This window comes from Lissotriton vulgaris, chromosome 4_1 (assembly GCF_964263255.1).
Source record: "Lissotriton vulgaris chromosome 4_1, aLisVul1.2, whole genome shotgun sequence".
In the NCBI taxonomy this organism is placed as follows: domain Eukaryota; kingdom Metazoa; phylum Chordata; class Amphibia; order Caudata; family Salamandridae; genus Lissotriton; species Lissotriton vulgaris.
In genome coordinates this window covers 837,708,375-837,780,463 of record NC_141691.1, presented here as the reverse complement: position 1 = coordinate 837,780,463, position 72,089 = coordinate 837,708,375, and positions in this window count along the sequence as shown.

Here is a 72,089-nt window from a genome sequence, read left to right as displayed (position 1 = left end):
AATGTATAGATGTACAGTGTGATTGTTGCAGTATCGCGTTAATTAGGAGGTTTACGCTTAGCTAATTCCTTCTTACAATGCATCTAGATGCATTGTGGATTGGTAGATGCATAGTGAATTGCACTAGCTACATCATGAGTCGTTGCTGATATTGAAGCGCAATGCCGTGCCTTTGAACATTGCACCTGCCCCTGTTGCGGCTAAACATTAGTGGCATAACTTGTTTTTAGACTAGATGCCTCTTCTTCCCAGCCTTGAGCAATGACCATAGGGGCGGTTTTTGTGGTACTCCTATGGCTCATGCGCAATGAAAATATTCGGTATTCCCATGCGTGAAATACACCTGACGATCCAAAATTGCAAACAGTATACCATACTGCATGCCTCCTCCTACCTATAGACATGCGGGTCGATCCGTCGTCACCAAGCAACTGCCCTGCATAGGCATTCCAAAGTACTGTGCAGTTAAATGTAGTTTACTAAGAATGTTTTTTTAATGCATGTAGACTTCAGGGGGAGTTCTATTGACTATTGTGAAGGCAATGGGGCTGTTTGTAAAAAAAAAAAAAAAAAAAAAAAAGCATACCTCCCCTTTTATTTATTTCTGTTTTGATTATGTGAGAAAATGACCGACAGCTGTTACTGGAGACAATTTTTCGTAGAAATGTTACAATCAACATGTACTTTTTTCAGGTACAGATTAATCAACTTGAGGAAACAAATCCTGACGGAGGGAATACTAAATTCGAATGTGGAGACGCTATCACAGTCACCCGGAAGTAAACCTTCTGAACGCTATGCAATGGCCATTGGTAGAATGAAACAAGTACATCTACTTCCTTTACTCGGCGGAATGCACATCAAATGAAAAAATACGTGGTAAACATATATAAAATAAAACATAACTTGAATACAAAGTATGGCGTTTGTCATTTATGTCGCTATGCTCAACTGCAGATACCTTAGAAAAAGAGTAGGAAATACCAAAAACACAGCCCAACGTCCTCAAAATAACAGGAGATTCTTCGTTCAAAACAAAAGTTCTCTTTCACAGAGGGATTGCCTGAAATTAAAATCAGGTAACATGAATTTTGAAACAAAATGAACATAGCAAATTAAAAATGATGATGCAAATGATAGGCGATCACTAGGCATCCGAATACACTAAAACACAAATTATCTTCAGCAACCTTCAGGGACACCTCTTTATTCCCTGAATATAATAACTACTCACCCTTCTGACAATGCACTTATTTCAAGTTCACTTTCATGTATTGAAAGAAAATAGCAATACAGTCAACTTCGTGCACAATCTCCATGGTTCTTTTGAAAATTGTTGTGGGTGTTTTTACCTTCACTGGAATCCTGTACTGAAAATTGTAAATCAGACAACTGTACACTACCAAGTGCTACTTTTTTATGGACTCTTAGACGGTCAATATCTGCTGAGGAGATTCACACTTAGTACCTGAGTCAAGCCTCTTTACAGCATCAACCCATGTATCACCAACTTCTTCCCACATCAGCTACCCGTGAGGATCACAGCGTTCTAATTAAGAACTAGTAAGTGTACTTAGAATCATTCACTTTCCTATACAGAAGGCTGAATTCGCTGCTGCTTCAAGTTCCGGAAATAAATGTGTCCCCAAAAAAGATTACTCACCATGAGTTTGTAAGATACAATTAGGTGTACACAGCCTCTGAAATTTGTTTAGACCATGACAATTCCTATCGTGTTTAAAAATAGTTGGCTCATTCTGATTTACAATGTTGCTTTTTTAAATATGTTCTACTTTTGAATGTAGCTGTTTATAAAGTATGTAGAGGTACATCTTTACACACAATACATATGCATTTTAGAACATGGTATGCCATTATCCCTACATTTAACTAATAATAAAAATGATTTTGAAAGTCAAAACATGTTCAGTCAGGAAGATGCAAATACTAATAAAAAGAAGTGAAAGAATTAAAAACAAAAATTAAACGTCCAAATAGCAACTCATGTCTTACCACCCGTAAGGACAGCTGCTCATTTGGGCAGGTTTTAAATTCATTCTGACATATTACACCAACGTGGTTTTCAGGAGTGCCTCAATTTTGTCATGAATGCAGAATGTTATCTTGTTCATTATAACTGGAACCACAGTTGAATGCAGAGAACCCACCTTAAAGGCTGTTACCAGAAGCGTGTCACTCAGCATGCCAGACTTTCACATGTGGATGAGGAATACATTGTGAATGTATAGAAAGTGTGTCCTATTTTAGTGTTTTGGAGCTCAAACCTTATTCCCTTGAAATAATTGAGCCAATTATTGTGCCTATTTACTTCAGTCTCCTCCATAGGAAATCTTTTAACTTCTACAGCTCCTATTCCAGCAAGGTGTTTGGAAGCGTCTGTTAGCAGTCCAGTTGTTCATTAGAATCTGGCGTTGAAGCGGATGAGCCAAAGTTGCAAGAGTTGCCGATTTCTCACATCAATGGGTAACATTCCCCATTTGTGCAAGAAAATACCTCAGCTGGTGGGTTAATAGGATTTGGGCTAAAACTGGCTTTGTGTGAGTGCGGTTTATCAAATCATGAGGTGCCTCTGCAAGGATGTCCTCACCGCACTCTCCTCTGTACGTGTAGGCTGGGGCATACCCAGCAGCACTGCAGGGACCATCATTGTTGTGTAGTGTGTGAAAGAGAAGCTTCCTACTCTCTGCGTAATGCTTGAAAGCTGCCAACTTTGATAGCTTCCTACTCACTGTTTCTTAGAAATCTAAGTGACCCCCACAAAAACCATATAAGATACCACTTGGAGGACTGCCGTCTTTTAGGACGGACCCCTGCTTGAGGATCTAGACCTTACCACAACCACAGGCAGGAAGGAAGACAGGAAACCGTTTGCTAGGAATAGCACTGTATGGGGAAAATTCTCCCCCTTTCCTACAGTTTCCCCACTGTTCTAGGTAGTTAAGTTAGTGAGCTATTACACTATATGAAGTGCATACCTTTGTTTTATGAGTTTTCCCTAATTTCCTTACTTTGCAAAAACAATTAAAGTTTTTTTTTCTCTGTTACAAAATTATGACTAGTTCATTGTAAAACACCAGAAACATTTGGGCCTCACTGCGTTACACAAAAGCTATCAATAACATAAAATTGGAATTTATGTCCTAGTAGACCATCATCTAAGAGGGGGTTAGACATCTGAGTTTGATGAGGTGACATAGGTAGATAGAGATTGGGACCATATGACCAATGGATGTATCCAAAGGGTGCCTAGAGAATATGTCCTCCTGGAGAACAACCTAGTGAGAGAAAAGAAAGAGGACCGATAGATCATCTGTTTGAACTGCTTCCAAGTGGAAAGAAAAGGGGAGAACTGTTAAGGAGATAAAGCCACAGAGAATTTCAATCCTCCCTCCCGTTTACGGACAAGGGTGTATCTTGGTAATAATGCGAACTATGGAGCATTGAGGGGACAAGTCGGATGGGAGAGAGACACAGAATCTCTATGTCTTTGGCATAAGGAGGAGCATATAATGGGAAAAGGGAGCAAAAGATTGGGATGACAGACAAGGAGCAGTGGCACATCAATAGAATGGCAATTTAAGGACCTGACCAAACTCCAGGGCAGGTGATCATATGATGAACCATTTCACCAACCAGGAACGGGAGGGGAAAACATAGAAACAGAAACAAAGAGGCAGGTACTGAATAGGTAAAGTTGAGGGAAACCAAAGAGAAGACAAAACAACACAGGAGCACAGGAACAGACAGTCGGGTGACAAAGTATTAGGCAGTGTAAAAGCAGTACAACTACATGATCAATTGCTAATAACTTCGCTATTTGACTGCAAGTGTTAAATACTCAACCCTGCCTTTGTCAAGTCAACAGGGTGGTCCTGGCCCAAACCGGAAGTGAGTGAATCCCCAGAACTTTGGTATTTATCTTTCCTTCCTACCTTCCACTGTCAGTTCTCCACAGTCTCCAACTCCTTCCCTTGCATAGTGAAGGAAGTAAAGAATGTAAGCCAGATTTCCTTCACTTTCTCACACACTGTTTCCTACTTTCAGTGCTGACAAGAGCATTGAATGCTGGGAAATACCTTCGACGGGCTTGCTGAGATCCATAGAGTCAAAGAACTGCACTCCCTTCTCTCATCTGGTAGGAAGAAAAGTGATCAAGGAGTGCATCTTGAGAAAAATTACATCTGCCAGTTCCCTTGAATGGAAGCATAGCCTCCCCAGAACCGCTAAAAGGGACAAACCTTAGCCAGGATGCTAAGTTAAGAACCTGTAAGCAATGAGAAGGGTGTTGGTCCAGCAGAAGGCCACAGATCATCCTTAGGGAGCGCTGACACCGGTGATGTGAAATAGAAAGTGAATCTTCCTTTGCCTAATGGCAGGCAGTGTAAAGTCAAATCCCAACATATACTTGGGGGATTGAAAGATAGGAGTTGAGGTCCCGTTTCCTACAAACAGCAAGGGTGGATGGAGATGAGATCCATACCCTCCCGCCTGAAATGAAAATTTGACCAGCGGCTGTGTCAGTTGATCCATGCTAAGAAAAGCTGAACCAAAAAATGTACTCCCTGTTCTCTCACTCACAGGTCTTCCTCACTTACCAGAGTGTGAGTGATATGTGCTCTTCCTTTCCCTCCAGTCTGAGCACAGGATGGTAAGAAATACCCTTATGGGACTGGAAGCCCTTACTTTGCACCCCTCACAAATGATCTCAGTATTGTATTGATGTATCTGTGGACTTCAGTGGAGTGCCTCATGATGTGCCTAGAGGTGAAGAAGTGGTCCCCTCCTGCCAAATATATTCTGAGGTGGTTGAGACAACAGACCTGCAACTCACAGGGCTGCACTGTATGCCATACAATATTGGCTCCCTTCATGCAGTCACATGGTACATGTTGGAACACAACTTGAGCAGGAAAACCCTGAAGAGAGTGAGTTTCCAGCACCTGTGTGGAGTCTCTGCACAGCTGATCTCCATAGGGTGTTTGCAACTCCAAAGCAGCAGGGCAGCACTCTTAAAAGTTTATGTTTTGATTTTTTGGGTTGAGGTTTGGATAGTGGTGGTTTGCAGTGCTTGGCATGAAGTTGTGCCTTCTCTCCATAGCCCACCCCTTAAAAGCCACTCTATGGATATTCAGTCACCAAAGGGCACATCACCCCCCAACTCCAGACCCAGCCCTTCCAAGCACCCTTCACCTCAGAATTAACAGGCCTGAGACAGCTAAAGCAACAATTATAAACGAAATTCAAGAGTGAGGAGAATACAAGGGCAGAACATGGCAAGCACTCAATCCGCCAGCACAAGCATGTGCAATGTACGCCCTAAAACATCCATGTATTAGGGTAGTGAGGACATCTCTCTCTGACACCCTTTTCTTGAACATAAAGAGTACAGATAATGAGAGTTTACTGTACTGTTGCAATCTGGGTGTGAAGGGAAAGGTAGATAATTTCTAGATTATCTGCCAGTTTTACTCTACTCTGAGGGACAACATGATGAGACTTATCCTGGCAGAGGCTGGCATACCCAGTAGAGAACATGCTGAGATCCTGCTTATTGGAGGTTAAGCTTACAAAACAGATACGAAGGCATTAGAATTCCGTACAGCAGGGTTAAAAATAAAGGAACATTATGCTTATTAATCCCGAATACCCATGGGGTTACACAGATGCACATGTATACAAGTGCTTAGAGATAAAAAAAAGGTCATGGAACATGACAGTAAACTCAAAATCAAATATAGTCGAATGTAGTATGCCATATGAAACTGCAAAATCCTAGTGCAGAGCACTTTATGTTGCGTTAACAGAGGCTACTGGTTTGTAGTTCCTAAAATTATAAAGTAATTCAAAGAAAATGCACATTGTATGTACGAAGTGATAATGTTAAATCACAGAAAGCTTTAAAAAAACTCATTGTGTAGAAGTGAATAAATGAATTGTATGAGATAGTACAATAATTACGCAGTTTATAAAACTATATAAATACTTTTAATAGGTAGATCTCAATACAGATGTATTTTTAAATTTAATTTTCCTAGTTAGGAAGACATTCTTTGTTGGGGTGGTCCTTGAGATGGGAATAGTTTTTGGGAAAAGAACCAGTCACTGTATCAGCAGGCTCTTGGAATCCGTGTCTACTCTGACAAGTTGTCTGTTTGTTAAACAGAAGTAATAGTTGTGTCGCTTTTATTATTTGGTCTTAGTGGGAATGTGCCTTACAGCTTTCATCTTGTTTTCAATTTCCAAAAGATTGCGGTAGATTGGAGTGGGGTATATTGTGGCAGAGTGGAATGGGGTAGATTGTGCTAGACTGGAGTGGGGTAGAGTAGAGTAGAGTAGAGTGGGGTAGATTAGAGTGGGGTATATTGGGGTAAATTGTAGTGGAGTAGAGATTAGTAGATTGGGGTTTTGTGGTGTAATTGTAGTGGAGTGGGTTAGGGTAGATTGTAGTGGGGTAGATTGGATTTAGGTAGATTGGAGTGGGGTAGATTCGATTAAGGTGGATTTGGTAGCTTGGATTTGGTAAAATTGGTTAAATTGGAGTGGACTGGGTACGTTGGAGTGGGGTAGATTGTAGTGGGGAAGATTAGGATAAAGTGGAGTGGGTTAGATTGGGAAGAGTGGTGTGGAGTGCGGTAGACTAGAGTGGAGTGGGGTAGATTGGAGTGGAGTGGGGTAGACAAGGGGTAGGATGGAGTGGAGTACGGTGGGTAGTTTGGGGTGGAGTGGTTGTAGATTGGTGGACTGGAGTGTGGTAGATTGGATTGGAGTGGGCTAGATTGGGGTAGATTTGATTTGAGTGGAGTGAGGTAGACTGGAATGGGGTAGACTGAACTGGGATAGATTGGAGTGGAGTGAGTCGGGTAGATTATGGTGGAGTGTGGTAGATTGGATAGATTGGAGCGTAGTGGAGTGGGGTAGATTGGGGTGGAGTGTGGTAGACTGGAGTGGAGTGGGGTAGATTGGGGTAGAGTGGAGTGGTGTAGATTGGGGTAGAGTGGAGTGGTGTAGATTGGGGTGGAGTGGAGTAGTGTCGATGGGGTAGAGTGGAGTGGTGAATATTGGAGTAGAGTGGATTAGAGTGGGGTAGATTGGGGTTGAGTGGAGCGGTATGAATTAGGGTGTTATGGAGTAGATTGTAGTGAGGTAGGTTATAGTGGGGTAGATTGGGTGGAGTAGATGTAGTGGGACTGATTGGGTGGGATAGATCAGCGTGGGGTAAATTGGAGTGCGGAGGATTGGGGTAAAGTGGATTAGATTTGAGTAGAGTGGGGTTGACTGGAGTGCAGTAGGGTAGATTGGAGGGCGTAGACTGGTGTTGAGCGGTGTCGATTTTGTGGATTGCAGTGGGGTACACTGGGGTAGAGAGGAGTGGAATGGGGCAGATTTGAGTGAGGTAGATTGTGGAAGACTGGAGTGAGTAGATTGCAGCATTTTGGAGTGATGTGAATTGCAGTAGATTGGAGTGAAGTAGGGTAGATTGGAGTAGAGTGAATATTGGAGTGGGGTAGATTTGAGTAGAGTGGAGTGGAGTGGGAAAGATTGGGTTAGATTGGAGTGGAATGGGGTTGAGGGGAGTGAGTTAGATTAGGGAGGAGTGTGGTGGATTGAGGCAGTCTGAAGTGGGGTGGAGTGGGGTAGATTGGAGTGTAGTGGGGTTGATTGTGGTAGACTGGACTGACACAGGGTAGAATGGAGTAGAGTGGAATAGATAGGGGTAGATTGTAGTGAAGTGGAGTGGGTTAGATTAAGTTGGAGTGTAGTGGGGCCGATTGGGGTGGGGTAGATTGGAGTGGGGTAGAGTGGAGTGGAGGGGCATAAAGTGGAGGAACGTAGAGTGGAGGTGCGTAGAATAGAGTGGAGTGGCTTGAAGTGGTATAGTGTCTTAGAGTGGAGGAGCTGAGAGTCGAGTGGCATGTCATTGAGTGGAGTGGGGTGGAGTGGAGTTGCATGGAGGGTAGTAGATGGAGTGGCATGTAGTAGATTGGAATGAAGTGTCATAGAATGTACTGGCGTGGCATAGAGTGGAAGGGCGCAGAGTGGAGCACAGTGCCATAGAGTGAAAAGGCATACAGTGCAGTAGAGTGTTGTACAGTGGAGTAGTGTAGAGTGGCGTATTGTGGAGTATGCATGGTGTGATTGTGCACTGTCATTACAGAAATACATTTTCAATTGAAATGACCATTACATTTTTGCACAAACACAAGTTTTACTCCACACAAACGGTAATGTGTGGAAATGTCATCACTTAGAATATTGATGTATTTTGGTTATATTAAAATATTTGTTTCCACTACACTTCAGAATTACAAAAAAATAAACCGAAGGCCAGATTTACCAAGGTTTTGAGTCACCCTTGCTCAAGGGGCTTAAGGGTGATGCAAAAATTCTAGTGAGATTTAGCCATTCAAGGCCACCTTGCTGGCCCTGCATTGCTTGATAAATCTAGAGTCAGGCAAGGCAAATCGCTGCTTTGCATTACTCTGCAGCAGGGAGGTGTTCTATGGGTGTAGCGTGGGTTGTTTCCACACATCCACCAATGGATGTTGGGGCATTCCCTGATTTAACATTTGTGGTAGACCTAGGAATGCGTAAAAATGCTATGCTTTCCCAGGTGAGGCGTAACAATGAGAAATATCTTTATTTCTTATTGTTTTTTCCACTTTCTGTGTGTGCTGCTTTATGCAGCACACATAGGAAAATGCCTTTCAGGATTGTTTTTGTGCAGTAACATGTGACTTCCTGCACAAACACAATCCTGCCTACAATACAGGCACCCTTGCACCATGATGCAAGGGTGTCTACATTGGCGCTAGGCAGCCCAAAGTGTGCAAGCACCAGGAACGGATAGGAATGCACCATATAATGGTAAATATGATGTATGCATACCCTTACCCTTTTAAGCAGAGCAGCAGGGTGGCTTGCTGTGTTGCTCTGCTTGAAAGAATGATTAATCTGGCTCTGAATTTTCACTTTCCTAACTGTAATATATTCTCAAATGCTATCACAGTTAATGTTTGTTGTGTGCTAGATATAAGCCTTTCGTTTCCCAGCAAACTTGCCCACAAATTGTATGAGTCAAAGAGAGAAAAGAAAACACCAAGCTCTCTCAGAAAACAGAGCCTGACATTTGACCTCTGTCTTTGAATACACAGCAAATGTGACAAGATAAAAGAATTATTAAAGGCCTGTTTACCGAAAGTGAGCAGTGCAAAGGATACAGTAGTAAACAAGCAATACTCCATCAGAAAGGTGCACTCAAGCTGGACAGCCTGGAACAAATAAACCCAGCAAACAGAAAGGAAGTAAACGTGAGTTACAAGCCACAAGGCCAGTGGTCAGCAGTGGGCGGAATGCATTCCTAGGGAAGCTTTCAGAATGTCCCCAAGAAGTCATTAGCAAACCAGACAGCTGTGCTGCTGTCTGGTAGGCTTGAACTTAAAGTAATGCTGTCTGCAGTGCATGCTGTATCTTGGTAAGTTAGTACATGCTTTTAGACCTTGGAAAGCCTGGAAACAGGAAGTGGCATTTCATCTCTTATGCTGTGTTTCTCTGCAAATGGCGCCCATCATCAGCCTTGAAATAAGCCCTGAAGGCTTCGACCTGCATACATCCCAACAGACCTGATTTGGCTAGGAGTCTTCCGATTTTTAAGCCAAAAATATATTGATTTTAGTTGTCTCACGTCTAAAGTTGCTTACTCTTCAATGTAAGTTAATGGGATAATGCATTCCCCAATTTTTTCCAAATATCCTACTTTGCACTTATAAAATGTTGGCATATATGCACCTGGATGGGAGCTGATAAAGCCTGCACTTATCCTAAATGTGATTGTCAGGCAGGGGCGCAACTAGGTCTTAATTTCGGGGGGGGCTAACATGGCAGATGAAGGGGCGTAGCTAATGTAAATCAATGGGGCGGAGCTAAAATGGCAGATAATCAGGATCGGTTAATGCTCAGGTCAAGCTGAGAAAAAAATGTGGTGAATTCTGCATTTGAAACTGGACAACAATTAAAGCACACATTTTTGTTAGTTTGATGCATTGCCCCCCAAAACCCATACCCACCCTGAATCTTAAAATTACCCCTGGCACACCAAAACACATACCCACGCTGAACCCTAAAGTTAACCCCCTCACACCCTAAAACCCATACCCGCCCTGAAATCTATAATTACCCCTGGCACCCCAAAACCCATACCCAGCCCTAAAATTATCCCTCCCCGGCACCCCAAAACCCATACCCACCTCACACCCTAAAATTACCCCCTGGCACCCCAAAACCCAATACCACCCTGAACCCTAAAATCACCCCCCTGGAGCCCCAAAACCCATACCTGCCCTGAACCTTAAATTACCCCTGGCACCCCAGAAACCATACCCATGCTGAACCATAAATTCCCCCTTTCCCCCCCAAAATCCAAACCCACCCTGAACCTTAAAATTACCCCAGGCACCCCAAAACCCATACCCATGCTGAACCATAAATTCCCATCTGGCACCCCATAACCCATACCCACCATGAACCCTAAAATAGCCCCCTGACATCCCAAACCCACACCTGCCCTAAACCCTAAAATTACCCCTGGCACTAGAAAACACACACCCACGCTGAACCCTAAAATTAACCCCATGGCACCTCAAAACCCACACCCACCCTGAACCTTAAAATTACCCCTGGCACCCCAACCCCCATACCCATGCTGAACCTTAAATGCCCCCCGGCAACCCATAACCCACACCCTCCCTGAACCATAAATTCCCCACTGGCACCCCATAACCCATACCCACCCTGAACCCTAAAATGTCCCCTGGCACCCCATACCCACCCTGAACCCTAAAATAGCCCCCTGACATCCCAAAACCCACACCTGCTCTAAACCCTAAAATTACCCCTGGCACCCCAAAACCCATACCCATTCTGAACCATAAATTCCGCCCGGCACCCCATAACCCATACCCACCCTGAACCATAAATTCCCCCCTGGCACCCCATAACCCATACCCACCCTGAACCCTAAAATTGCCCCCTGACACCCCAAACCCCACACCTGCCCTGAACCCTAAAATTACCCCTGGCACACCAAAACACATACCCACGCTGAACCCTAAAATGTCCCCTGGCACCCCAAAACCCATACCTACCCTGAACCCTAAAATTGCCCCCTGGAACCCCAAAACCCATACCCGCTCAGAACCCTAAAATTACCCCCTGGCACCCCAATCCGTAACCCACCCGTAACCCACCCTGAACCATAAAATTACTCACTGGCACCATAAAACCCACACCCACCCTGAACTCTAAAATTACCCACTAGCACCCCAAAAAAAATGAACACTACAAACTTACACTACATTTGCATATTTGGAGGGGACTGTCCTCTTTGACGTTTCTATGTATGTAAGTCAAGAACAACATTCACAGTAACCTAGATATGCAGGCAGTAGGTAATGCTGTGCTGAAAAATGCATTAAAGTTACTGGAACTTACACAAAAAACTGCTGCCTGCTCTTCTGATACTATACTGTGGAGTATGGCTGATCAGCAGCACTGTGTCCTGGCATCCAGCCCCTCCCGAAGGTCTCACTGTGTAGATCAATGTGGGTCAAATGCACAGACAGCAGGGGGAAAGGGATGGCCAGTGCAGGTGAAGCTTTTCCTTTGTAAATTAATTCCTGCTGGCGTCATAGGGTTTGCTGTCTGTGCACTTGTATGGAATACACATCTATGCAAGTGCACAGACAGCACACCCTGGGCTAAGATGCCAGCAGAAATTCCTTTACAAAGGAAAAGCATCACCTTAACTGGCCATGCCTTCCCCCTGCTGTGCACATCTTCACACCCCATGCTCACAACCCATCAAGTGCTTAGGTGAAATCCCTGCCTTCAGGCAAGGATTTCACCTCTGCGCCACTAAAGGAAAACAAGAGGTGGGGGCAGGGGGGTTCACTCGCTGAAACTGTTCAGAGGCTGGCTGTCGGGCTCGGGCTGCTGGGCCTCTCAGAAAGCATTTAAAAAATCACATTCTCCGATCGGAGGCGCAGCCTTCTTGCACCATTTCAGTGCGTGTAATCTTAGCCCGGGCAGAGGAGGCGACGGGGGGGGGCTGAAGCCCGGTGAGCCCAATGGGTGTTGCGCGCCTGTTTGCAGGACTCCCTCAGGAACTTTGCATGCAGACACTGCCAGCACAGCCTATGCTTCAGCAATGACACTGAGAGTGCAAACGTGCCCATCTGTCTGCCTTTAAAGAGAGGTCTGAGACACCGTCCCTGACCCAACTCCGCAGATTGTGTAGCTGGAGGGTCCCGGGCACCCTTAGGCCTCCTTTCCAAAGTTTGCTCTTTGAGAATACTCTGACCTAGGTGTGTTCACCAAGGCCCTTTTTGTTCCTGCATCCACAACATGGCGCAGGAGCAAAATCATACTCTCATTTGCATTGGACCACATCCGTACCTTAGTTATAACCAATGGGGGCACATCCATTTTCCAGGCCACTTCTAGAATACCAGATTACCAGGGGACGGCTAGAAAATCTAGATGTGAATGCCTGTTGCGCTTCCAGGGCAATTTCTATAATTAGGCCCCAGGTCTCAGAACACCGCCTCCTTAGTAGAGCAATTGAACAACAAGCCACCATTGACAGATATGTGATGACTATCTTTGAGATGTGATTAATTAATAATATCATTTTCCTTTTAATCAGTATGTGTATCTTACCTCTACTGTTCCAGGGCACAGATAGCAATTGATGCATCAACCCCACACTGGCACAGATCCCTCCACTTGGAATTAATACCTGTTACAAAAGAGCTAGGTGCTCCTTTGTTCCCAGAAACACTGTCCCTTAGTTCAATCATTCCCAGGGTGCGTCCCGACAATCTAGAACTCTTCCCCTCATGTAGACTCCACCCCAATCTTGGACTATTCCCTTCACATACTGCCTCTAAAAAAGACCTAAAAACGCCTTTCCCTCAGAAGCCATCTCTTATTTGGGCTAGTTCAACTGTCCTACAATCTTGCTAAATCTCCTGAATGTTGTCTTTACCTGCCACTTCTGTTCATTGTGCCCTCATTGCTGTTGACTATATTAATCCTTTTTGCATTAATATTTATGTTATGTTTTGGTGTAATGGCTTATGGCCAGATTTTAACTTTGAAGGACTATCCTCTGTCAGGGTGATGGACAATACTTTCACTATCTTGATGAACTAACGTCTGTCAATTTTCGAGATGACCATTGGCTCAGTGGTCATCTCTGTACATTACAGGTTTCTTTTTTATATATTTTTTTAATTAGTTTCACAGTTTCCATACAACACTTTAATTAATTTCCATTAACAAAAAATAGAGGATTATTCCATATTGTACAAAACATCCAAATAATCCTACTGATGACCCTACTGAATTCCCTGACTGAAGGTCCAAAATAAATACTCCATCACGAGGGAGAGAGACATTACTATATAAAGTGCAGGAAGAAGTGCATTCATCTTCAAATAATATTTCTAAACTACAATTCATACATTTTCCAAACATATTCTATATGGCATCCAAAAAACCTTAACCAGGGCCCAACTACATTTCTTTTAATGGGGGACCAGAATAGGTTCTTCGTCATGAACCAAGGTAAGAGTACAGCAAACATTGCTGTATAAAGTGCTCAAGAGAAGAAGTGCAACTGTGCTTTTATCTTAATTATTCCTTTATTTATTTTTTGATTCATAACATCTATTAGTTCATTTCACTAAAGTGCTGTACATGTAACAAATGAAATATTTCCAACATTAAAAAACGTCTTACCCCTCTCCACCCGTTTTGCAGATCAGTAGTCTTTGTTATACACAATACTCAACTTATTCAGCCATATTTGAAATTCTGGTGAATCCCTTTATTTCCAGTAGTTAGGTATCACTGAATGAGCTAGCAGAATTGCTATGTACCAGCAACTTTGCATATTTCTAGTCTTATATCCAGGTGTCTGGAGCTTCCTGAGAGTATTGCCTTAGCATCTGGTACAAACTAAGCTCCTAAAACCTCATGTACACATGTTAGAACCTTTTCCCAGAATCTTCTTAGCTTCTTGTAACTCCAAATCAAGTGTTCTCACATGCTTATCTGGTTACATCTAGGACATCTAGCTGGGATATTTGCATTCCAATCATGTAATTTCTTAGGGGTATAATATACTAACCACAAAGAGTACATCTGCATCTGTTTAACATTACCCCCCTCAACATCTGGGTGTTAAAAACTGGTATTTCTGACCAGTCCCCCTCAGCTACATTTGCTCCGATATCCTTCATCCCCTTTTTTGACCAATGCGAAACATTTTATCAGCATCTTTATGGAAAATATGAAGCTGTCTTACCCACTGCCAAAACTTCTTTATAATGTTTTTAGGGTTGTATATTGCTGCCATTCTTTTCCTTGATTCCTCTATCTGAAGCGGGAAGAGTTTGTTGAGTCCAGGATGTTGCGACCTGGCTGAGGGAGATCTTGTCTGCCTTCCTTCCCAGAATAATAGTTCATTATTGCAAAACTAATCCAGTCTCCTGCCCCCCTTTCCAAATTGGCTCTTTCCCAACCTCTTGCTGTTTGTGTAAGATCTGTGGGACATACATTGAGGGGTATCACTGCATTAATCTGTGGGATGCCAAGTTATTTCCATAGCTGTTTTAGCTTTTGCTTAAATAAGGCCACTGTCTTGTATCTAACCAGTTTAGGATTTCCCTCATAAGGTTTGAGAAATATGAGTATGGTGGGGCCTCTTCCAACATCTTTTCCATATACAAATAATCTACCATTGATGCCTTACATATATTAAGGGTCCTGGTATGCATAAACAAAAAAGGAGCCAAGTAGTACACTTTCCCAATGAAGATTTAACTTTGGCAGACTTATTAGAGAATTGGCCTTATTCCATATAAAGTCAGAGATCCTTGCATTACGTTTTGAGAAAAATGTGTTGGTTACGTGAACTGGAATTGTCCTTTCAAGGTACAAAAGGTTTGGTGCACAGTCACCATCGGTTTAACTTGTATCACCCTAAGTGCATTTTAGTCCCGGTATCGTCCTTCATCAGGATGATTATCTTTATTTGTGTTGTAAACATGCCATGAAAATTCAGCAAGACTACAATCGGTTCAACCACCATGTGAGCCTCGACATGCTTGATTAATACAGCCTTATAGCTCGCCGTAGTGGGCCATACCGGCCAGTAAAGGTCCACTTCAGCATTAAAGGCCCGAGCGAAAGACAAGTGCCTTTAACAAGGGACTGGGACAGTAATGGCTGGTTTAGCCCAGCTACGGAGGGCTACAGGCTATTAGAACCTTCTGCCACTAGAGGGCAGAATGTTCTAACAAATAAAACGAAGGCCTCTTGGAGTCCGAGGAGGTTTAAATCCCCTCGGGCTCCGAGAGGCCTTTGTAAAACAGCTTGTAATGTTGCTCTGCGGGCTTTTACCGGCCCTTAGAAGCTCGGAGCACTCCATTGTATGCAATGGAGTGCTCCACATTCCTATGTTCTAATATCTCATATACGATCTTTTTTTGGCAACATTTCAACAACCTTGTGAGGCTCGTGGCCTTGATTGGTTAAGCATGCACAGATGTACACCCAACCCTCTGTGCTTGCCGTTTCTGTTATTTTAAAAATAGGGAAATTAAAACACCCACTCTCAACTCAAGTGTGAATGTAGGAAAACTCTCAGTTGATTAACGAATACCAGCCTTGGTATCCGGCTCACCCACGTTAATTGCACCGGTCGCCGGCTTCTGAGCAGAACTTCAGGCACTGGTGGTAGCTGGTCCATCCGAGTAGCCCTTAACCCAAGCATACATGTGAAATTGTTATCAAGTGGTTGAGGACAAAGATACCTGTTAATATAGTATCAGCTTGATTTAAACCCGGTCAGGATATGGGTGTAATTTAATGCATTATATGTTATTTCCATTAATATTAGTACTCAAGGTGGATTTTGCAAGACTAGGTAGCTATGGTCTCGCAAAATACCCCTTGAAAACCAGTATTATCTGAATTTACCAATCATGCATTAAATCACACAGATATGCTGACTTTTTTAAAAATCAAACTAATGCTATATTTGAACAGATATATTTGGTCCGCGACAGCTTCATGATAATACAGCAAACCATGTCAACAGACAAAACACTTAGGGGTAGATTTTCAAACATTTTTGCACAGTATAAGCGTCACAAAACTGACGCTAACCAGCACAAAATGTTTTATACCAATTCACTTTCCAGACAAAAACTTGTTTTGCATTGGAAAGTACCCTACAAGTAACGCAAAGCAGTGCGAAGCATTGCTTTGTGTTACTTAGCGCCAAGGGGGGCGTTACATGGGTAGTTCATGGGCGTTCCATGCAACGACCCATGCTTTTTGACTCAAAACCCTATCTACAAAATTTTTAGACAGAGTTTAGCGCCAAACGTTAACACCATCTGAAAGGAGGCGTTAAACAGGAGAAATTATTTTATTTCCGCTTTTTTTTCCGACTTTGCATGCTGCTGCACTGTGCACCAAACATACAAAGTAGGAAAAGTGTTTGAACTTGTCTAGGCATGGTATTTTGTACTGGAAGGGTAACCTTCCTGTACAAAACCTATGCTAGGCTCAGGTAGGCACCTTAGTGTTATGGTGGTAATGTGTGTGCGTGATGCACAGCAGCTGAAATCAGTGCTAGGGAGAGGTGAGGAGAGATCCATATCTCTATAGGTATGGCGCTTTCTTGCTCCCTTTCTGTCACACAACGCAGTGCAGAATTTTTGGCTTCTGAGCGGCGTTGCGTGTCTTTTTTTAAATCCGGCCTAGGACAGCCATAAACACCTGTTGTCTGCAAGGAAAACATGCATTGTTAATGCCAATGTGTCACTTTCTCTACGCGTGGGGATAGCAAGCACCAATGTTGCCTCTTCTGTACACGTCCTTTTGTAAATCTTTTGTAATCGTACACAATGGGCCCCATTAAGATGGCGGGCGGATCGCCCCCACCGGGCCAGCGGTAGTCGTCGCTGGCCGGGCAGGGGCGATCCGCCCGCCATCCGTGCAGAAATGACCCCCCGCCATATTACGATGGCTGGGGGTCCACGGCGGATGGAAAGACTGTCCGCCGCTTTTCCTGTCGACCGGGGTGAAAAGGGTTCAATATGGTGGCGGTGTCTGAAAGACATCGCCAGCCATATTAGAATGTGGGTTTTGAGATGCCTTTACATGGCGGCATTGCCGCCACGGAAAGGCATGCAGAGTCAGCTTAGGTGGCCTGTTGCGGGCCCCCAGGGACTCCAGGGGGTGGTAGGCGCATATGGGGGGTACCTATGGTACCCCCCTGCAGTTCCATGCACAACATGGCAGGCACTGCGCGTTGCCTGCCATGTTGTGCATGGAAGTGCACGACATACCTTCCTGGCATTGCGGCCAGCGGTGCAGAGTGCACTGCCCGCCACAATGTTAGGAATGCAGGATGCGCTCCCCCACTGTGGCGGGCGCATCCTAATGGCACCCACGGGACCCTTGACCTTATGGCGGGCGGTCCCTTATTACGACGGGATAGCGGGCGAACTTTGTCCGATCCTAATGTGCCCCAATGTGTCAACCTTATAACTAATTTTTACTGATAAATAGAGACAGAAAGCAATGTGTTTTCTGTCTGGATTTATTTTTAAAAGTGTATAAATACAGAAAATTGTGCTTCTTTTAAGTGACTCTCCGTGCTGTCTATCGTGAATTTTAGCTAATAGCTGAGCAAACGTCAGCATTGGGAAATTTAAAAACAGAACAACGTTTCTTCAAATAATGGCATATGTCAACATACAGTTGTGGTATAATGCTAATATTTAGTGGATTTATTGTCATGTAATATTTGGCAGCTTAAATAGCTAAATCATAGAAAAAGTATGAGTGCATCTATTAGTTAAATAAATATGGACATGTACAGTTTTACAACTTCATTTATACACAAAACACAAAATAAATATGGATAAATACAGATAAAAAGGCCCAAAAATAAATATAGATAAATACAGATGGAAATGTTAAAAAAATAAACACCATAAAACCGGGAGCCCTACTTATAACTAATTGATTCTGGGCACCCACAAACGAAATTTGACAAAATGGTAAATAAATAAAGCTCCCATGTGCAGAGTTTGACAGCCCTGTCGGGCAATCTGACAGTACCAGATGGGCCACCTTTAAAGAAACAGTGTGTGGGTTGATATTTTCGTCCCGTCACGGCCCAAGTGACTAAAGAACAGATGAGAATGCTGTTTTCAAAGGGGTAAGAGGAGCCCATGTCGCAATTAGAGGTGCAGGGTGCAAGACAGCAGCAGAGGGTGCAAGGGGAGTGCAAACGGGAAACAGAGGAGCAAAGCAATGCATGCTTCCATCGCACACTTGTGCAGTAGTTTTATTGTTTCAACATAACATATAGCGCGGGGATGCCCTCGGGTCACCAGGCGCTTTACAAATCGCTAAAATAAATAAAATAAATAAAATAACTTTTTTACAACAACCCTTTATAACTGAAGCTCGAAATAGAAAAATGTGTTGTGGAACTCAGTAAATTCCCCATGGGACGGATTTGATGGCCAGAACAGATTTGATCGCTATGTGTGGTCAATTTTCCACTAAAGTTCATGGAACAGAATTTCCTCAAAAGCATTTTTACAAGAAAAAAGTACATTTACACATCTGAGTCATACGAAGGCTGCCTTATCAATTATGTTTTGGGCAGGAGAGGCCAGTTCTGAGTGTGTGGCAAATGGACTCTGCTTCTGATTCCACACTGAGCCAGCTAGGGCTGCATTTCCAGGCTAGTGCCTTGGGACAGCACACACGTCTCGAAAGCAACCCTTCTACGCTGTTAGATGTGAACCAAAGAACTGCTAGCTGCGAACTAAAGAAGTCAGGTGTAAAGCACCTTAAAGTGCTATAAAAACTGGCCTCTCTCCTGCAAGCAGGAATGGAAAAATCAATAAGTTACATATCATTTGACCCAGTAACAGAAAAAACATCAGACCTAGTCATTCGACAGTGAAGGAAATCTGAGAAACAGTCTTTGAAGGGAATGCGAGATGTGAGGTGAAATTGTACCTTTGTACGTATTTTTAGCACAGAAAAGCCAAGGTGTCCTTGGTATTGATTTGCTAAGAATCAAGTTGGAGCTGAAAATGTAGGTTTCCTCTTAGAAATCGGGCAGATTTACAATTTGTGGGAGATTCACAAAAATAGCCAAGATTAGACATGAATATCTGTTCAAATGTTAGATTTACAAGCAAACTCTTCTTGCTCTTCAATTACACGGGATTAGTTGCCCGGATGTTCCAAAGGAGGGTGTGCACCCTGAATTTTAACCCTAGAATATCGATGGGACACAATATCGAGGACAAAATATTTAAAAAAAATAATGGCAGGTAAGTCTATATTTTTTACACCTAACTCCACATACATGCGCCTACACAGTACATATATCTTCAACCAGCAGCGGTTCCTCCATAGGAGCGGAGGAGCGTCACCCCCCACACTGCTGCAGAAAGGTAAAATATAAAATGATAATAAAATGATTCTATTACCATTGTATTGTTTACTCAGTGCAAATAGAGTGTGGAGGCGGGGCCAGTGTGTCATTGCTGCTGATTAGCAGCAATAAGGAGTGACCCCTTTGGTTTGAAGTGCGCATGTCCATTTGGTTGACTGTTTTGCGACAGCCAGCCAGACATGCATAATTCAAACCTCTCCAACCCAGCTGTCTTAAGCAGCTTGGTTGGAGAGCAGACGCAGGCCGCGAGGGCCTTTTGGAGCGCTGAGGCAGCCTACTCCACCCAATCCAGACACTTCTCTCATGCTGCTTAACAGCTTGAGACCAGCGCCTGGATTGGATAAGGTAGCGCGCACTGGTAAAGATTTCATTGAATCACTGGCCTGTCAACCTGTATGTCTTATCCGCTTGTGCAAAGGTAATATCGCCTCATTATTAAATGCAAAACAGATCTGGCATGAATAAAAGTGGAATGAAGTGCTCACTGGAGTCCTTGACAACATCTAAAACACATATTGTAGTTTGTTTACCTTGGGCGGCCTGTTTGCCTCCTAAATTAAACTTACTCATTTGCTGGTCCTTGTGCATACAGGATTAATCTTTTAAACGCACCATTTTCCTTTCTTGTTTTCCAGTGACCGCGCTTTTGTTTGTTTTAGTCTTCTCTTTTGATGAGCCAGTTCTCTCAACTTTATATGTCTGCTGCCTGTACAGATCACTTTTGTCAGGTCTTCTGACGTTAACAAGACGTAGGCTTTCTCAGCAGAGCATACAGCTAAGACACTCAGTAGACAGCGTTATTATTTTATGGAAGCTTTTTGTTAAATACCAAGCCATCACACAGCTTAAAGATTTCCATTGCTTCCAGACAATGTTTACTTTGTAAGTAGCAGCATGTCTCTACACATATTTAAGATATGAGCACTTGCACAGATTTTGCTCACCCTACTGGAAAGATGGAGCCAAGGCCAGCACATGTGCTTCTTTGTGTTGTCTGATTGTACAAACTAATTTTTATGGAAAAATTTGCCACTCAATAGTGGTTGAGCTTTTTAATCTAATTCCTTGGCAAAATTTGTTGAAAATTGAATCTTTTTGTATTCATTGATTCCCCCAATCGGCAACAGGACTTACTCATGCGAGACCGGGCATAGTTGAACATGGGTGAAGCTGCAGGGTGTAGCTGATGAGGGTACCACAAGGCCGGATACTCATTCAGCAGGGGGCTGCTGAACAAGATTTGCTGCTGCGGAAGAGAACATGGCGAGAGCTACCGCAAAGTCAGGCCGACGGGCTATGCACCTTGGGTGGATCGGCGAGCAGGTAGAACCCGGTCTCCTCTCAGTTCTTAGAGCACTTTTTGGCAGAAAACATTTCAAGTCCCAAGTTTTGAATTTGTGGTATTTGGGGACCTTCCAAGAGTCCATGTCTGGAGCGGCACCACTTGGAGGGCCAGGACTCACTAAGGCTGGGGCAATGTAGTGTGTGTTCAAGATGGTTGGAACTTTTTATGTCCCTGAGGCTCTAATCAGGAGACTAGCCAACTAGGCCTTGGAGTCACTCTGGTAGTCTAGAGTTTAAGCAGGAAAGCTGGTCTCCAGCAGCAGTGCAGTCCTCTGAGGGAACAAGGCAGGATTTTAAATTACAAATCCTTACACACCAAACATAACATTTCTTCCACCTCCCAAACAAAAGTTAGCACTTATTAAATTGTATAAGGTAATGCAATATTATTTTAATGGGGGAGGTAGGCCTCACAGTAGTGAAAAACAATTTTTTGAGTTTTCCCTACCAGGACATGTAAAACTTAAAATTACATGTCCAGCTTTTTATTTATAATGCACTCTCCCCTATGGGTTGTCTTGGGCCTAACTTAGGGGTGACATATATAATACAAAGGGAGTTTTAGGCTTAGCAAGGGATCTATTTTAACAAGTTGAATTAGCGGTTTAAAAATGTGTACAGGTTGCATTGGCAGGCCAGATACATGTTCATGGTGCTACGGTAAGTGGGCGGCACAATAACTGCTGCAGACCCACTAAGTAGCATTTGCTTTGCTGGCCCTGGGTACATGGAATACCATTTATACTTATAAGTAAATTGAATATGCCCATCAGGTGTAAGCCAATGTTACCACGTTTTAGGGAGTGAGCACAAGCACTTTAGCACTGGTTAGCAGTGTAAAGTGCACAGAAACTTTAGACAGACAGGTCTAAGTATCCCCCAACCCTAACCATATGACCTACAAGGTCATAAGTGGAAATTTTGGAGACATGCAGATGCTTTTATGGGGCGCGGGACACAGTTTACTTTACTGTAGTCTTTCTACACTAGCCCTAACTTGGCAAACTAACTTTCCACCAATTTCATTCCAATATAAAGTAGGTAGTTTGAACAGGCACAAATGATCCACTATTGACGTCATCCCTGTCCAGACATACTCTGTGCTATGTTGTTAGTTCTGTCAGGTAATTACAGTGCACAATGCATATATTAGTAACACAAATGCTTACAATTTTTTTTAAGATCTAAGGTGTACATGTTTTTTTTCCGGCCTTTCAGCCTACCCAGGTCTTCCTCAATAAATAATGTGACTACCAATGATTAGCATGGATTCAGAAAGCTCAGATCAAAAAGACACATTATGTTATTATTTTGTAGAAACACAGTCACTTGCATCAGACTAGTAACAACCTCACTTCACCATCATCTTTAGTAAAAACAAAGTGAATTGTGTGCTCTGGCCCAAAAAATATGTGCAAGTTCAATGCATGTCATTGTCAAGTTCAAATTTGATAAACGTGTCAATATTAGGGGCGACTCTCATTTAGCTTAAAATGTTCAGAGTTATAATGCAGAAGATTTGTTAAATCTTTACATAAAAATAAAAATAACTGTTTAATTCACTGCGACTACTCCAGACAACAGAATTCAATTCAGTTCAAAACAGCTATGCATGCCACGCAACAGTACATGAATCCTCTCCCCACAGTGCTGCAGCTTAGCAGGGAAGTTAAAGGATTTTAGAGATGGGTTAATTTCAGACCCAGGAATGTGGAGAATGAGGGACACTACTGTCAGCACCTAACTGTTTTTTTTCTAGATTTGCAGAACAAAGGCAGGAGAGTCCTAGAAGCACATGCAGGTTTTATTTATGAGAGTTCTTTTAAAATCCTCAGAGGGCATTGTAGGTCAAAAGACAAGGTGAAGTAAATCAAGTCAAGTAGCTACCAACAAGAAATGAAAGTAATTACATTGGTACTAACAAATTACGCAATTTTGTATATACAGTGTGTCTAGTATGTCAATACTCATGGGGGCCGATTCACAGAACTAATCTGAGATAAAATCCTAAATTTTCTACTTTTGGGGCCTGATGTAAGTCACCAAATACCGGTCGGTAATGGCCGAATTCAGCCGTTACCGACCGGTATTTGGTGATTGAGATGTAGGGGGCTATATTTTACAGATTCTGTAAAATACCGAATCAGTAATTTTACCGATTCGGAAAATTCCTGATATAGGTAGCACTGTTTCCAGTGCTACAGGCCTTTCAGATTCGGTATTTTACCACCCAATCCAATTGGGTGGTAAAATACCGAATCCAGGTGTGCATGCACATGTGTTCATGCACACCTATGCCATGTGACAGACAGACATGCCCTTAGGGCATGTCTGTGTGCCACATGGCACACATGCCTGTATTTGGGGTGCAAGAGGGCGTCAAAGTGACACCCCCTATACCCTTGCTGGAATCGGTATTTACCGAATCGGTAAATAACGATTCGGTAATGCCCATGATTCCTATGGGCTTCAATGCCCATTGGAATCAATGGGCATTACCGAATCGGTATTTACAGAATCGGTAAATACCGAATCTTAACGATTCAGTATTTACTGATTCTGTATTACCTACATCCCCCCCCCTCTATTTTACCACTTCTTAAATACCGATTCGGTATCATTCGATATTTAAGAAGTGGTCAAATTAAATTACCTACATCGGGCCCTTGGTATTCACAGAAGGAATTTAGTAGTAGTAAAGCTAGGACTCCTAACTTTACTACTACTAAACTGAGACAAAATCCTACCTTTACGACATCCGGTATTCACAAAAGGCATTTAGAAATAGTAAAGTTAGGAATGTTATGGTATGTTATGTTAAGTAGTTTTATAGTGCGCACAGCTGCCCGAGCAAGGGGCGTCCCGGCGCTATAGCATACAGAAAGGAAGGCAAACGACAGAAGGAGGCCAGTAGTGAGGGGGAGAGATGGTTCTCAATTGCCGTACGGAAAGCCAAGTAAATGTTGATGCTGCAGATGTGTATAGGAAGTGAGTTCCAGAGTTTAGCTACCAGTATGCGGAAAGAGCGCCCCCAGTATGTGCCCTCCTTACCCGGGGGACAAACGCCAGATGATGACCTATCGAGCGGAGTTGGCGGGTGGGGGTGTATGGTGAGAGCAGGTTGGCCAAGATGTCAGGAGAGGAAACATTCAAGATCTTAAAACCAATGCAGACAGACTTAAACTCCACTTGTCTGGTCACTGGCAACCAGTGTAGCCGACGAATAGCGCTGGTGGTGGAGCTGGTTCTAGGAAGGCCAAGGAGAGGTATGGCAGCTGCATTCTGGACCCTCTGCAGTCTTGAAATCTCAGACTTGTTGGCGCCCAGGTAGAGCAAGCTGGCGTAATCCAGTCTCGACAGAACAGAGGCTGGACAATAACCTGCCTGATGGATGAATCGAAAAAACCTAGCAGCGGTTTGAGCCCTCGTAGTATACCAAAACACGCCCCTGCCACTTACTTGCTTTGGGCCTGGAAGATAACAGCTGAGTCGACTCAGACACCTAGATTTTTCACCACCTGTTTGGGGGTGTTTGCACAACCCAGGGTAGCGAGCCACCAGCCTTCATTCCACAGCTCAGGATCTTTCCCTACCAGCAAAACCTCAGACTTGCTGGCATTGAGCTGGGAGCAGTTGGCAGTCATCCACTCAGCGACATCAGCACGATCGCTCCAAAACTTATGAGCGTCCTGCACACAATCATCGTAGATTGCAACTACCAACTGCGTATCATCTACATACAATACTATTGTCAGCCCTCTGCTCCTGGCCACCTCTTCTAATGGCCTAACTTTACTACTACTAGATGCCTTCTGTGAATACCAAAAGTAGAACGTTTAGGATTTTATCTCAGATTAGTTCTGTGAATCAGTCCCATTGTTGTTTTGTTGTTAGCATTTGCAGGTGCACAGTCTTGTTGAGCTGTTGATTGTCTGGGGTACATCCCAATGCATAATGCATCCATGCTTCTATCCCACTGGATTTCATTGGGATGTCATTGTCCATGATCAATGTGGAATCACTTGCCTTGTGTGAATTTCATTCACTGATTGATATGTCAATGATCGCCTACAGTCCTGGTGAATAGTTTTATAGTAGTTTGAAAGCATTGGGCTGTGATTGCATTTGAAAAGGGAACCAGAGTGCGTTGCTGATTGCTAGTTTGATTTTTAGGACAGTAGAATGCCATTTATGCAGTGAGTACACATAAAAGGAGATTTGTAGAGCTATCTACATAATGTGACCGAGCTGCTATTTTTGATAGCCAAGCATATCGCGTTTCTGTGCTGTGTTGGAGGTAGGTGAATTATTCTGCCTTGTGTGTTTTGATTGGGGGTTTATGGGACATACGATTTATAATCTGTGTATATAATCTGTGTAGTTAATCCTACTAGTGAGTCATAATTAGTGCCTGAATTATCAGTTTAAACTGTTTATATTTCAGTCACTATCAGCTTCAGTAGTTTCATTGTCAGCTGTAGTAACAAATTCATAATTGTGCCCCAATAGCAAGCCTTAAAAACTCAGTCCCATATTTATCAAGGTTTTGCATTGCCCTTACGCCACACAAAGTGGGCGGAAGGGCAACGCAAAACCTAAGTCAGATTTCTCAAGCCATTCAAGGCCACCTCGTTTAGCCCTGAGTCATCATCTAGTCTTGATTGGATTTAGCAGTGATAAGTATCTCATGGCAGCATGGGCACACAGAATGTTATGATGTGGCAGAGCAAAGTACTCTCTACTTTTTTAAGTAGAGTTTAGCAGTCTTAGGCATTGAGTCCTTCCTACCCCATTCATGAGAGAAAACCATGCATTCAGTCTCTAATCCAGCCCTTCCTCTACGTGGATGTGCAGAGCTTCAGTAAGCCACAGACAAACAAAGGATAAGCGAGAGTGATCCACTTCAATCAAATTCATAAGGCTTTATTTATGAAGGCCTTGCGCCACCGGTGCGTCACTTTTTCCCATTTTAAAAGTGACGCACCGGTGGCGCAAGGCCTTCATAAATAAGGCCCATAGCTTCCCACAAACATTTGGGAGTGAACCAATTCCTTGCTGAGTTCACAGCAAATGTTAATATTTAATGAATATAAACAGTGAAGACAACAAACCCTGGTTGGCACATGTGAAGTCTCTTGAAAAGGAGCTTCTGTCTCTGTGGTATGATCCAGAAGCAAGCGATAGATTACCTATTTTTAAGCATGAACGGGGGTTGCCTCTTCTTATTTCCTGCTGGGGAAAAAAAGGGCAGTACTCCAAGGAGGTGAGGGAATACATTTTCTTACAGGCCTGCTGTCAATCCTAGACAGTAACATTTATTTAACTTTGTTTTGTAAAAATGAACATTTATGAAGGTGGTTTGATAGTTGTCATTTTTGTTTCCTTTTTATGTAAATTCAGAATTCATTGGCAGAGCCTTTATGATCTTTAAGTGGAAAAACTTCTCAGTCTCTGAGCGACTTCGGAACTGCTATTCATGTCCTTTTACTCTCACATCTGGATAGTGCTAATGCCCCACTCTATGGCCTTGCAGGCGCCACACTGGCACACCTTAGGCGTATCCAACACGCTGCAGCACATCTCATCCAGGGCCTGACTAAATATGATCACATCACCCCGACCCTGATGGAACTCAATTGGCCACCCTTGCCAGCCCTCAGCATCTTCAAATGTAGCTGCAATGTTTACAAAGCCATCACAACCAGCACCCTGCGCATCTCAGAGACAGTCTTGTATAGTTTCTGGTGGTTACACACACACACACACGCATGCACGCACGCACACACACACACACACACACCACCATCGCACTGAAGACTAAGAAGCATGAAAAAGAAAAAACACAAGACAACAAGCCTTTTTCATCTAGCACCCAGCATCTGGAACAACATCAGCGTATCCATCAGGGCCGCCCCAAAGATGCTCCGATTTAGGAAAGAGTTGCAGACTCACCTCTGTAACGGACAGTATATCACAATGCATTAAGTGTCCACATGTGAGCTTCTTTTCCTATTACTCGTTGACTTTAAGCTTGCTTTGACTGCTAACCCACGTACACAAATCACTCTACGACATCGGACCAGAATGCCTCAACTCACGACTGTCCTTCTACACCCCCTCCCGCCAACTACGTTCTTCCAGCCAAGCCCTCGCCACTGTACCTCGCATCAACAAGACCACCATGGGAGGCAGATCCTTCTCATACCTGGCAGCTAAAACATGGAACTCACTCCCCACTTACCTTCGCCTTACCCAGAACCACCTAGCCTTCAGAAAGCAACTTAAAACGTGGATATTTGACAAGTAATCCTCCTCCCCTCCCTAAGCGCCTTGAGACCCTCTGGGTATGTAGTGCGCTATATAAATTCTTTGACTTTGACTTTGACTTTTGACCATGTACAGTGCTCCACTTCCCTTATAGATGCATGCATATATCTGAGCCCCTACCCTTAGGTCTGAGCAAGAAGGTTTGGATTGGTGAATGAGCTTTTCTCTCCCTCTCTCTGCATCTAAATTCCAAGCTCCCACCAGTTGTAGCAGCTCGAGTACATTGAACTCTTTGGGGATCCTTCTTATCAATATGCCACAAAAAGCCTTTTTGACCTTAAAACAAAAGACTTGATTTATTTTAGTGCCTAAAATTCGCCCACCAATTCCTAAATTACTGTCAGTCACAGCCATATGTGCACTGGGATTAAGGGAAAGTCATAACACTGTTGCCTTGATAATCATCATTTCAGTTCGGCCAGGGCACTGAAATGATGATAATAAAAGACATCCTTTACCCTGCAGGCACAACCACAACCTGCCTTTACTCTACAATCACTACCCCGACTGCGGTTACCACGCAATCCTTTACTACGCAAGTTGTTACAACGACTTGCTTTAGGGGTTGCGTTGTTGGACTGGTGTTGAATTTTAAGTCCAACACCTTCCCTACTGATACTCTGACTGGAAATGGACTAGTAATTTATACTATTCCAAAGTCCAGCGCCGCCCTAAAGCAAGTTATGGTAGTGACTGAGGAGTTAAGGCATGCATGGGAAATGCATATCGAGTTCCGTCATGCATCCCAATTTGAGGCATAAAGAGCCAGATATATTATGATCAGATGCTGCATTTGCACAGGGACCCAATTGTTTTTCTGCACTGCGCTGATGCATTTCAACATTATTGAGGCGAGATTTCCTCTGCCAATCCTTGTGAATGACTATAACTGGAGGAATCGAAGTCAGCCAGGGACAGGAGACCCCCATGCTGGTCCTGAGAGAGGAAGAGCCATAAAAATGCTGCACCATGTGAAGGGACATAGAGAGGGCATGTTGCGTCATATGGTCTGCTGCACCCTGAAGACTACAGCTGACATTTATATCATGGTGGCTGCGCCTTATGGACGTCCCCTCCCTGCTTACTTTTACTTATGATTCATGAAGGACCAGTAATGTGGCCATTATTAGCCGCAAATCCAATTGCGAATCGCGTTGTCTTAGTACAGTGCACCAGGGATTGCTACAATCACAAAGTCTCCAATTTCTCACACTGCATTCTTGGTAACAAACAGCAAAATCCTTTAGAACACCTTGCTAAGCAAAAAAAATGACTACAGTGACACTTCTGCTCAACTACAGCTTACATTGCTTTTCACATTTTTTTGAAATCCACAGAACTAACAGAAATTTGCATCCTCTTTTTTCTTCACTACAAAATATTTTGCAGAGCGCCAGCGCAAATTTAAGGATGAGCTCACACTGCTCCAAACTTTACATGATGCTAAGTGTTCTGTCAAGCGATGGGTTTTTTAAATTTTTTTTTGGGGGAAAACCTTTATTCGACATTTCAACCAAGTACAAACACGGGCCTACAACCCCCAGGGCCAGCCGCTAAGCAGTTGCAACACAAGAAAACAATCAAAACCCAGATTCAGCATCCCGGGGAGCAGAGTCGCCACGTCCACCATACGTACTGGTTGTAAAGCATATCAAGTTGGTAACAGGATAAAAAGGTTCCATTTTATAATATAAGATAGAAGGATCAGGTGCCATACAATATTTCAAGTTACGAAAAAGGGGGGGGGGCGAAATAGCATATGTCTACAGTTAAATCATCTTCGTGTAAGTCAGCGGCGTTAAAACATACTATGCAGGATAAGCGAGCGTACAAATACAGTTCGCGCCAGCTGAATGTCCGCCAAGTAGTACTGAAACATCGCGAGAATTGAGGCACATATGAAACAGCAGACCCGGAAAGGAAGAAAAGAAAAGGGAAAAGAAAGATAAGAAGAAAAAAGGCCATAGAAATAAAACGAAAAACAAAACACCCATCCCCCAACCCCCCACCCTGCACCCCTGCAGATGACTACGGCCTACCCCCTAGCAGCGTGCTTGCCGCCCAAGAACTGAGACCTGAAATATAGAAAGACCCAGAGAAAGACAGAAAGAAATTAAACCCCACCCAAGAGGGGAAATGGAGGAGGGCTATCTTCTACGTGTTCCCGGTCTCTCCCACCCGCCCTTACATAGGGGTCCCCCCCGAAACTGTCACATCCGAGTAGTCCAAACTGAGAAAACATCCCGGGGGGAACCACCAACCCTGCCCCGGACTCCGTTAAGCTAATGAAGCATTCCCGTTACCGATAAAGCCACAATGAACAACGCAAACAACAGTCTCAGCCATGGCCCCGTCGATCGAATTCGCCGAGTCCCTCAGACGAATAAAGCCCCATCATCAAAATGTCAAAAGATACACAGAGGTGGTCGGAACATAGTTCAGTAGATGGAAAAAGAACAGTAGATCCCAAAGTAAGCAGCTGGTACAGACGATGTTCCTCCCCGTCTCCGAAGCCAGGCATTATCATATCCGCCATCTTGATATAACGACTGGGGAGGGGGTTCGACACAATCCAAAACAGTTCACAGTACCAATTAAAAGGTTCCAGGATAGGGACAGCAGTTGAATGTTCCGACAGCTGCAAAACCGGGGGTTCCAAAAAATTAGTTAAGTCACCGATCACAGCCCATTCAAGTAGAGGTGGAGGGAGAGAACAATGTAAAAGATACTACTTGGATGAAGCTGCCGGCCTCATGCCTACCTGTTCCGCTTCTTCCTGGTCCCAACAGACACTGTGACAGCATCAGAGACTCCCTGTGCAAACCCTGTGCTGCTTTCATGCTGTTACCAATATCATTAGAGCTGCACGGGGATTGGCCTCAGCGGTCTGGTTTAATGTTCATTCAGGAACAAGGAGTCTGTGCTATTTGTCCAACCCGCCTGTGCAATAGAGCTGGGTTTGAGAAAGCTAACTGTGCATGTCTGTTTGGCCAGCCTAAAATGGCTGGCCAAACAGACATGCACACTTGTTAGTGCACATTTCACTTCAATCCTCCTCCCTCCCATGCTGTTCCCTAAACATGCTGGCACCTGAAAAATAAAATGACAATAAAATAGCGTTTTATTTTTCAGCTGCTGGCTCTGAGCCAGTGGGACGACGCTCCTCTGCCATAGTGGAGGAGCCGCCGCTGCCCAAAATAATCAGCACCTTTTGAAAATGTGTGCTTAAAAATAGTAAACTGAAGCTTTCATTTTGACCTACTTGCCGGAGGGAAATATGTATGCTTTAGAGAGGAGTTTCCTGAGTGCCCTCACTGCACTTAAGTGGCGGCTGCTTCTTATCACAGAAACCTCGTAATCCCCCAGATTATAGAATCAGTCACCCAGCCGCATGCATAAAGAGATTCCCACTGTAGTATCAAAGGCTGGCGCAGTGCACAGAGCTGCACGAGCTCCCAGCTGAGAGATCAAAGCATGACCTCAAAGTGAGCAGCACGTGCGCAGAGCTCCAGAACTTTCTCTATGTGACCTTATAAACGACCGAAATGTGTGAGTAGACGGATAGTGAGCCTAGTGGCATAGCGAAAGTTGAAGCCCCCCCCCCTGCAAGGTACACAGAGGGGCCCCCAGCTCCAGATTTAATCCGGAGCTATGAGGCCTGAGTACTGTGCTGATTGGAGGCCCTAAAACTCAGGGACCCCCGCACCGCAGGGGCATTTGCGAATTCGCAATTAAGGAATAATTTCCAATGCATTCCTATGGGCCAGGAGGCACATAGGAATGAATGCAAATTTGCTAATCGCAATCTGAGAATTATTCCAAGGGTGCAGGGGTGTCTCAAAGACACCCTGCTGCACCCCTGAAAAGAACATGTGTGTGCATATGGCGCACATACGTTCCCTATGGGCATGTGTGTGTGCATCATATGCCACCTTTAAAAATGCCAATTTGTGCATTTCTGGAAGAATTCGCAAGTTACCATCAACTGAAAGTTGGTGGTAATTTGCGAATTCTTAAACAAAATTCGCAAGCTAAAATTGCTACATACATAGCATTTAAGGAATCGCAAATTTGCGATTCCCTAAATGGTATTTAAAAATAAGGAATCGCACAAGTTTGCAATTCCTTATTTTGGGAATGTTTCATACATTCCAAAACGTGCAAAACTGCCGTTTGCGAGCCGCAAAGGCCGAAATTCTGCTAATTTCGGCCTTTGCGATTCAATAACGGCTTGATACATATGGCCCTTAGGGCGTAAGACAATCTGTATTTTGTAGTATGTTTAGCAGTCGTACGTAATACTGCCAGGGCCGGATTGGCCGTAGCGGGCACCAGACGTTTCCCTGGTGGGCCCCCAGGGTGGGGACGGGTTTTGGGCCCCTGGGGAGCCCTTTTGTCACCGGGGGCCGGCAATATCGACCCCCTGTAACAAAATCGTCCGAAAAAGGCACTAGCAAACCGCTCGCTGCACCCACCCCGCTCCCGCAGGGGGATCGCCCAAGCAGTTTTCCAGGGCCAGTTTCAGTTCCCTGTCCGGCCCTGAATACTACTAAAGTACTACAAAATGCTATTCAAAAACCTTCGAGTTTATTTATTTAAAACAGAGTGCTTCCGCAGAGACACAAATTCTTATAAAACATACATGATTTTGTTAAATATCACTGAATACACTGAATGGAAATAAACACATTTTCTTTACAACTTTAAAAATGAAGTAAATTAATTCTTGAAAGGATAACAAATATTTACTGATGGTAAATTCAACATGAATATTAAAGCTTCCTTGTAAGTTTCAAATGCATATTTTACAAGAATTAGGTTAATATATTTGTTTTGTATATTCATAAACCTTGGAAACAACCCAATACAAGCACTACATCTTGCTTCTCAGCATGGTAGAAGTCGCAACTTCGATGAGCATATGACGCTCACTTGTGTACCCATATATTAAATCCTTACGAAAGGCAACCAATTTTGAATTTCTTTAGAACTGTGAGTGCTAGCAGACATAAATTAACTCTTGAATATAACTGCATTACTCCTAATCTGGGAAGCATAAAAATTATCTGGAGTATTTTAATTTGCATATAATAATAGGTAATCTTAGTAACTTTTTGATTCCATTACTTTCTTTAACACTATGGGGCCTATTTAAGAATGGTTTGTATTTGCACCACACAATGTAATACATGCATACCAGAAACCTTAGTTTAGATTTATGAAGCCACACAAGGCCACTTTGCGTGGTCCTGAGTGGCTAAATAAGTCTGGAGTAAAGCAATGCAAAGCAAATCGTTGCATTGCATTACTCTGAGGGGAAACATCCTTTAAAACGAAACTTTTACAACGCAAGGCTATTACTGCAGGTTTTACTACGCATACCTTTACAACGCATTACACTGGGGGGCGCTCTAGGATAGGGAATACGTTTAATTTACTATCCAAAACCTTCCCTAGTGTCCACGGGGACTGGAGTTGGAATAGTAAATTAAACTATTCACTATCCAGCACCTCAAAGTGTACTGCGTTGTAAAGGTATGCGTAGTAAAACTTGCGTTCTAACAGCATGCGTTGTAAAAGCATGCGTTATAATGTCATACATCCTACTCTGAGCTAGGGAGGAGTTCTATGACCAGATAGCGCAATTGATGTACAGGGGGGCTGACCTATACCCGGGGAATTGATTTATAACGCTGCAGGATGCCATGGAAACCTTTGCTTTAGGATGGGTACAATTCCTACAGTATTCAACGATTGCAGCTACAGCACGCCAACTATGGCCTACATTTCCTGTGGCTCCTGATACTACCCAAATGCTGTCCACTTTGTTGTCTATGGCTGCGGGCCGCAGACTTGTAACACACCTTTATAGAGCACTGCGTGCCGACAGGTGAGCTGAACCACTACGAGTGGAGGAGAAATGGCAATCTCTCAATGACGAGCCCCTTACCCCCGGAGAATGGGCCAAAATACAGACAGGTGTTCGAAAGGTATCGGTGAGCTCCCGGTTTAAACAGATCCAAAATAATATAATACATATGACTTACATGTCCCCCAAGCGACTTCATGCTATCTATCCAACACAAGACCCCCGCTGAGATATGAGGCTAGGAAAGCAGATTTTTTGCATATGGTCTGGTGATGTCCGCCAGTAGCTGCATATTGGGGAGAGGTACTGACACAGTTTAAACGTGCAACCAGGTGGGATGTCCCTCTAACAGTTAATAAATGCTGCTGAACTTGCTGTTTGAAGACAGAAGTGAATACTGAGCAGATGCTTTACAGTACTGGGTCTCACAGTGGTACAATGACAAATAGTGATCCACTGGATGAGTAGCTGGCCTCCAACTAGGGAACAGTGGGAGAAGGATCTAAGGGAATGGGTCAGCATAGACTAAGGACATATGAGAAAAACAAGGAAAGCTGATGAGCTGCCTGAGGTACTGCTGGCATGGGGAATAATGTTACAAGACTTGCTGGAACCGGCTGCTAGCACACAGTCCGTGCTTCCACAGATGGAGGAGTTGGGTCAACAGGGAGGGCTGGAGGTGCGGGATCAGACGAGACTTACCCCTGTTTGATAAAAACAGTATTATAGGTGGTCCTGACATGCTGAGTTAACATGCATCACATGTGCAATGCATGGAGAAATACAATGTAGATTGTTGTATGCATAGAAGCTTCAAGGTGGGGTGAGGGGGTTACAATAGGAGATGCTACGGTTTGCAAATGGTTTATTCACTTTACAGGTCACACTTGTGGATGATAGGCATGACTAAGTGCTTCCTGTATGTGAAGAATGTTATTAAACTCAATAAAAATATACAAAACAAAAGGGAGACGTTCCATTGGCGTTGTGTGGGTGTTCCCATGCAACTCCCATGATTTACCAGTGCAACACACAAAGAAAGAGGAATATGCCTTTTCAGGATTGTTTTTGTGCAGGATGGTACCCCTTCCTGCACAAAAGCAATCCTACATGCAACAAATGTACCCTTGCAACATGGTGCAAGGGTGACTGTGTTGTCACTAGACTGTAAAAACGGCGCCAGCGTAGGGGAAAATGCGGGAATAAGCCACATTGCCTTTAGTACAGCACATTCCTGCCCTTTCTCTGTCATGCAATGCAGCCCAGCAAGATGGCTTACGACACTGCAGTGCTTTACTTTTTCATAAATGAGCCCCTATGAGTGTAAATCTCCACATTCACCTGGCTATCCTTTCTATGGAGAGCTCCTACATAGTAGTAAGAGACCGTGGGAGTGGCTGGAAAAAGCGGTAGACTTGCAACTGAAAGGAAGGTGTTTAGAAAAGAGCAAAGAGGGGTGTTTAGGGAGGAGTTTAGGGCCGGATTAAACTATTTATATTTTTATCTATTTTATCTAATGTAAATGTTTAAATAATGGAATTTAATTTAACAACTATATTTCCTATGGAGTTTAAGTTTAAGTTCCTACTTCCATTTTATGTTCCATGGGAGGATGCTGCATGACTAGTGATTAGCCATAAGTAGTGCTGGACTTACTCCAGTTCTGAGGTGGAGTTATTTGCTACTGTTTTGGGTCCCTTTTTGGTTGCAGTAGCTTTAGAAGTTCAGTTTGTGAGTAGCAATTGGCTTACTCTTTTGTGGGTGAGAGCACATGTTTCTCTAACCCCTTCCTCAATTCTCTGTAAACCCCTCTTTACTCCTCTCTCAACACTTCCCATTAAATAGTATGTGCGTTTTCTAGCCACTTTTCCAGGTCAATGTTATGTTGTTATGTTATGTAGATTTGTATAGCATACTATCACCAGGGAGGGTATCCTGGCGCCGAGCAGATGTGAATCTAGGTACACCCACTAAAAAAGGCAGGTTTTCAGCTTTTTTGAGGAAGTCAAGAAGTCGGGAGGAGGTTCTTATGTTTAGTGGCATGTGGTTCCAAGCTTTAGGGGGGATGTAGGAAAAAACTCTCCCAACAAATCCGATTTTCAAGTAGGAGTAAGGGCAAGCGGAAGTGTGCAGAGGGTGTGATGAGAGCAGATGAGATTGTTGAGGTATGCTGGGCCAGTGTTATGTAGTGCCTTGAAAGTTTGGGTGATGAGTTTGAATTGTGCTTGCTTGTGAATGGGATGTGAGTGCCATATGAGGATTTGAGAGTAATTCTGGCTACCGAGTTCTGAATTGTCTGTAGTCTTCTGATGAGTTTTTTGTTGATCCCGGGACAGAGAGTGTTCCCATAATCCAGCTTGCTTGTGACAAGGGCATGCTTGACAGTTTTCTGGGTGCTGATTGGGAGCATTTTGAAAATCTTTCTTAGCATCTTCAGGGTATGGCAGCATGAGGCGGTGACGACATTGAATTGGGTGGTCATGTCATGGGTTGCTGTCAACGATGATCCAGAGATTCTTTTCATGGGTGGTGAGGTGAGTGCTGTAGCTATCTCTGTTGGTCACCAGGTGAAGCTCCAAGGTGATGTGCTCTCCCCAAAGGTCACAATTTTGGTCTCTTTTGTGTTCAGCTTTAGACAATTGGTCTTCATCCAGGAGGCGATTTCAGTCATGCAGGCATTGAACTTGATCTGGGTGATGTGTGTCTTATCGGTGAGGGAGAGAATGAGTTCTACGCCATTGGTGTAGGAGGGGACGTTGATCACATGAAAGTGGATGACGCTATCTATTTGGATCATGCATAAGTGGAAAAAGGTCAGGTTCAGGGAGGATCCTTGAGGAACTCCGCAGATGAGGCCCCAGGTGTCTGAGGTGTATGGTGCCAGGCTGACTGACTGGTTTCTAATCAGGAAGGAGCAAAATCCATCAGAGTGCATGTGGTTGGATTCCGATGTTGGAAAACGAAAACAAAAATAAAAGGCATTGTCGTTTGCAATGTCAATAGCTCAAACTCGCATAAATGCGAGACCTATTGCATTGTAAGTGGAAGCTTTTTCAATATTATATACAAGCCATAGTTGCTGCTATTTATCTAACAACCATTGACAAAGGCAATAGTCCTGACTTGTTGTAGGTATGATGTTACTTGAATCATATATCAGATGCAATGATAGAAACAGCAAAATACAAGTCTGGTGGCACACTATGCTAAGCACAGATTTTTAGCTTAGGTGTTTTTGAGCCACACCCTTATTTACATTGGGCACACCCTTTGAGAGACCCCTCAGTTTTTTCATCCCACTTAAAGCCCTGACCATGGCATTGACCGTGTGCAAGAGGTGGCAGCGCGCATGGTAAGGGGTAAAAAAAGATGCATTTATTACTGGATCCTGTAGAACTACAACCCACATCCCTTTGCTGCAGAATATAGAAACCACAAACAGAAGCTGTGGTCCTTCACGATGTCCATGGTAAACAACTGCATGTCTTTAGTCATTATGAGCAGAAGTATAAATATTTGATCTGCTATTTCAAGTGTATTGTTCATCAGTTGGAGTACCCAAACTATCAATAATTTACATGAAAAAATATTAAATGCAACAGGGAGCATGCATGGGCCTTGAAACCAAGATAACATTTTGCCTATTTATGTAAAGGCAAGGACAGATTGTATTGATACAGTTTAAGGACCCATTCGTCGTGTCCATCCAGGGAGTACTACTCTTGAGACAAAATGGGTGCATTCGAACCCCACTGTACACCATCACCTTCTGTAACACAGGCTGCGTTTCCATCCCGCCCTTACTGACGCAGCCATGCCAAGGCAGTACATGACAACAGAGACATAAAAGGCCATGCCTGACGAGGCATGTACGAATAGACTACACCTGCACCAAAACGTGTATCAACTTACAAGCCCGACGCATGTTATCTATGTTTTGAGTTTGCCATCTTTCTTCTCACATTACAGACGCCCTCTCCTGCGCTCATGTTTCCTGAGGGCCTAGAAATCCACATCCAACCATTCTCAAGCAACAACCGCTGCCCCGCATGCATAAGGGCAGGAAGTGTGGTATATTTCTGCTCCCACGATACAACAACAACCCATATTTTTGTGGAACTGAACAAGCTTGTCCACTGGCTGTAAGAGAGCAAGTATTGCTTTGTATGCAATGAAATCTGAAAGGTACCAACACAGACACAGCTGCACCACTCCCTATTCAGAGTGAGTGGCTCGAAAACGCCATCTCTGAGGCGTACCAAAAGCATCGCGCACACAGGGATGTGTGAAAAAAAAATGCACACATCCCTTACTTTACGACCCTGCTCTGCCCAGGCATTTACACAAGAGCCAGTGCCCATACATACTGTGTGCCCTCGTTCGAGGACTGTGCCAGCCGTGCCCCCTCCCCTCCCGCAGGCTAAGACAGCAAGGCAGTATAGTGAAAGAAACACATAAATCACTAGTCCTCAAGTGAACGTTAAAGCATTTTTACTACCATAGTTTAAAATTCAGCGAAAGGAGCGGAGATAGGGGATTGAGAAGTGACCGGCAGGGCTGAGGAATGGACATGTTGGATCTGGGGCTAGGCGGAGCAGGCACTTAACCAGGAGCAGCAGCTTCAGCTCCCGGCTAGAGGTGGCCGAATTTGCGTAATCGCGTTACGCACATCTCAGCGAAACTGTAAAAAATCTCTGCCAACAAGCAGAAATTCCGCAAACACGCAAATTGCTTGTTTGTGATGCTTTTTTCCTGTGCGCAATTGCGGTTTGGGGGAAATATCTTGTGTACATACATTTTGGGAACGCGAACAAGCGAAAAAATTCGCTAAGTCGCGGAACGCAGAATTTTGGGCAATTTCGCGTTCTCCGCGGAACACGAAATTACCTAAATTCTGCAAATTCCGCGAGCGGAACGGAATTTACCGCACAGGCCTACTCCCGGCAGGTGTCCTGCTTGCTGACATTAGAGCTCGTTGTTTATCCGCCGGGCTTCCTTCGCCTCTTCGCTCAAGCAACATGCCATGATGGACTTCAGAGTCATTTTTCCTCCCAACAGCCCACTGAGCAGCCACCACCTCCCCTACCACCACCACCCAAAAAGAACATCGAGAAGCCCTTGCTTAAAATAAATAAATAAATAAACCGAGCGCTGTGCTGAAAATTAATAAATAAATAAACCGAGCTTGGTGTCCCTGAAGTGGGCGCCATGCTCAGTCTTAAAGTTTGAGAAAAAAACAAAAAAACAAGCGCACTGTCCTGTAGCGCTGCAGCTGCCATTGTCCCCATCAGGGGCCAGTTTCAAAAGAGTGCTCACCCCCCAGATACAGCCCACCATGTACACGATCGAGTCCAGATGGGCGAGGCCAAAAGGAGACAGGGCGGTAACAAAAAAGCCTCACTTTCAATTGAAGGCCAGCGTTTACCATAAAGTATGACGCCAGCCAATGAAAATGATGGCAGTGGCTTCAAGTCCCCTTTCGACATCATCTCGATCACAATAAGCCTCGCAGAGCGAGAAGCGCATGCTCGCTCCAGCGCTAGGTCTGCGAGACCTAAAAGGACGCAGGTACTGAGTAGCTTTAAATGTATGGTTATACCACTGATGCCAAGAATGAAAAAGGCATTAGTAGTCCCTTATATTGCGACCTGCAAATTATAATTTGAAAGACCGCAGGGATTGGATGACAACAGAGAAAGGAGGATTCCAGAGCTCAGTTGTTTCTTCCAGTAGAGGCATATAATTGATTTGTATTGACAGTTCACTCCTTTCTCAACGTCAAATGTGAGTTCCTCTGCAGATGTGCATCTCCTGAGTACAAATTCCCCTTCAATGTATCATTCAATATCAGTCCATCCGTCAGTCCCTGTGTTGAACCCTCTGACCATTCATCCAGTTCACTGGCCATTTGAGCCTCTATTTTTTTTCCTATTATTGATTGTCTCTCTATGTACAGGCTTTAATTATGCATGTCTCCAAGTGTGTTGTCTGTATATGTTGCCTTTGTGTATATATGTGTAAATGGACAGGCTATGGGTGTCACAAACAAATGAATTAATCTGTGCTTACCGGTTTACACCTACGTGAAAGTACACATTTACAAGTTTCTGGAATTCACAAACATTCTCAAGAACCAGCATGGAAAGCTACACAGGGTGCAGGTCTCCATGTAGATTCCTGAGAAAGTCATGTGACATTCCATCAGGATCCTATCCCCCTTTGGGTAATTCTGCCTAAGGGTAGTAGGATTCTCTATGCAAACACACACTTTTTTTCTCTGATGGGGAAAATATTGCCCCTATGGAGAAACCCCTTCACCTACACTACCGGCATATTTGGAGGTGACACATTCCTCTTTCGAACCTGGGAACGAATTTACGCCAGCCCCCGGATGGAGTAAACATCGGGTGGAAAGGTGAATTTTCAGGAATGGAAAGGGGAATTTGAGGAGTTCCAGAACGCCCACAAACATATTTGTTTGTGGGTGTTCGCAAACATTTGGGCTAACCATGTCTTGGAATACCTTAAAACAGCAATTTTCATACCCCTTGAAAGGGATTAACAGGCGCGGAGAACTCTGGGGCATATTATCAAGGGGGGTTATCTCCGCTTTTTTGGCTTTAAAAGTTAGTGACAGCTAGTAGGAGATAGCGACCATCTTGGGCCCCGGTTTGCATGTCAGTGATATTTATCACTAATGACATGCAAAGTGGGCGTGCCAAGATGTTAGCGACTGGAAACAGTCATTAACATCGCTATCTCCTATTACCAACTTTTGGAGAAATTCGAAATAAGCGCAAATATCTCCAAAAGCTAACACCTGCCCTGAGCAGTTCTTAACCATGTTATCCAATGGTAGGTGGATAACATGGCTAAGAGCATTAGCTCGGTAATGCATGAATATCGCTGACTTTTCAGCGATATTCATGCATTTCGGCCGATTTTTATCGCTTAGGAGATAAACCATGATAATAGCAAGGGGGCATATTACCAAGCAATAGCGATAATTATCGCTATTGCTTGGTTAGAGACGAAAATTTACCGCAGCGCCGCGGCGATTTTTACCGCAAATAAACCTTGGTATTACCAAGGTTTAACGCAAATGCGGTAAAAATCGCCGCAAAGCATGAATATCGCTCAAAAGTCAGCGATATTCATGCATTAGCGAGCTAATGCTCTTAGCCATGTTATCCACCTCCTATTGGATAACATGGCTAAGAACTGCTCAGGGCAGGTGTTAGCTTTTGGAGATATTCCCGCTTAGCGCGAATATCTCCAAAAGTTGGTAATAGCAGATAGCGATGTTAGCGACTGTTTTCAGTCTCTAACATCTTGGCACGCCCACTTTGCATCTCATTAGTGATAAATATCACTGACATGCAAAGTGGGGCCCAAGATGGTCGCTATCTCCTACTAGCTGTCGCTAACTGGTGTTAGCGGCAGCTAGGTAATAGGGAGATAATTGTATCTCCGCTTTCTTGGCTTTTAAAGCCAAAAAAGCAGAGATAAACCGCCTTGATAATATGCCCCAAGGTTCCTAAGCGATAAAAATCGCCGCAGCACAGCGATAAAAAAATTGCCGCTAAGACAACATAGCGATAATTATCGCTAGTTGTTGGTAATATGCCCCTCTGTGCTCACAACAGAGATCTCTGCATCCGTAAATTAGTGTATTCCTGTTTGGAATTCATCAGTGATTTCCTGGCAATCGTAAAACAGGTACATTCGATATTGACTGAATTTACGATGTTCAATTCGGCCCTAGGTATGTTTATGTGGGCAGCTAAATGTGCATGTTCTATGCCTTCTGCAAGGGTGCTTCCACATAAAATAGCGACCCTTGGCTTGTGTGGATGGGCACATGTATGTTAGTTAGCCTGTTTGCAGGGTGCCAATGTGTTTCTGAGCATACGTTTTCATATGATGACGAGATTAGGTTTCTATGAGTGTATTATCTGTGTGTAGATCCGGAGCTGTAAGTGTTTTGTCTGTCTATCTTCCCCCAGTGCTTAATTTGAGCCCGCAATTAATTGTCAGCACCGGCTCCAGTGACAGGCCACCACATGGTGGCTCTGTCCGTCCAATGCTGAGATGAGAATAACAATAGTGTTTAATAAGTCAATACTCATAAAAAAAGAATGCCTGCAGCTCGTGCCATTATTATAGCTCTGGGTGGCCTGGAACAGTCTGAATTGTCACACTTGTAGAAGTGTGATGATTGGCAGTTGTGTTTGCGCTGTTATTAGCAGCATGGCTGCAGCAATAGGTAGTGCGAGTTGCAGTGGCCTCCTGACCATGGCTCAGGCACTTACTATTTTCAAAATTAAGCACGGTCTGCTCTTGTTTATCCTTTCTACCCCATCTGCACGTCTGTCCATCCTCGCGGGCCGGTGTGTGCAGGGAAACTGCCATTTATGAGTCGTCTTGCACAATTGCAGAATGCGTGCGTCAGCAGGGTATTAATGCGCAAACTACAAATACAGCTCGGAGGTTGTTTGACCTTCATGTAGCTCATATTTTCATTCGAGTCATGTGGGACAGCAGGCAGAGTCCCTTGGCTTCTGACAGCTTCTTTTTGCTTCCGCCTGTGGATGTGATTGAAGTGACGGTACAGTGCCGCTGGGAAGAAGGGGGAAAAAGGTTTACTTGAGTAAAGAGCTCGCAAACGAGCCCGCCTGGGCCTGCAAACAATGCGCTGAGGAATTGAGGCAGCGATGGCCCGGACTTCTTAACTTCAGCAGTCTTTCTTCACAATAGATTAGCTGAGCAGAAACATCGCGATAATTGGTGTCAGGAGTTGGTGTCATCATATGTAAACATTCAAACCAGGATCTCACCAATTAAACGAAATGCCACCTAATCGGTTCTGGAGAACCCCTAACATAAATTTTTCGTATTTTCTTCAATTTGTTCCCCTTCCTCTAGGGTGCGCCTGGAAATCCCACACTTACATCTTTTTGAAGGAGGAGTGATTAAATTCCTCTGCAGTCCCATGTCAAGATGCACCCGGATGCCTTTTCACGTGAAGCTGTTGGGCCAGGCACAAGCCAGGCAATGCAAACACACAAAGCTCCAGTGAGCGAGCCGCCATAATGATTATGAAGTGAGGAAATGCGGCTGCACGTGGCCCTACAGGGGGCCACCTAAAAGGGCGGCACTTTAGTGCCGTTTGGGCACAAACACCACCCCTACCGGCCTAAGGGTTGGACTCAGGGAAGGAGTCCTTCGCCTTGGAGCGCTTGGCACATGACTTCCGGCGCACAGAGGTCAGGGGAGGGCACTTATACCTCCCCCACCTCTCTGGCGTCCTCTTTGCGCCAGACAAACCGTCTCCCACCCTACCGCTTACCCAGCGTGGGGTTGGCAGGCAATGTACGTAGAACGTTGTAATGTTTTCTTTTTTCCTTTCAGGCGGAGTTACAGGGCGATTTGGAAGCAGACTGGTACAGTAAGGGTACCTCTGCGGCAGACGGGTACAGTAAGGGTACCTCTGCACAGCACAATAGGGGTGCCAGAGCCAAAGACCAGGATCCTCAGAGCAGGTTCCTGGAAAACCACGACGGCGCCCCCTTAGTCCTTCGGGCGGTTGAGGGCCTGACCAACCGTGTTTTTGCCCTGCTACTCTCCACCCTGAAAAGGGTGTGAGTAATAAGGGACCTACGGGTCACGTTATCCAGAGGAGGATCACCCAAAAGATGTAGCACTGATTGGGGTCCCCACAGTGCTTGGCTCATCAGGCGGGCGGGGAAGCATCGGTTGGTACAGCTGCCTGCCCTTGGATCGCCTGTAAGATAACCCACCTTATTGCATACTTTTGTGTGGAATAAACCTGCAGCAATGTTTTCCCATAACAAAAGTTGTCTTGTGTATTTATTTATTCATGCATGCTCAGACTGTGGGTGGGGATGTTGGCAATAATGGCACTAGAGGCTAGGCTAGGTTAGGTAGCTTGGCTGACATTAAAGTGGTAGACAGGACGCACTCTTAAATATCCACGACCTCCATTTGATAGAGCTTTCCTTCCTGCCACTGTTTTATTGGGCATAGAACAGAGTTGGGTGAAGGGTGGGAAATATATGAGTCTTGATTACAGAGCTCTGAGAATACTGTTTTATGTATAAAGCAAGTGTAAGTGTAAATAGGGTTATATACAAAGTTGCATTTAGGTGTTACCCCAAGGATTAGATTTAGAGGTTGGATTGGTTTTAGGTAAAAGGTTTCGTTTATGCTTAAGGTAAAGTTAAAAACTATTGGAACGCTTTGAGTTACATCTAGGGAAAGATTTATGATATGGCTAAGTTTAGGGTTAGAGTTAAAGGAAAGTTTAAGATTTAGTTTAGGTTTGTGTTGGGTGTTTTGTTTCAGGTTAGGTTTCGTGTAACTGGGTAGATGATGTATAAGGTGGCTAATTATGTTACATTCTTACCTGGGGTGGCACGCCAGAATATCATATGTGCAAGAAATTGGGGGTACCCCGACTATAGTTCCTAATTCGGGATAAATCAAACAGTTGAGAAAACAATAAATTAGGAACAGGTTAATTTGTGGACTAGGACTGACATCAGACAATAATAAGTGTATCGAAACAGAGAATCTTGGTCCAAAAATATGTATTCTTTATTTGTTATTATTCAATCATTTGTTTAAAAAAGCAATCTTTATTAGCTGCTATATATATATATATATATATATATATATATATATATATATATATATATATATATATATATATATATATATATATATATATATATATATATGTATATATATGTGTGATAAACTTTCTACATATATGACATGCTGTATATTCCAATTCATTAAAGTTTGTGTTACATTACAGTGGTTGTAGATCCTACTGAACATAGTAATCTAAAACAAGGCTAAAGGTTACAAGTTACTACGCGCGTTTCGGCTGTGAGCCTTCGTCAGGAAGCCATGAGTATTCCAAGAAAACCTATACAAAGAAATATATACATAAAAATACATATCAGTGTCAGTCTGTATATGTCAGTGTCAGTCTATTGTCCTAAACAAATACATTCAAAAAAAGCCCCTAACAGTGTCTATTTATATACAATATTTACAAATTTTTGGTCAAAGCACGTGGGACACAAACCTGCCTCACTTTCCTTATCTACATATATACAAATGTACAATTCCTGCAACTTAGTGCGCATCCTGACTAACTCTTTACATAAACTGGTACTTGCACTGAGATCTATGTGTACCTTAAGGGAAGAACGGGGGGGAAAGAAAAGAAGGGGGTGGAGGGGATGGGGGGTGGGGGGGGGGAAGGGGGGGAAGGGAAGAGGAGAGGGAAGAGGAGGAAGGGAAGAGGGCCAAAGGGGGAGGGAGGGGCGGGTGGAGTTCAGTTTGGAGGGAGGGGGAAAGGAAGGGGATAAGGGGGGGGGTTTGTTTGGGGGGTTTTGGTTTGAAAGTGGGGAAAAAAGGGGGGGAAGGGAAGGGATAGGTAAAAGTTTTGAATGGTGGTTATATTGTATAGGTACCTGAAGGTAAGTTGATGTTATCGAGTGCGGCCTGAAAGGGATATATTGTTACGGAGCAATGGTAACTGCGGAGGGAGATGATATAGGGTTCCAATGAGAACAAATGATTAGATCAAGGTTTCTAACACTTAAAAAGCACAAATATAGTGATGGTATTGAAAAGATCTAAGTACCTTATTTGAAGGAGTTTGAAGCTACCGGGGCCATTAATGTAGACACTAGAGACATTATCAATGTTGTAGAATCACTGCCATTTAATCCAAACATACAATGGATGGTCACTATGGACATAGAGGCCTTATACTCTAACATTCCTCAATCAGGAGCGATCTCTGCTGTCTCCTGGTTCACTGACACCTATGCAATAGATTGTCCGAAAGCTTTCATCCTTGACTGTCTGAGAATAGTTCTATCGGAGAATACTTTCGACTTTAATGGCTCCCTTTATCAGCAGACAAAAGGCGTAAGCATGGGGGCATCATGTGCGCCTACAGTAGCCAATATATTCATGGCCAAATATGAATCTAAGTTCATATATAACGAAATTGCCCCTTTTAGCGAGTCCGTTACATCCTGGGCTCGCTATATAGATGATATGTTCTTCATTTGGACCTCAGAAACAACTCCTCTCTCCACCTTTGTATCTTGGCTTAATTTATGCGATCAGAACATCCACTTCACGGCCACATCAAGCCAAACACAGGTAGAATTCTTGGATATCAACATATTTAGCACCAATAACCATCTCAATGTAGACCTGTTTGTGAAGCCTTCAGCTCGCAATACACTTCTACACTATACCAGTTATCACCTAAGTATGGGCGGAAAATCCGTTACGCTCGCGGATTTTGCGGATTTTCGGTAAATTCGCAATCCGCGAGATTTGCGAATTTCCCGCAAAATCCGCAAATTCGCACGCAGCGGATTTTTTTTTTCTTGGTGATACAATTTTGCGGCGCGCGGCGTTTATCATCATTTGCCGAGTTGTTTTTCTCGATATTTTGCGAGTGCTGCGCCATTTTGGATCTTGCTGCGGGATCCCGCGGGAATTTGGCAAGCGCGATTACGTAATCGCTGCTTGCCAACTTTTGCAGCGAGCGTTTGTCAACGCGAGTACGCCGAGATCACGTCTCGCGGTACTTCGCAATTGCGAGCTTTGAGATGCGGAGAGCAACAACAATCTCGCACACGCGAAAATATAAAATTTGCAATTCTGCACAAGAAATCCACCAGCAAGCAGCATAAACCTTCTTGAAATGATGATTTTTATCTGAATAACTCCTTAGGTTGACATTTGCCTGCACTTTTTTTGCGAGGAGTCCATTTTGGGGAGGGGGGGAGGGGGGTGGGAGGAAGGAAGTGCCCCACAGTCTTCAACTTCCTGTTCCTGTCCAGCAGGCTCCTCCCAGTGCTTTGTCCATCTCCTGGTCACTTTTCATTTGGATCTGGAGCTGGAAGGATTACTTTTTGTGGATGCTGCTGGATATTTGGATTTGAGGCCTTTTTGACTTTCTTTGGATCACTTTTGGATTAGAAATTTTACAAGTAAGTTTGTTTGGGGCATTACAGTTGCTGCAACTACAATTTTGGAATTTTCGATTTTTGGGCTGTTTTGGGGCCTTTTGCCCAGGGGCACTCAGTGGTGGGTGGACTGAGTCTTTCTGTGGTGTGTCTTGAACTTAAACATCATGGAGGGCATGGATGGATTGGGATTGTGCTGATTTTTCAGTGATTTTCGTTTTTTGGGGCTGTACTTGTGGCCTTTTCACCAGGGGTATTTGAGTCTAGCATGGGCCTAGTCTTTCTATGGTGTGTCTTGAACTTAAACATCATGGAGGGCATGGATGGAATGGGATTGTGCTGATTTTTCAGTTATTTTCGTTTTTTGTGGCTGTACTTGTGGCCTTTTCACCAGGGGTATTGAGTCTAGCATGGGCCTAGTCTTTTTGTGGGGTGTCTTGAACCTAAACATCATGGAGGGCATGGATGGAATGGGATTGTGCTGATTTTTCAGTGATTTTTGATTTTTGGGGGTGTTCATGGGGAGGGACAGGCCATGTGGCTGGGGGCCATTTTGAGTGCTGCTACAGGCCCTGGCCATGTGCAGGGAGGCAAGTGGCCATTTTGAATGTAGGCATTGTTGTTAGGCCTGCAACCATTTTGCCTACTTTTCAACCTTTATGCCCAGGGGTAGTGAGTCTTGCATGGGCCTAGTCTTTCTGTGAGTTGTCTTGAATTTAAACATCATGGAGGGCATGGATGGAATGGGATTGTGCTGATTTTTCAGTGATTTTCGTTTTTGGGGGCTGTACTTGTGGCCTTTTCACCAGGGGTATTGAGTCTAGCATGGGCCTAGTCTTTTTGCGGGGTGTCTTGAACTTAAACATCATGGATGGCATGGATGGAATGGGATTGTGCTGATTTTTCAGTGTTTTTCGATTTTTGGGGGTGTTCATGGGGAGGGACAGGCCATGAGGCTGGGGGCCATTTTGAGTGCTGCTACAGGCCCTGGCCATGTGCTGGGAGGCAAGTGGCCATTTTGAATGCAGGCATTGTTGTTAGGCCTGCAACCATTTTGCCTACTTTTCAACCTTTATGCCCAGGGGTAGTGAGTCTTGCATGGGCCTAGTCTTTCTGTGGGTTGTCTTGAATTTAAACATCATGGAGGGCATGGATGGAATGGGATTGTGCTGATTTTTCAGTGATTTTCGTTTTTGGGGGCTGTACTTGTGGCCTTTTCACCAGGGGTATTGAGTGTAGCATGGACCTAGTCTTTTTGTGGGGTGTCTTGAACTTAAACATCATGGAGGGCACGGATGGAATGGGATTGTGCTGATTTTTCAGTGTTTTTCGATTTTTGGGGGTGTTCATGGGGAGGGACAGGCCATGTGGCTGGGGGGCATTTTGAGTGCTGCTACAGGCCTTGGCCATGTGCAGGGAGACAAGTGGCCATTTTGAATGTAGGCATTGTTGTTAGGCCTGCAACCATTTTGCTTACTTTTCAACCTTTATGCCCAGGGGTAGTGAGTCTTGCATGGGCCTAGTCTTTCTGTGGGTTGTCTTGAATTTAAACATCATGGAGGGCATGGATGGAATGGGATTGTGCTGATTTTTCAGTGATTTTCGTTTTTGGGGGCTGTACTTGTGGCCTTTTCACCAGGGGTATTGAGTCTAGCATGGGCCTAGTCTTTTTGTGGGGTGTCTTGAACTTAAACATCATGGATGGCATGGATGGAATGGGATTGTGCTGATTTTTCAGTGTTTTTCGATTTTTGGGGGTGTTCATGGGGAGGGACAGGCCATGTGGCTGGGAGCCATTTTGAGTGCTGCTACAGGCCCTGGCCATGTGCTGGGAGGCAAGTGGCCATTTTGAATGCAGGCATTGTTGTTAGGCCTGCAACCATTTTGCCTACTTTTCAACCTTTATGCCCAGGGGTAGTGAGTCTTGCATGGGCCTAGTCTTTCTGTGAGTTGTCTTGAATTTAAACATCATGGAGGGCATGGATGGAATGGGATTGTGCTGATTTTTCAGTGATTTTCGTTTTTGGGGGCTGTACTTGTGGCCTTTTCACCAGGGGTATTGAGTCTAGCATGGGCCTAGTCTTTTTGCGGGGTGTCTTGAACTTAAACATCATGGATGGCATGGATGGAATGGGATTGTGCTGATTTTTCAGTGTTTTTCGATTTTTGGGGGTGTTCATGGGGAGGGACAGGCCATGAGGCTGGGGGCCATTTTGAGTGCTGATACAGGCCCTGGCCATGTGCTGGGAGGCAAGTGGCCATTTTGAATGCAGGCATTGTTGTTAGGCCTGCAACCATTTTGCCTACTTTTCAACCTTTATGCCCAGGGGTAGTGAGTCTTGCATGGGCCTAGTCTTTCTGTGGGTTGTCTTGAATTTAAACATCATGGAGGGCATGGATGGAATGGGATTGTGCTGATTTTTCAGTGATTTTCGTTTTTGGGGGCTGTACTTGTGGCCTTTTCACCAGGGGTATTGAGTGTAGCATGGACCTAGTCTTTTTGTGGGGTGTCTTGAACTTAAACATCATGGAGGGCACGGATGGAATGGGATTGTGCTGATTTTTCAGTGTTTTTCGATTTTTGGGGGTGTTCATGGGGAGGGACAGGCCATGTGGCTGGGGGGCATTTTGAGTGCTGCTACAGGCCTTGGCCATGTGCAGGGAGACAAGTGGCCATTTTGAATGTAGGCATTGTTGTTAGGCCTGCAACCATTTTGCTTACTTTTCAACCTTTATGCCCAGGGGTAGTGAGTCTTGCATGGGCCTAGTCTTTCTGTGGGTTGTCTTGAATTTAAACATCATGGAGGGCATGGATGGAATGGGATTGTGCTGATTTTTCAGTGATTTTCGTTTTTGGGGGCTGTACTTGTGGCCTTTTCACCAGGGGTATTGAGTCTAGCATGGGCCTAGTCTTTTTGTGGGGTGTCTTGAACTTAAACATCATGGATGGCATGGATGGAATGGGATTGTGCTGATTTTTCAGTGTTTTTCGATTTTTGGGGGTGTTCATGGGGAGGGACAGGCCATGTGGCTGGGAGCCATTTTGAGTGCTACTACAGGCCCTGGCCATGTGCTGGGAGGCAAGTGGCCATTTTGAATGCAGGCATTGTTGTTAGGCCTGCAACCATTTTGCCTACTTTTCAACCTTTATGCCCAGGGGTAGTGAGTCTTGCATGGGCCTAGTCTTTCTGTGGGGTGTCTTGAATTTAAACATCATGGAGGGCATGGATGGAATGGGATTGTGCTGATTTTTCAGTGATTTTCGTTTTTAGGGGCTGTACTTGTGGCCTTTTCACCAGGGGTATTGAGTCTAGCATGGGCCTAGTCTTTTTGTGGGGTGTCTTGAACTTAAACATCATGGAGGGCATGGATGGAATGGGATTGTGCTGATTTTTCAGTGTTTTTTCGATTTTTGGGGGTGTTCATGGGGAGGGACAGGCCATGTGGCTGGGGGCCATTTTGAGTGCTGCTACAGGCCCTGGCCATGTGCTGGGAGGCAAGTGGCCATTTTAATGCAGGCATTGTTGTTAGGCCTGCAACCATTTTGCCTACTTTCCAACCTTTATGCCCAGGGGTAGTGAGTCTTGCATGGGCCTAGTCTTTCTGTGGGGTGTCTTGAATTTAAACATCATGGAGGGCATGGATGGAATGGGATTGTGCTGATTTTTCAGTGATTTTCGTTTTTTGGGGCTGTACTTGTGGCCTTTTCACCAGGGGTATTGAGTCTTGCATGGGCCTAGTCTTTCTGTGGGGTGTCTTGAACTTAAACATCATGGAGGGCATGGATGGAATGGGATTGTGCTGATTTTTCTGTTTTTTTTCTCGATTTTTTGGGGTGTATAACTGAACTGATGTTCCTCTGTCTTCCATTGTTTTTAGGTGCACAAGACTCAAGAGAACCACCAGTGCCAGGAAGAAGTCCTGCAGCGGTGTGTGTGTGCAGCATAACGTCACGCGACGTCACGTCTGGCCTCAGACAACTCTACAATTCGTGCAACTGCGGCCTGCTGTCTGACCTGCTCTGAAGAAGATGGCCCCAAAAAAAGGTCTCCGTAGCTCCTCTAGCAAGAAAGTTGCTAGTAAGGAGCAGAAGAAGCAAGTTACCAAGGAGGCTGGTGTGCCAACCTCCAGGTTTTTTGGGAGCAAAAAAAAAAGTACGCCTGCAGCAGCAGGATCTGCTGGGGACCAAGCTGGGAGCAGCACCCCCGCTCCATTGGGTTCAGTGCCTCCACCACCACGCCAACTTAAGTCAAAGCCCTTGAGTGCTTCAGAGGCAGTCAGTGTACTTCTCCAATCACCATCGACCAGTGATGTTGGCTCATCGCAAGAAAGTAGCAGCAATGTCCCTGAATCAACACAGCTTGTTGTAAGTCATCTGACACGTGTTGAACAACCACAGCCACAACAACAACACCATGTGCAAGTACAAGCCCAAGTACATGTGGAAGGAGAGGCAGCGCAAGGAGATGCGCAAGCAGAGGTGCAGGGAGGGTCACAAGTGCCCACAATAGTTGTTCCTCCCGACGTAGGGGCACATCAGGAAATCGACAATCGAGGCGAGGTATCATTTGAGGAAGCCACTCCTCCTGATGATCATTCATTGTCTTCCACACCCCTAGCAAGGAAGAGATCAAGGGTGAGGTCTACATCTTCTTCAAGCACACCTCCTTCTGATGATCGGGATGAAGATTGGGAACCACCAAGGCTGTCTGAGAGTGAGGCACACCATGATCTGACAAAGATACCTAAGCGTAAAAGGAAGGTCGTCGAAAAACTCATACCTATAGAGTGTGATGAGGCTCAACAAGAAGTGACGCATACTGCTGCTGATGAAGCCCTTCACGACGACGATCCAGTCATCATAATGGTGACTGCAGCCCCAGCGGGCATGCAGCAAAGAGACATTTTGACCCTATCCCGAGAAGCTGCTGAGCGTGATGATGATGTCGGCGAGGAGTCAATGGAAACACAACAATCATTGGATTTGGAGTTAACTAGTACACCAACACCAACCGCTTCCATATTTCTTCCTCGCAAGAAGGGAGTGGGACCTCCATCCACCTCGACCTCAATTAGTGGTGGTGAAAGTGCGAAACGTACTGAAGTTCGGCAATCCACATCCTCCACTTCATCTGGCATTAGCAGCAGGACCACCACCACCAGTATCGCCGCCTCCTCCGGCCCCCAAAGACATTTCAAGTCTCCAGTTTGGGACTTCTTTAGTGTTTGCCCAAAAAAGGAAAACGTAGCCATTTGTAGCATTTGTAAGCTTCGAGTTAGTCGTGGTAAGTTTGGCACCAACTATGGTACCGGAGGCCAGAGAGGTCATCTTAAGAGAACACACGCTGTCCAATGGCTTGCGCACCTAGATGCGGTCAAGGAAGCCCAAATTGCACGTAATGAAAACCTTGATTTTTCATCTGATGATGACGAGGAGGAAGAAGACGATTCAAACACTTCACTTACACCCAGTACCCCTGTCAGCAGCACACCCCATGTGAGCCACACTAAGAGTGTGGGAGAGAGTGAGACATCAATGCGAAAAAGTTCATCAGCGAGCGTAACTGGGTCGAAGATATCATCATCATCCCGTAAATCCTTGGTCCAGGGCAACATTAAAAAGATGTTGTTTACAGAAGCGCAATATGAACGCAACCACCCACTGACGCGTCTGTATAACACTAAGCTGGCTAAAATGCTAGCTCTGGACCTTCTCCCTTTTTCTTTTGTAGAAGGGGTTGGTTTTCTAGAATTAGTGGCAGCGCTGTGCCCTAAATGGAAGGTTCCCAGCCGGTTCTATTTTGCCCGAGTTGCGGTTCCAGCACTACATGAAGATGTTCTGGAGGTGATTGGGGCAGCTTTGCAGAAGAGTGCTGTTCACACTATACATCTAACAACAGACATGTGGACCAGTGGCGCAGGCGCTGATTACATGTGCATCACTGCACACTGGGTCTCTTTTTCAGGGGCTAAAGCAAAGCTAAACACAGGTGTTGACCCGGACATTGTTTTTAAAGCTGCTCGGAAACATGCAACACTAGCCATGTTTGGTTTGGAGAAACGTCACACAGCAGAAAACATTTTGGATGTCTTTAACACAAAGGTCCTTAAGTGGCTGTCCCCAAAAAAACGCCAGGTTGGTTATGTTTCCACGGACAATGGCGCCAATATAGTTAAGGCCATGAGGCTGGGTGAGTATTTCAGAGTGCCGTGTTTGGCGCACTGTATAAACCTGGTTGTCCAAACATTCTTGGGTAATAAAGACAGTGCAGCGTACAGAGTATTGGACACCTGCCAAAAAATGTGCAACCATTTCAGCCATTCTTTTAAGGCCCGGAAGCAGCTGAGGAGTCTGCTATATCAACGTCAAATGCCAGTGAAAGCACTCATCCAGGAGGTGGTAACACGTTGGAACTCAACCTTCTACATGCTTGAGCGTCTGTATGAGCAGTATATGGTACTCGATCAATATTTCTTAACAGAGGGTACAGCTCAGGAGGACCTGAGGATGGGTGCGGCGCAATGGAACATAGTTCAAAGTCTGACACGCATGCTTCGTCCTTTTGAGTTCTTCATGCGTGCAGTCAGCAAGGAGGACTGTAATTTGGGAAAAGCTATCCCATTGTTGTACATGCTGGAGCACCAACTGAAGGAGGTGTGTTCTGTGTTTGAAAAAGATGTAAAAAACCAAGACTCTTTTGTTCTGGCTGAGAAATTAATAGAGCTCCTACATGGTGATGAACGTCTTAAAATGATCCACTCAGAACAGCATTACATTTGTGCTACTATTCTGGATCCACGCTACAAAAAGGCGCTGGCAGGCCAAGCATTCTTTCCTTTTGATGATGAACATGTTCCAAAGTACAAACGTTGGCTAGCCTTGTCAGCCAAGAGGTTTGAAAGATAACGGCAAAAAATTGAAGGAAAAGGCAGTACATCAGCATCAGCAGGCCATCCCCAGTCAAAACAATCCACTTCTGCACCTGTGGCTGTGGCACAAGTGACCTCTCAGCCGTTAAAGACACCGGCAACCGGATCATCTGCACCAGACACAACAGAAACATTGGAGGCTGAAGAGGATTGGCTAGCTCGGCTTGGGTTTGGTTCTCAAAAGGTCAGAGGCACAGCAACAGCTAAGCAAAGTGGAGGAACCTTGGATGAGGACCTTGAGTCGATGGTGAAGGACTATCTGAATGACTCAACAGAGGTCTATGTTAATGCTGACCCATTGGCGTATTGGCATGGGAAAAAAGAATTGTGGCCACAGCTCACCAACCTGGCTTTAAACTACTCGTCTTGCCCACTCGCAAGCGTGTCTTCTGAACGTGTTTTCAGTGCTGCTGATCAAGATGAATCAGCACCTCATACCACCAGATTTCAGAGTACGAGAAAGCGCGCTGGATGAAGACGAGGTGGCCAGCAACATAGATGAGGGAATTTCTACTCTGTCGGGTGACACTGAGCTCACCCTGCCTGAATTTGCAGAATATGATGACGAAGCCTTATTCTTATTCCTGGACCGTGATACCGAGCCCTGAAAATGAGACAACGAATCAATAACTTTCTTTTTCGTCCTTATTCACTTTTATTCTTGTGTGTCTGTCTTTCTTTGTTGTGCAGAGTTAATATAATTCAAACTTTAATCAGATAATCACAAAAACAAGCCCATCAGCAGAACTGTCTTCACTTGTTTGCTAATTGATTTGAAGGTGCCGCAGTCTGCATTCCTCAGGTTCACAAGTTCAGAAGAACATGCTCCTCTATCCTCCTCCTCCAGACTCCTATTTCCATCAAAGCAGAGGGCTGGTTTACGCCCAATGAAGAAAGACTCAGCACTTGTGGGGGTGTTGTTCTACCTCTTTGCAGGTGAGTTGACGGCTCTGGGGCCATTGCTGGGAAGCTCTAATACCGGATAAAAGTGGTTTGGACCAAATCCGAGGCACAAATTCTTTTAGTGTTTTTGCTGACTTGCTTGCCTTTGAGGTGCTCTTAGGGGGGGTTCCGTCTGTTTGTGGGTGAGTTTCGGGGTCTGTCAGCACTGCTGGGACACTCTAATCTTGATTGCATTTGCTTTTCAGGAAATCCGTGGTGGCAACCCCGACTTATGGCCTAGCTACGCAGCGCGTTTGGACCGAAGGCCGAGAAATATTGTAAGTATGAGATTTTGCTTTTGGCCTGTTTGGGGGTGTTATGCTTTTTGGCGGGTGGGTTGGCGGGTCTTGGGGCATTCCTGGGAAGGTCTAATACCGGGTAGAAGTGGTTGGGACAAAATCCAGGCCGATTTTTTTGTTGTTGCTATTTCTGACATTTTGCTCAATGTAGCGTTTTCGGGGCCTGTTTGGGGGGCTTCCTGGTGTTTGTGGGTGGGATTCGGGGTCTGGGCGCACTGCTGTCTATATATACTTTACTTTGCAAGAGGTTTGAAGCAAATCCATGGTGGCAGAGGGGAGTTAGGGCCTAGCTGCAGAGCGCGCGCGGAGTGATTTGGGAAATTTGGAAAAAAATGACTAAGTCCCCATTTTTGTACTTTTGCTCTTTGGCTGTTTGGGGGACTTCTACTCGTTTTCTCCTGGGTTGACGGCTCTGGGGCCATTGCTGGGAAGCTCTAATACCGGATAAAAGTGGTTTGGACCAAATCCGAGGCGCAATTTTTTTAGTGTTTTTGCTGACTTGCTTGCCTTTGAGGTGCTCTTAGGGGGGGTTCTGTCTGTTTGTGAGTGAGTTTCGTGGTCTGTCAGCACTGCTGGGACACTCTAATCTTGATTGCATTTGCTTTTAAGGAAATCCGTGGTGGCAACCCCGACTTATGGCCTAGCTACGCAGCGCGTTTGGACCGATGGCCGAGAAATATTGTAAGTATGAGATTTTGCTTTTGGCCTGTTTGGGGGTGTTATGCTTTTTGGCGGGTGGGTTGGCGGGTCTCGGGGCATTCCTGGGAAGGTCTAATACCGGGTAGAAGTGGTTGGGACAAAATCCAGGCCGATTTTTTTTGGTGCTATTTCTGACATTTTGCTCAATGTAGCGTTTTCGGGGGCCTGTTTGGGGGGCTTCCTGGTGTTTGTGGGTGGGTTTCGGGGTCTGGGCGCACTGCTGTCTATATATACTTTACTTTGCAAGAGGTTTGAAGCAAATCCATGGTGGCAGAGGGGAGTTAGGGCCTAGCTGCAGAGCGCGGGCGGAGTGATTTGGGAAATTTGGAAAAAAATGACAAAGTCCCCATTTTTGTACTTTTGCTCTTTGGCTGTTTGGGGGTCTTCTACTCGTTTTCTCCTGGGTTGACGGCTCTGGGGCCATTGCTGGGAAGCTCTAATACCGGATAAAAGTGGTTTGGACAAAATCCACACCGATTTTTTTGTTGCTATTTCTGACATTTTGCTCAATGTAGTGTTTTCGGGGGCCTGTTTGGGGGGCTTCCTGGTGTTTGTGGGTGAGTTTCGGGGTCTGGGAGCACTGCTGGGACACTCTAATCTTGATTGCATTTGCTTTTCAGGAACTCTGTGTTGTCAAACCGGACCTATGGCCTAGCTACGCAGCGCGTTTGGACCAAAGGCCGAGAAATATTGCAAGTATGAGATTTTGCTTTTGGCCTGTTTGGGGGTGTAATGCTTTTTGGAGGGTGGGTTGGCGGGTCTTGGGGCATTCCTGGGAAGGTCTAATACCGGGTAGAAGTGGTTGGGACAAAATCCAGGCCGATTTTGTTGTTGTTGCTATTTCTGACATTTTGCTCAATGTAGCTTTTTTTGGGGGCCTTTTGGGGGGCTTCCTGGTTTTTGTGGGTGGGTTTCGGGGTCTGGGCGCACTGCTGGCTATATATACTTTACTTTGCAAGAGGTTTGAAGCAAATCCATGGTGGCAGAGGGGAGTTAGGGCCTAGCTGCAGAGCGCGCGCGGAGTGATTTGGGAAATTTGGAAAAAAATGACAAAGTCCCCATTTTTGTACTTTTGTTCTTTGGCTGTTTGGGGGTCTTCTACTCGTTTTCTCCTGGGTTGACGGCTCTGGGGCCATTGCTGAGAAGCTCTAATACCGGATAAAAGTGGTTTGGACCAAATCCGAGGCGCACATTTTTTAGTGCTTTTTGCTGACTTGCTTGCCTTTGAGGTGCTCTTAGGGGGGGTTCCATCTGTTTGTGGGTGAGTTTCGGGGTCTGTCAGCACTGCTGGGACACTCTAATCTTGATTGCATTTGCTTTTCAGGAAATCCGTGGTGGCACCCCGACTTATGGCCTAGCTACGTAGCGCGTTTGGACCGAAGGCCGAGAAATATTGTAAGTATGAGATTTTGCTTTTGGCCTGTTTGGGGGTGTTATGCTTTTTGGGGGGTGGGTTGGCGGGTCTTGGGGCATTCCTGGGAAGGTCTAATACCGGGTAGAAATGGTTGGGACAAAATCCAGGCCGATTTTTTTGTTGTTGCTATTTCTGACATTTTGCTCAATGTAGCGTTTTCGGGGGCCTGTTTGGGGGGCTTCCTGGTGTTTGTGGGTGGGTTTCGGGGTCTGGGCGCACTGCTGGCTATATATACTTTACTTTGCAAGAGGTTTGAAGCAAATCCATGGTGGCAGAGGGGAGTTAGGGCCTAGCTGCAGAGCGCGCGCGGAGTGATTTGGGAAATTTGGAACAAAATGACAAAGTCCCCATTTTTGTACTTTTGCTCTTTGGCTGTTTGTGGGTCTTCTACTCGTTTTCTCCTGGGTTGACGGCTCTGGGGCCATTGCTGGGAAGCTCTAATACCGGATAAAAGTGGTTTGGACAAAATCCACGCCGATTTTTGTTGTTGCTATTTCTGACATTTTGCTCAATGTAGCGTTTTCGGGGGCCTGTTTGGGGGGCTTCCTGGTGTTTGTGGGTGAGTTTCGGGGTCTGGGAGCACTGCTGGGACACTCTAATCTTGATTGCATTTGCTTTTCAGGAAATCCGTGGTGGCAAACCGGACCTATAGCCTAGCTACGCAGCGCGTTTGGACCGAAGGCCGAGAAATATTGCAAGTATGAGATTTTGCTTTTGGCCTGTTTGGGGGTGTAATGCTTTTTGGCGGGTGGGTTGGCGGGTCTTGGGGCATTCCTGGGAAGGTCTAATACCGGGCAGAAGTGGTTGGGACAATATCCAGGCCGATTTTTTGTTGTTGCTATTTCTGACATTTTGCTCAATGTAGCGTTTTCGGGGGCCTGTTTGGGGGGCTTCCTGGTGTTTGTGGGTGGGTTTCGGGGTCTGGGCGCACTGCTGGCTATATATACTTTACTTTGCAAGAGGTTTGAAGCAAATCCATGGTGGCAGAGGGGAGTTAGGGCCTAGCTGCAGAGCGCGCGCGGAGTGATTTGGGAAATTTGGAAAAAAATGACAAAGTCCCCATTTTTGTACTTTTGCTCTTTGGCTGTTTGGGGGTCTTCTACTCGTTTTCTCCTGGGTTGACGGCTCTGGGGCCATTGCTGGGAAGCTCTAATACCGGATAAAAGTGGTTTGGACAAAATCCACTCCGATTTTGTTTGTGCTATTTCTGACATTTTGCTCAATGTAGCGTTTTCGGGGGCCTGTTTGGGGGGCTTCCTGGTGTTTGTGGGTGGGTTTCGGGGTCTGGGCGCACTGCTGACTATATATACTTTACTTTGCAAGAGGTTTGAAGCAAATCCATGGTGGCAGAGGGGAGTTAGGGCCTAGCTGCAGAGCGCGCGCGGAGTGATTTGGGAAATTTGGAAAAAAATGACAAAGTCCCCATTTTTGTACTTTTGCTCTTTGGCTGTTTGGGGGTCTTCTACTCGTTTTCTCCTGGGTTGACGGCTCTGGGGCCATTGCTGGGAAGCTCTAATACCGGATAAAAGTGGTTTGGACAAAATCCACGGCGATTTTTTTTTGCTATTTCTGACATTTTGCTCAATGTAGCATTTTCGAGGCCTGTTTGGGGGGCTTCCTGGTGTTTGCGGGTGAGTTTCGGGGTATGGGAGCACTGCTGGGACACTCTAATCTTGATTGCATTTGCTTTTCAGGAAATCCGTGGTGGCAAACCGGACCTATGGCCTAGCTACGCAGCGCGTTTGGACCGAAGGCCGAGAAATATTGCAAGTATGAGATTTTGCTTTTGGCCTGTTTGGGGGTGTAATGCTTTTTGGCGGGTGGGTTGGCGGGTCTTGGGGCATTCCTGGGAAGGTCTAATACCGGGTAGAAGTGGTTGGGACAAAATCCAGGCCGAATTTTTTTTGTGCTATTTCTGACATTTTGCTCAATGTAGCGTTTTCGGGGGCCTGTTTGGGGGGCTTCCTGGTGTTTGTGGGTGAGTTTCGGGGTCTGGGAGCACTGCTGGGTAGAAGTGGTTGGGACAAAATCCTCGCGGAAAAGCCTTTTGGCAATTTTTGTAACTTAGGGTTCGTTAGGGTTAGCCCTAGCAGCAGGATTGCATGTGTTTCGGGGTGTTCTAGATTTTTGCAAGTGAGTTCTGGGGTCTTAGAGCACTCGAGAGAATGTGTAATTTTGGTTGCAAGTCATTTGAAGAAAATCCATGGTGGGAAAGGGGGGATTTGGCATAGTTAAAGAAAGCCTTTGCCACTATTCTTAACTTAGGGTTCGTTAGGGTTAGCAGTATTTCTATTGCATGTGTTTGGGTGGGGGGGGGTTTCGTGTCTTGGAGCGATGCTGGCTATGGATACTTTTGTTTGGTTGCTTGCAAGTGGTTTGAATGCAATCCACGGTGGGTAAGGGGGTACTTGGGCCTACTTTTACTTTCAAAGTACGTTTTGTCACCAGTTTTCTGCTAGGCCTCGTTTTTTGAGATTTGATTAGGGGTCTTCTACATTTTTGCGACTGGCTTTAGTAAGGTTCTGGGTGGGAGCACTGCTGGGAAGATCTATTTTTGTTCTAAAACACAGTTTACAGTACACCTAGCTTGAGGGGAAAGATCCGCTACATTAATTTGCCCATACTTATTTATCCTTCAAAAGGTGACTCAGACAGAGTACGCATTTTCAAAAATATTGTACTGTCTACTAGGAAAATCAAAGTGTGACTTTTTGCACTCCACAGCCTACATACCTTATATTTATTTATCAGTGGTGTTGTAATATTATATCACTTCCTGTTTTTCTTTGAATAATTACAGGCCGGGTTTCAGTCTGTGCAATGGGGAAAAAAGGATGGAGTCAGGCTTCACATTAGCGAGCCACAATTCAGCATCAGGCAGGCAGTGGACAGGGTGTCTTCTGGTCACCAACATTGATGGACGAAGCGTCAGCTGCAATGGAGGAGTGCCGCTAATGAGAGGAATTTTTTTCTGCATGCAACTTACTTACCAAATTCAACAGGACAACTACAACAACATACAGATACAGTATCCTTTGTGTTTTTCTAAGACTGTGACTGCATTTCTTGGATCTCTCTCTGCTTCTAAATTGATCCCTTAACACATCACTTAGTCCACTCCGCAATCACATCTTCACCACACATAGTCATTTGTAAGTGCTCCTTTGTAATTCGCAAGTCGCAGCACGCCCCAGCCCGTAGAGGACTGGGATGGCCCCAATGATGAAGCATGTCACCAAGGGACAACCCTGGTGAGTGAGGGGACACCTAGAAAAAGAGCAATTTCTCCTTTTCTATCTACTATACCTTCCAGACCAACCCCATTGAGTGTTGTGAATGGATTTATAGTGACCAGCAAGGCTCTCAGGTATCTGGCAACAGAGACCTTATGTTGAATATAGTTATCAATAATTCCACACACGCCCTGTACTGTCGCATTCTTTCTTCCACAGTTGTCGGAAGTACTACTTACTTTTCACTGACATACATGCAATAGTGCATGCACTTTCAAAGATTGATGGATAGGTTTGTACCCAAAGATTTGTTTATGTTCAATTGTTTGTCCATGCTGTGCTTTTTTTACAGGGTGTCTTCTGGTGACCAACATCGATAGACAAAGCGTCAGCTGCAATGGAGGAGTGCCACTAATGAGAGGAGTTTTTTTCTGCATGCAACTTACTTACAAATTCAACAGGACAACTACAACAACATACAGATACAGTATCCATTGTGTTTTTCTAAGATTGTGACTGCATTTCTTGGATCTCTCTCTGCTTCTAAATTGATCCCTTAACACATCACTTAGTCCACTCCACAATTACATCTGCACCACACATAGTCATTTGTAAGTGCTCCTACGTAATTCGCAAGTCGCAGCACGCCCCAGCCCGTAGAGGACTAGGATGGCCCCAATGATGAAGCATGTCACCAAGTGGCAACCCTGGTGAGTGAGGGGACACCTAGAAAAAGAGCAATTTCTCCTTTTCTATCTACTATACCTTCCAGAACAACCCCATTGAGTTTTGTGAATGGATTTATAATGACCAGCAAGGCTCTCAGGTATCTGGCAACAGAGACCTTATGTTGAATATAGTTATCAATAATTCCACACACGCCCTGTACTGTCGCATTCTTTCTTCCACAGTTGTCGAAAGTACTACTTACTTTTCACTGACATGCATGCAGTAGTGCATGCACTTTCAAAGATTGATGGATAGGTTTGTACCCAAAGATTTGTTTATGTTCACAATTGTTTGTCCATGCTGTGCTATTTTTTCTTGTCTCCCGAAACCTTTCCCAAAAACCCCGTACCCATCCATTTTTCAAACCCTAACCCTCTTCCCCCGGGCTGTGTGGTTTTGATTGATGTGTGACTAAATTACAGCAATAAATCCACACACTTGCTGGGGAGGATAAGGTGATAGCAACAGGCTGGTGAAGAAATCTGAGGATATATTCTTACGCTGCTTGACAAAGACCCATGGCTAATGTCAAAGAACTTCAACCGAATTAGTAGTTATTCTTTACCATTTGTTAGGCTACAATGTGGCACTGTTCTAGTGTACTTCTGTCACCTGCTATATTCTCTATTGTATCGTTGGATTGCTCAGGAGGACAAACCAGATTTAATTTTCTTTTTTTTCATAGGCATGCAACTGCCACTGTGCCACACCACTAGTACCACCGCTATGAGGAAATTTTATCCGCCCAGGATTGCCAACCTTATTCGCTGTTTCCCGTGGAGCCAGCCCTGGGTCTAGCCCTACTTTCAAACACAAATTACAGGTAAGATAAGCGTTTGGTGGTTTGGGAGTATAATGGAGTATTAGGGGAGACGAGAGACTGACGGTAGTACTACTAAAGTCCTAGGACTCTTGAATTCACTTCACTTACTCTGTGAGAGGCACTTAGTGTTGAAAACATTTGGGCATTTACACTTAAAGGACGAAAATGGAACTAAACTTTCAGGAAAACAAAGTCACTGTTAAACCCCCACCCACCAGGCAAGCAGTAAAAAACAGGTATGCTCAGATAAAGTTTGAAAAAGTATATTTATATCCCTAACAAAATAATCTCCCGCAAGACCCTCCCTAACCCCAACGATTGTCCTTCAAAAGTCCCCAAAAACCCAACTCCGAATTCCCACCCCCCAAAAGTCTCTAAAAAAGGGGCAAGGGACACTATGGGTGGATGCTGTTTACTTTTTGGGCCAGGGCATCATGCTCCTGGCAGAGCAAGGCGTGCTCTACGCGGAACCCCTCCAACACGTTTGTAAAGTGGTGGAGCTCCTGCTGAAGGCGGGACACCATCAGGGTACTGCGGCGCAGGCGTGCCTTCACTGCCCAGCAGGTGCAATGGCTGTGAGAGGCAGCTGTTGTCCTTGCTGCTCGGCGGTGGTGTTTGGCTTTGGCAGCCCGGCTCAGTCTGGGTGGAGCACTGTGCTGGGTGGCAGCCCGTGGGGGCACGGAGGCCGATGCAGACAACGTTGTTGTTGTGGTCGACTGCACACTTTCTTCGTCCTCCAGGGCCACCAGCCGCCGATATTCCGCAACAGTGGCATCGATCCTCCGTTGCCGGGCCGCTCTAGCCAGCTCCTTCCTCCTTGTTGGTTTGGAAGGAGCATCTATATGAAGAAAGAAAGACATAGTCTGTAACCAATGCTCTTTAAGATTAACTCAATCATTCAGCAGAAATTTGTGTTGCAGTACAACTAGCAACTTGCAAGCGCATTACATAACTATTGAGGCCAGTATCTATCTAACCTCCCACTTCTTCATCCTTGCTCTAACATTAGTGGGAGTTTAAGGAACAAATTCTACGAGCACTATGGACTTCCATTGGAGTCGACTATGAAAGTACACCAGTCCTATTCTTCTTCTTGTCTCTTGTTTAGGAAAATTGGTACGTTATCTTCTGCAAGCCGGCATAATGCCAGCGCAGTGAACTTCACCCGAGAAAAAGAGACGCACGCCATGATGAGTGACCTAGACTTGCGTTGCGTTACTGTACCCGTCCAGTACATGCAGGTGGTGAAGCTCTTACTTTTCTATTACGGGTGGCACTGGGAATACTCTGTTACAAGGGCTACTGATTAATTAATTTAACTTTCACCCTACAGTGCAAATGAGTACTAGAAATGGAAAATTGAAGAAGATAAATAATCTGATTATCTATCACTTCACATGGGATGTTTTTGCTTATATATGGGATGACTTTAGGTGCTTTGCTTTTTATTGAGTGACCAGTGATACATCCACACATGAATGACTGAGTACTACTAAACTTATTAAGAGAGGTAGGGACTGGCCACCGTAATAACCAGATCTATGCTGTGCTTGCAGTTGCAATACAAACTACTGCTACTATTGATGGTTGTATTTGGACAAAATTAAAACTTCTTTTCCTTGCCTTTCCTACAATGGAACGGACGTGCGGGTGCAGTGTTACATGCTCTTCAAAGTTACACTTAGTTCATCCACTGACCGTCTACTCTCTCTAGATCATGGGTACTCACAAACTTTCTCTCAGGGGCTAAATTTACAGTGTAGTTTGTGGCCGAGGGCCGCACTGGTGGGGGCGGAGTCAGAGGGGGCGGGGCTAAAGCAAAACGAAAACTTGTGACCATGAGGTTGCACACAGGTCCCTGCAGCAGATGCCTTCATCCACTGAGCCACCAGACCCAGCATTTACATACATCTCTCTCCCTCCTGCTCTCCCTCCTGACCTCCCTCTCCATCTCTCTCTCCCTCCTGCCCTCCCTCTCCCTCCCCTCTGTCATCTGACTGTGTGTGTGTCTGTCTGTGTCAGCCTTCAGCCCGGGCTGAGACCGCTTCCTCAACGCGCACACACAGACAACCACACCAAAGTACTTAACAGGTCTTTAAAAGACCATTAACATATTATTGAGGCTTTGTTTGTTGTAGCGCCCCTGCATCTCCACCCTGACAATCACTGCTTGCCCGGCCCCACAGAGCAGAGGCTTTGTTCTATTTCACCTCTTTGTGGCCCTGCATCTCCACTCTGCTCTGTGGGGGCCGGGGGAGCAGTAATTGTCAGAGTGGAGATGCAGGGGCGCTAACAGGTGAAATACAACAAAGCCTCTGCTCTGTGGGGGCCGGAAGAGCAGTGATTGTCTGCAAGGTCTGCGCACCGCCAAGGAAGGCTTGCCGGGCCACCACCGGCCCGCGGGCCGTACTATGAGTACCCCTGCTCTAGATACACATATGCTATCTAAGAGTCAGATAGTAGCATGATCCAGGTATATGGACACATACAGTTTCTGTGTCACCCACCCAGGATGTTGTCCTTCCACCCATCATTGCTTCATCATTCACCCAGCCATGCATCTCATATTCTTGCCTTCCCAGCCACGTCTTCAATCTCAATAAGTAAGGAATATATAAGAGCTTACCTCTGGCCGCCACCACCACCGTCTCAACTCTCACAGCCGCCGCCTCCTCCCCTGAAGAATTGCCCTCCGCCTCCGTGTCGAGCACCACCACCTCCACGCTGGCCCCGCCACCAGATGTTCCACCTACAAAGTACATTTAAGAATGTTAGAATAAAGCACTCACTAGTATTTGGTCTAGGAATGAAGACATGTGAAAACAATGTAATTTGTGACTGTCTACTTTAAAGTTAAAAAAAGTCCCCTTTTCCAGGGAAGGTTGTCTTGCTGCACTTTTTGGCACAACTGATGAAGGCTGGTTTTTTAACACGCACCATTTTTCTCCACACGTGCAGAAGATGGACTTCTAACAACAAGATCAAGTTGAAACCAGGTGAGAGCTCGGCTCGACCACAAGAAATGTCTTCAATTAATCGTCAGCACTAACCACTTTTCCATTATCAGTTAAACGTTTAGTTTTATTATGACTTCATTTTAATAAATGTGTTTACTTTTAATAAAGCTTTAAAACTTAAATAGACTCTGTGTTTTTTTTTCCAGACTAGAGTGACTAAGCGAAAGGTTTTGCAATTTTTGCAAGCATGAGTCCAGATAGAACACTTTAAAAGACATTATGGACAATCCCAGAGGACTGCACTAAGTTGATAGAGCTATTGCTGACTAGAATGGGAGTTTCGCCAACCGTGCAATCTTAGTTAGCTACACAGACAGACTAATAAGAATAATCTAGTAATACCACAGGGAGTCATAGTAGAGGCAGGATAAGAATTTAGATGCAGTCTACAAGAAGATCAAAGACGATTTTGAAAAAATCAAATGAGGAACGCTAGGAAAAATAGGTACTAGTCTAAAATGAAAACTTACTGGGGCGAGCAAAGCAGCCCACGCCTGCCCGATCCTGGCCCTGTGCAACAGCATCCGCCGCCTGCTGCTCCTGTGTCCTCCCCTCGCCCCTGGGGAAGCTGACGTACAACATGAAAGAAAGAACAGAAAACATGGATGATTGTTGCTTGTCAATGTCAACCAAATCAAACATTTCAAAACTACAATAACAAAATATTTCCGCGAAATTACATTGATTAGGGTTAGTTTTCATTTATTTGCGGACCTGCGACTTCTAAAGTCACGTAACTCACTAAACAAAGTACTGAAAGGTTCACCTAGGACTGGCAGGCAGCAGTCCGCAGGCAAGACGCAAAGTGACAGACAAACTCCATTGTGATTTCAGTCAGATCAGTGCAACACTAACAGTTGCCTGCTACATAACCAGTCATTTAAATAGTCAAACTATCAATCCACCGCCACTATTTTTCTTATTGTCAGGGGTACAAAGGAAGGGGCAGATTTAAGCCCCTTGCGGCTCTTTTGCTCCGTTCTTGCGTGACTTTTGTGACGCAGCAGCTAAACAAAAGAGGCGCCATGGTGCGGCGTATAATATTATAACAACGTGACGCTTTTGGGAGATGCATCCCGTTATAAAGCCCTGCGCCATCAGGGGGCGTTCCGGCGCAAGGGAGGGCATTCCTGCGCTGGAACACATCCTAAAAGTGGCTGAGGGAAATCTACAAAATTTCAATCAGTCACCTTTAGGACAATGATGCGTCACACAAACCCTGCACCTGCTTGAAGCAGACGTACGGCTTGACCCAGCATTGGGGAGATAGGGTACCCCAGAGCGGACCGCGCCCACCCTGCGTACTAGGAACGCACCCATTGTGGTGCAGGCCCATGGCTTTATAACGTGACGCATCTCCCTAGATGCGTCACGCTATAAATGACTCGCAGGGATGCGCCACGTTTACGTCGCTGTTGCGTCACGCAAGGCAACGTAAACGTGGCGCAAGGGGCTTGTAAATGTAATCTGCCCCCTAGTGTCTAGCATTACGCAGTTCTGTAAAGTACACTCATACATAATAGTTACTCAGGCCAATGAGACCACAAAATAGAAAACAAATAGGCATAGTAGCAACGCCACTGAGAAGGAGAGCAGTGCACCTGAAATGCACAGAAGATTTTGAAATATAATTTAACTACAATGTAATCGTCATCAGCGGCATTATTGGCTTGCTCCATGTAAAAAAAAATATTTGCAATACAACAACACAGATCAGGAGAAAACATAGTAGTGAGTGATATAGCTACTACTACTCACCAAGCCCGGGGATCTCCAAGCCGAGCTGGTCCAGCAGGTCGCGCTCCCGGTCCAGGAGGTCCGTCCAGTGGTGGGTGGCCTGGCTGTAGGTGCGCTGGACCCCGTAGAGGTGGGACATGGTCCAGCACACCTTCTCCCACCGCTTCCGGCGCTCCCAGATGTTGTAGCCGCCGGCCGCGATCCTGCCGCCTCCCGCGATGGTCCTGGGCAGGCGGCGCTGGACGAAGTAGACCAGCGCGCCCACTTCCTCCGGGCTGAAGATCTCCAGTCGCGTCTCCTGCTCCCCCCTCACTCGACCACATGCTGTCCTGGCACGGGGTCCAGGACTCCTCCTCCCCGCCGCCGCTGCGGCCCTCAAGTGCCTGGGTAGCTTCACGGCACCTGGCTTCACCATGGTCTGGGCAGGTAAGGTAGGAAGTAGAAAATTAAGAAGGAATAGGATAGGGAAGAAGAAAAGAAAAGAGTTTAAAAAAGTAGTTTAAAAGTAAAGAAAAATAGCAGAAAAGACAAAAATATACAGCTAGGAAAAGAGAGGGATAGATAAGAAGCAAAATCGTTCAAAAAAAACTGAAAACAAGCAAAGGATGGCAAAGATAGCAAGAGGATTAAACACCATGCCCAGACACAGGAAATGAATGAAAAACAAGATGGCCGCCGCCCGTTCACGAGCGCGAAAGTAAGTTCCCACGAGATTTTCCTCGCGATCTCGTGCGAACTTGTACTCGCAACGCGCTAACTTCGCAAGATTATACATAGCGGGCGGAAACGGAACTACGTCACGCAAACAAAATGGCCGCGCCCGTACTCGACCTTGGGGTAAATTCGCGTGTTGCGCTGCAAGCGGCTCTCGAATACTGCAAAAAAACTCGCGAAACAACAAGCCGCAAAAAAATATAAAGCTCATTCGCACGAATTGGCGGCTTCCGCGGTCGGTTTCGCACGACGCCGCGCCACGCGAATAGCGCGAAAAAACCGAAAAACGATTTTTGCAAAAGCAAAAGCAATGAGCAGGTGCAAAAGGTCAACCTCATCATTTGTAACGATTCCCTGTAGTGCTTCCTGAGGGGGCCCTCCAGAATTCGGTTGCCTGCTTGCAACTATTGTGTGACCCTGCTCTGACCTTAACTGTATGCCACAAAGGTCCTGATTTACAGCTAAGGGAGCAGACAAGCAGGTGCCAGGCTGGAACTTCAAATTCAGTGACACATTAATTAGCCCCTAATTCATTATTGTCAGTTGGGGCAGGGCAGGTGTTGTTAATAAACTAACCCCAAATTAATTCATGTCAGTTCAAGCAGGGCAGGTGGGCTTGCTTTTCCCCCCCATCTTCTACAGTGATGATGAACTAGAGGGTGGCATTGATGTAACAGAGGGTGGCATGGGTCAAAGAGAGGGTGGCAGTGGTGAAACAGAGAGTGCTGGGAGGCTGTGATGATGAACCAGACGTAGAAACAACATAGTCACGACCGTTGCGAGCCGACAAGTAAGTTCGCAATTGCGAACTAGTACCAAATCCTCGCGAACTGGCAGAAACACTTGCGAACACACAAAAAAAAAATCTGCAAATTCGAGGGAATTCGCGGATTTTGCGGATTGCGAATTCGCAAATTCGCAAAATTCGCGAACGCCAGATTCGCAAAATTCGCCCATGCTTATTATCACCCCAAGACCCAAAAATCAAGTATCCCCTTCGGCCAATTCCTTCGAGTTCGAACAAACTGTTCTTCATTAACAGATTTTGACAAGAGAGCAGCCGAGATGCAAAATAAATTTATATCTCGAGGATACCCTAAAAGACTAGTCCGTGACTCCTACAAAAGAGCCAGGTTCTTTGATAGACAACATCTGTTAACACCACGCATCAAAGAACCCAACCCCAAACTAGCCTTTGTGACAAGACATTCAACTATGAATGCAAAACTCCAACAGATAGTCTTCGCTAACTGGCATATTCTGAATGCTACCAAATCCAAGGACAACCAGCTCCCTAAACCGGTCTTTGCCTATAGAAAAAACAAAAACCTTAAAGACTTAGTTGTGCAATCAAGAATGGAACCAACAAGCAATGCCCCCACCCAAAGATCTCTCACTGGCATGACCCCGGTAGTGGGCAATTTCAAATGCCTCTCATGCACTGCCTGTGACTCTGCTATAGAGACCACAGAATGGATGTTTAACAAAAAATCCCTGCGATCCCAAACCCTAACAAATTGCAAAACCACAAATGTAATTTACTTATTGCTATGTCCTTGTGGTATGGGATACGTAGGCGAAACAGCCTGCATGATGTCTACCCGTTTGTCTGAGCATAGATCAGCCATTCGAACGGGCAAAACGCAAGCCCCATTAGTCAAACACTACATTGAGGCACAACATAATCCAAACGATATACGCTGGTACATCTTGGAAAAAATACGTAAATCATCAGGGACACTCAGTACACAAGTACAAAAATGCAGAGAAGTATACTGGATTTTTACCTTGGATACGTACACCAAAGGATTAAACAACGAAATACCCTGGGACCAGGTCCTGAAATACAACTATGTTTGAATTAGTCTCTTATCATTCACAGCTAATTCTTTTCATTATACTCTCGCCGGCTGCCTCCCGCCGCCATTTCCAAATATGCACACCCACACATAAAGTGTTTTCACAATTCTATCGGTATCCACTCCTCGTTTACCCTTTATTCACTTAATCATACCATAGTTCTCCATAAAAAAAAACCCGCACCTCTGTCCTCATCATTAGGTTCCCCTTTAAATTCACTTCAACATCTCATCATTATCTAAATAAATCATACCCCTCCTTTATAATGGATCTGCTGTCATGTAACATAATGGCACCTCCGAACTTAGGGTCACATAACTCTACCCCTTCAGACTAATCTCCCCTGAGCAGGAATGTCAGCATTCAGTTCGGAACACTACCAACTAGTTCCAAGATGTCCGATACCGGACACACGATAATCTAGTATATCTGACCTTGTCCTTCCTTTCTTTCGATTATCCAACAGCGGGACGTCACTTCCCAACCAGCTACACTGTGCGCGCAATGTGCAGATAAAAACACTGCCCATTTTCCCTACGTTCTCGCCCGACCTGGATACATTATCGAGGTGCCAGCTGACCCCACCATAGGATCGCTCGCGGGACTCCTCAATCAGGTATTCATCCATCCCTATTCACTCCGAATCCGATAGCACAGAGCTTAGCTGCCCTGTCCGGGTTTCTTTCGAGTAGGTCCGTCTCATGTTTGCCTGTGCTCTTTCCCGGCTTTTTCAGATAACCTTATCACGGATTCCCGACTCAAAAACATTGTGGTGATCCAAGCTCATTATCTACAGACCCCCTCATAGAACAACCTGACAGATCGCTCACACAGATATTTTCTATGCCTTTTTTTACCGTCTTGGCCATTTTATTTACACAAAAAACTGTGTATACATTTTAAGGCAATTGTTTCATCATACTTCAGCAACGCCTTACATACATATTCACTTCATCTGCAGATAAAACGGCCACAGAAGTTTTACTGCCATCTACTCTTGCAGATTGCACCACCAACTTACTAAACCCAAGATTGGAAAACGTGACGAAGTCAGTGCACAGGTATTCATTTTATAAGGGCAGTACCTTCCCGAGACTGAACATTTTGGTCAATTTTGAGATACCAATTTTTCCCAAGCCCAATCTCCTTTCCCCTTTTTTTCCCCTTAGCATTAACCCAAAGTTTACTACTCTGGCATCATCTACATTAATGGCCCCGGTAGCTTCAAACTCCTTCAAATAAGGTACTTAGATCTTTTCAATACCATCACTATATTTGTGCTTTTTAAGTGTTAGAAACCTTGATCTAATCATTTGTTCTAATTGGAACCCTATATCATCTCCCTCCGCAGTTATCAGTGCTCCGTAACAATATATCCCTTTCAGGCCGCACTCGATAACATCAAATTACCTTCAGGTACCTATACTATATAACCACCATTCAAAACTTTTACCTATCCCTTCCCTTTCCCCCCCCTTTGTCCCCACTTTCAAACCAAAACCCCCAAACAAACCCCCCCCCTTATCCCCTTCCTTTCCCCCTCCCTCCAAACTGAACTCCACCCGCCCCTCACTCCCCCTTTGGCCCTCTTCCCTTCCCCCTCTTCCCTCTCCTCTTCCCTTCCCCCCCACCCCCCATCCCCTCCACCCCCTTCTTTTCTTCCCCCCCCGTTCTTCCCTTATGGTACACATAGATCTCAGTGCAAGTACCAGTTTATGTAAAGAGTTAGTCAGGATGCGCACTAAGTTGCAGGAATTGTACATTTGTATATATGTAGATAAGGAAAGTGAGGCAGTTTTGTGTCCCACTTGCTTTGACCAAAAATTTGTAAATATTGTATTTAAATAGACACTGTTAGGGGCTTTTTTTTAATGTATTTGTTTAGGACAATAGACTGACACTGATATATACAGACTGACACTGATATGTATTTTTATGTATATATTTCTTTGTATAGGTTTTCTTGGAATACTCATGGCTTCCTGACGAAGGCTCACAGCCGAAACGCGCGTAGTAACTTGTAACCTTTAGCCTTGTTTTAGATTACTATGTTCAGTAGGATCTACAACCACTGTACTGTAACACAAACTTTAATAAATTGGAATGTACAGCATGTCATATATGTAGATAGTTTATCATATATATATATATAGCAGCTAATAAAGATTGCTTTTTTAAACAAATGATTGAATAATAACAAATAAAGAATACATATTTTTGTACCAAGATTCTCTGTTTAGATACACTTATTATTGTATGATGTCAGTCCTAGTCCACAAATTAACCTGTTCCTAATTTATTGTTTTCCCAAAGAAATAGCTTCTGACATAAATATAGTGGCATAAATATCGTTTAGAAATATATTGTCCCATTCTACTACATTCTATTATTAATTTCAGTTTAAAAATACTTTTTTAAAGATGCTGAGAACACAATATTTGCTCTTTGTGAATTACGAGTCATAAAGTGAGACTTTTGTCTCACTTTACCTTTGTGAATCGGGCCTTATTTATTTATTTTTTCATTTATCCAGTGCGGCGCGTCTCGCAAGAATAATGGTGGCTGTGCTATTTTTTGTGATGTGCTGGCCGAACGCTGCCACATTCCTTTCTTTTTCCGTTTATTTTTGTTTTTTTACAATGGCGGCACCCGCACTCTTTAGCTTTAAACATCTTAAGTTAAAGCGCGAGTGCCACGATTGCTCTATAAGTAAACAAATAGAAAACATTATTTTTCTATTTCTTTACTTTTGAAGCAATTACGGCACCCAGCTTTAGCTTAAGATGTTGAAAGCTAAGGCGCGGTTGGCACTATTGTAACAAAATAAATAAATAAAAAAAAAACCTGCAGCCTCCATTTTTTTTCTATTTGCTTACTTTTCTTACAATCGTGGCACCCGTGCTTTAGCTTTCACCATCTTAAGCTAAGGCACGGGTGCTGCGATTGCTTCAAAAGTAAACAAATAGAAAAATAATGGTTTCTATTTGTTTACTTTTAGAGCAATTGTGGCACGCACGCTTTAGCTTAAGATGTTTAAAGCCAAAGTATGCGGATGCTGCCATTGCAAAAATTAGGAATAGCGTTGGACTGAAAATTACAATTAGGTGTTCGCTATTCCTAATATTGATGCATGTTGCCCAAAATCCCTGCCAGTGGCAGCTCAGTTCATTCATATTCTATTCATCAAGCTCTTTCAGTTCTGCTCTATCTTCTTGCTGTGACATTTACAATTCCTGCCCACTTTATCAATACCCACAATAGCAAAAGCTTGTGCAAATATTTAAATAATTAGGAAAAGTGCACTGAGGAAGACAGAAATACATATTGTCCTGAATAAGGTGTCTTTTATATTAAACAAACATCTAATGTTAAAAAGGAATTGTAGGAATCTGAAAAATAAGTTGTTGGGGAGAGCAGATGTTGCTAAATTTGCATGTGGAAGCTCTAAAGTACCAGCAGGAATATCAAGTCCAGTATCATAAAAACATCTAGGAAAGACTGAGATATATTAACCATATGAAGGAGAGAAAAAAAGCTTGTTCCCC